General features: G+C 40.6%; 1 protein-coding gene across 2 annotated transcripts; it reads left to right on the forward strand.

Moving 5' to 3' along the window:
* Positions 1–45,503: 45,503 nt before the first annotated feature.
* On the forward strand, positions 45,504–54,072 carry SLITRK5 (SLIT and NTRK like family member 5). 2 transcript variants are annotated; one of them, XM_081948657.1, is made up of 2 exons: positions 45,504–46,180; positions 50,448–54,072. In XM_081948657.1, exon 2 carries the CDS (start codon positions 50,456–50,458, stop codon positions 53,348–53,350), a length of 2,895 nt encoding a protein of 964 aa, XP_081804783.1. In that variant the 5' UTR covers positions 45,504–46,180; positions 50,448–50,455; the 3' UTR covers positions 53,351–54,072. The 2 variants fall into 2 exon arrangements, with proteins under 2 accessions (XP_081804783.1, XP_081804784.1); XM_081948658.1 differs by lacking the exon at positions 45,504–46,180 and adding an exon at positions 47,631–47,690.
* The last annotated feature ends 18,017 nt before the right edge of the window (positions 54,073–72,089 follow it).

Raw genomic sequence — 72,089 nt, forward strand, 5'->3', positions numbered from 1 at the left:
CTACAATGTGACTCTTAATTTATTAGATTTCTATACCTAGCTATCATTTTTTTTAGTTAGGAATTTGTAACTTTAACATTGAAGTTCTTGAATAAGTATTTTTCATAAAGGTTAAATAAAATTGTTCCTTAATAAAAAGCACAGAGAAAGTTCAATATTATTAGTTGCTTTTATTAGTTGTATAAAACGTACACTGATATATGATTCGACAGTAGATCCTTAAAGAGATTCTGCTTTTTCTATGGTATAATTTTGTTTAATTATGCTGGGATATTAAATTCTTCAATAATAAATTGAACCTATTTAAGCTAAATCCAAATATGCTAGCAAATCCCTGAAAACTTGGCATTCAGCTAAATCAGCCATCAATAGACACATAGAGGTGAATCACAAGTTGCACACCATTCAAAAGAGTCAATAAGAAAGCTATAAAGGAAACAAAATGAACATGACACATCCTCAGCTAAGCAGAGATTAACACCAGAAAAACAAGCAGAAAACAATACTCTGATCAAGGAACTACCAATGGGACAATCAAGCAGAAAACAGTAGACCAACCAAGGAACTACCGGGGAGAAAAACCACACCCCACCAGCTCTGTCAGGGCAAGTTACTATATGTAAACAAGAAGCAAAACCTACTCTCACTAGTTCTGATGATGTTACCAACTTGGGTAATGCAATGCATCCAAGCAAGTAACCAAATTCAAAGAGCACCAAGGATTCTACAAATAAAAAAAAATGTTGTTCAAATAATCCATATCCAAAGACCTAGCACTAAACAAAATCCAACCAGGTATGGATTTATTGCTGCAAGCCATGGAGACAGAGAACCTGAAAATAATAATGAATGTTCTTGCAACATTTCAGCCTTTAGCTGAAGGTACTTTAGAAATCACTCCAAAAACTGCCTGGCTCACACTGTTTTGTTTCTTGCAACTTTTATCTTTTGTTTTTCTTAGTCTTCCTCAACTTTTTCCCTATGGAACTTTGATTATCACCCAGGATATTATTTTTTAATTGCATTGCATGTCAAGAGTTAAATTGTCATAGATTGCAATTGATCTTATAGAGTCACATGGAATAGTTAAGGCCCTTCTAAATAAACTGCACCTTTAATGACTCGATAACATATATTTTTAGCATTCATTTGAAGCACATTGAAATATGTTAGTGCATGGTTTTCCTAAGAGTATGGAAAACAACAATTTGCTGTCCAATGTTTGTTTTCATTGAAGAAAGCATAAATCTTCTCTTTACACAAACATTTTCAAATGGTTATCTTTGAAATAGGTTTCAAACCTATTTGTAATCAAAGAAGCAGATTTACAGTTCTCATCCTTGATTCAAATGATTCCACAGTGTGAAGTTGGAAAACCTTGAAGTTTTGGTCCCTTGAAATATCCATGGGAACTAGAACTGGATAGGCTTAGAACCTTACAGCTGCTATAACATCTATGGGACATTTTCAGTACAGCAATAAACTGATACACTGTGAAGTCAGATCTTGATCTGTTTTTTGTTTTGTTTTGTTTTTTGCTTCTGAGTGATTACGTATAGTTGAAAAAATTGTACATCCGTTCTTATGTTTTATGGATTATCTACTGGAATGGCTTCATTTTACAACTCTTCCATTTGTATTCAAGGTGAACAGCATTGAAGAGATTTGTCATTTTTGCAGTGAGCAGCCAATACATTGGCTTCATCTGGAGTGAGATGTCAGCAGCGTGCAGATGATGCATAACTCTATCATTAATTTTCTTCCAAATTGGATGAGGCAATGGAATTGTTATTACAGGCTTAAAGAACAGTGGAGGATGCCAGGTTCAGTAGAAATTATTTGATTAGGGACAATAGGTATAAGGTTGAATTCTTAGAAGATGGAAATTCTCTACCTAGACAACTCATGAATTCTGAAATTCACCACAACCCACTCTTTGTGCAATGTTGGAGAACTCTAGGATGGCAAAAATGTCACTATAGTTGCATTTGATTTCAACAACCTGCACTAGTTACCCACAGCTTTGGCTTGTGCTTTGGCTTTCTGGACTTAATTTGCAATTCAACAAAATGCAATATAGTGGTGAGAAAAAATAAGATTTTACACTTAGGCAAGAAAAAACCAATTGCACAGGTGTAGAATATGTGGCCCCTGTCTCCACAGCAGTAACTAGGAGAGGGATCTAGTTGTCATAGTGGACAATCACTTAAGAAGAGGCAACAGGGTGCTGTAGCTGTGAAAAAAAACCAATGCAGTGCCTAGGCTACATTAGTAAGACCACGCTTGGAACAATGAGTCCAGTTTTTGTCACCAAGATACAAAAAAAGAGTGTATACTCTAGAAAGAGTCAAGAGAAGAGCAGTAAAAGGGACTGGAGGCTAAATCATATGATGAACAGTTGCAAGAACTGAGTAAAGGTAAAGGTAAAGGTTCCCCTCGCAGATATGTGCTAGTCATTCTGAACTCTATGGGGCAGTGCTCATCTCCATTAGCTGAAGAACCAGCACTGTCCAAAGACGTATCCGTGGTCATGTGGCCAGCATAACGAAATGCCGAAGGAGCAGGAATGCTGTTATCTTCTCAGCAAGGTGGTCCCTATTTTTCTACTTGCATTTTTTACATGTTTTCAAACTGCTAAGTTGAAAGAAGCTGGGATACGTAACAGGAGCTCACTCTATTATGCGGTGCTAGAGAGTCGAACCGCTGAACCGCTGATCTTCTGATCGATGAGCTCAGCGTCTTAGCCACTGAGCCACCGTGTTCTTCAAGAACTGAGTATGTCTAATCAAGTGAAGAAAAGGACTAGGGGTGATATCATAGCATTATTTTTTTTTCTCATTACTATTGCCAGAGTTGACATTCCAATCTCCAATTACAAGGAGCATACTGTATATTGGATATTCTGTTAACTTTAAACTGAATTTAACCATAGAACTCATCAACTTCCTTTTCTTCTGCATCAATGGTTGGACTATAAACCTGGATTATAGTCATGTTCATTAAGCCTAATTAAAATTACATGGTCATTGATTGCATTTTTTTCCTTTATTGTTCTTATTATACCCTTCATATAAAAGAGGTGACATTCCTTCTCTATTTTTCATGACCTGAATAGGAAACAATGTGATATTCTGACTAAAAGTATCCAATTCCACCACAATTTTCAGATGCCTAAGATGTCAACATGTGTAGTTGATTCATTTCATCTTTCCTGTGTTGGGCTTTTCCATATTCATGCTTCTTATATGCCATGTTCCCACTTTTATTCTGTCTTTGAAGCTTCGGATTTCCTTTTCCTGCATGGCAACATCAGAAATTAGATCATCCCAAAGGCTTCAAGCTAGACATGTCATAAGTACTATAAATATTCAGAAAGATGCACAGCTGTTGCTAAGTAGCATTTTGAGTGCCATCTGACTTGAGAGGCCCATCATCTTATACTTGATCATCACTTTATCTTGCCTACCGTGTGATTTTCTTGGTAAAAATGCAAGAAGCTTTCCCACTGTGCGCTCCTACCTAGCATGAAATTGTGTCTCTGCCCTTATCAATAAAGTGATCAACTGCCACCAGCATCTTCCTATATTGCTACTCTCCATAGGTTCCTGCTTAGTTTAGATAGGCAGTTGAGATGAACACCAGGCCCTGGATGACTGCGCTGAGAGTTTATATCCATGATGGAGAACCTATGGCACACGTGTCACAGGTGGCATGCAGAGTCCTCTCTGAGGGAACGTGAGCTGTTGCCCCAGCTCAGCTCCACCATGCATGCGTGCACATCTCCCACTGGTCATCTGATTTTCAGTTCTCTGCCGTGGGGGGGCAGGGCACGTGCAGGAGATGTGGATGCATGTGTGGGGGGGGTCACACCCATGTGTGGGGATGGGGGTCACACATGTGTAGAGAGTGGGGGGGTCACATGTGCATGCATGGGGGTGGGGGCGTCACACACACATGCATGGAGGGCATGGTGCATAAGGCTGACTAGGCCACACCCACCATGACCACGCCCACTCAGCAACCAGACAGAGAACCCATTGCTGAAATTTTTGAATCCCACCTCTGCATTGAAGGTCTTGTTAGATAGGCTACAGAAAGAGTGGGAAACCTGTGGCTCTACAAGCATTGCTAACCTGTACATCCCAGGTGTGTAACCAGCAAAACCAATTGTCATGGTGCTTTCTGTGTTAGATTCGGGCAACGAGAGACAGACTCCGGACACGTAGTGACTTAGCAGCTCTTTATTAGTAGTAGTAGTGATCCAGCTTGCTCTGTGGTCTGAGGGTTCCCCTTTTATAGGGATCGGGTACGCCTCTCGAACAATCAGAGCGATACTTGTTTCCCGCCGTGGCGGCGGACCTGAGAGGAGACTTGCCGCGATATATGTTAATATCTAACACCCCTCCCCTCTTAGATGGAGCATTCTGGTTAGTTACATAGTCCTTCAAATAAGTGGGTGTTTGTCTTACACGTGTAGAACGCCGTACTTCAGGTTGCGCTGGAGTGGTTGCAGGATCGGTTCCGTCTGCTCTTTCTGCTTCGCGTTCGGGGGGTTGCAGGCTTTCGTTGCTTTGGCGCAGTTCTGGTTCACAAACTACCCTTGGTTCCATTCTGGGCTCTAGGGTATCGTGCTCTTCTGTCTGTGGGCTCTCGGATGGCTGACTTTGCGCTGGCAGATCGTCTTCGTTCGCGGCTCGCAGGTCTGAGTGTGCCAGGCGACCCCGTAGTTGATCTATGTGCCTTTTCCAATTTCTTCCATCTTCTAGTTCCAGCAAATACGAACGTGGACCTGTGATGCCGATTACCTTTGCCGGCACCCACAAAGTTCCCCCTGCATAGTTGTGGGCGTATACTGAATCCCCTATGCTAAAATTTCTAATTTTACTCGTAGAGTCTGGGGGCGATGTGGCAGAGTAATTTGAGTGAAGACGGTCCAGGTGAGACCGTAGACGGCGGCCCATGAGTAGTTCAGCGGGGCTCCTACCCGTCGTTGCACTGGGGGTAATATGCTGAATTAAGAGGTAGTGATCAATGCGTGTTTGCCAATCACCTGGACCCATCCTAGCGAGGGCCTCTTTTGCGGATCGCACCATTCTCTCCGCCTGTCCGTTCGATGCCGGATGAAATGGCGCGACGAGGGCATGCCAAATTCCCTGACCTGCTAAATACGATTCAAATTGCATGGCCGTGAATTGGGGCCCGTTATCGGAGACCAGGAGGTCGGGCAGGCCATGAGTGGCGAAAAGTCGCCATAATACCTTAATGACTGCCTCTGCCGTGGTTGAAGTCATTAGGATTACTTCTAGCCATTTGGAGTATGCATCCACAACTATAAGAAAAGTCTGACCTTGGACGGGCCCTGCGAAGTCGATGTGTATTCGCGACCAGGGTGCTTTAGGCTTCTCCCATTCTGTGGCGGGTGCTTCAGGGGGTGCTGGTCTAGATTCTTGGCACGGATAACAAGTGGCCACCCATTCCTCTATTTCTTTGTCCATGTTAGGCCACCAAACGTAACTCCTTGCTAACGCCTTCATTCTAACGATCCCCGGATGCCCAACATGTAACGCTTCTAACACATTTCTACGTAATGCATAAAGAATAACAACACGATCCCCCCATAATAAACAACCTTGTAACACTGAAAGTTCGTTCCGCTTTTGCCCAAAACAGTTTGAATTCCGGGCCCACGTTTACTTTCAGCCACCCCTCCAAACCCAAGTTTGAACTTGCTTTATTACATTGTCGCTAGAGGAGAATCAGGCAACGTCGCAGGAGGAAACCGGTCCTGAGTCCAAACAGTCAATTAACAGCACCGGTACCTCGGGAGTGGGGTCTGGCAAGAGATCCGGGAGTGGGCAACGGCTGAGTGCGTCTGCATGTCCTAGAGTGGAGCCCGGTCAATGTATCAGCTTGTATGAGTACGCGGCCAGGAAAACAGTCCACCTGGTCATGCGTGGAGAAAGGGAGACTGGTGTGGGGCGGTTTCCCGCCAAAAGTCCCAACAGCGGTTTATGATCTGTAATTAGTTCGAAATCGCAGCCGTAGAGGTATTCATGGAAACGTTTAACTCCAGCCACAGCGGCTAACGCTTCCCTGTCCATCTGGCTGTAATTCCTCTCGGCCGACGAAAGAGTCCTAGAGTAGAAAGCGATGGGTGCTTCGTTTCCGTTTGGCATTCTGTGGTTGAGTATTGCGCCTACGCCGAATGGGGATGCATCGCAGGTCAATACCAGTGGTAGTGTCTGGCTGTATTGTACTAGCAGTGAGTCGGTGGTGAGCAGGCGCTTGACTGCGGCAAAAGCTGCTGCTTCAGAACGTCCCCATCTCCATGTTGCATTCTTTTGAAGAAGTCGATGTAATGGCTCAGCAACGGTCGCCTTCTGTCTCAGAAAAACGCTGTAGAAGTTAATTAGTCCGAGGAAGGCCTGCAACTCGGTCTGATTTCGTGGTGTGGGGGCGTCCTGGATCGCCTTAATTTTCTTTGAAGTGGGGTGGATACCCTGACCATCAATTCTATATCCCAGGAATTCTACTAGGCACGTTAATTTGGCATTTCTCTTTTTTGAGGCGGAGACCCTTCTCTCTGATTCTGGCCAAAACAGTTCTGACTCTTTTTAATAGTTGCTCCTCCTTTGCAGCGGACACCAAGATGTCGTCGAAATAAGGGACGACTCCCGGTATCCCTTGCAAAAGCCGTTCCATGACGCTTTGGAACAGACCTGGGGCAATACTCACACTGAATTGTAGCCGGTTGCATTTGAATGCTCCTCTGTGCGTCACTATAGTTTGGGCCTCCGCTGTGGCGCTGTCCACGGGCAATTGCTGGTAAGCTTGTGCCATGTCTAGTTTAGCAAATATCTTTCCTGGCCCCAACAAGTGCAATAAATGTTGTACTACTGGCACAGGATGTGCACTTTGTTGTAGCACGACATTAATTGTGCATTTATAGTCCGCGCAGATGCGGACTGACCCGTCTGGTTTAACTGGGGTCACAATGGGAGTTTCCCAGCGCGCGTGATCCACCGGCTCAAGGATTCCTTGCTCTACTAACTTATCGATTTCTTTATCTATTTTTGGGCGGAGTGCAAAAGGCACTCGTCTCGGTTTAAGTCGGATTGGCGCCACTTTTGGGTCTAAATTGAATGAGATAGGTTTACCCACATACTTACCAAGACCGGGGCTGAACACATCCTCGAACTCCTTAAACATCCGTTCAGCGCTGCTGTTCTCCACGGCGTTGATCCCGGTGACTTCTAACCCCAGGGCTTCAAACCAATCTAGTCCTAGAAGGTTCTGTAACGGCGCGCTGGCGATGGTCATGGGCAGCTGGGCTACGATGTCCTTGAAACGAATTTGGAACGTGCCTTGGCCCACGATGGGGACTCGGTTCCCCTGGTAGTCTCGTAGCAGGATGTCTGGTTCACGTAGTTGGCTCTTTTTGAGGCTTGGTATAGCCTTTTTCATGGAGGCCCATGAAATGATCGTCAGGGACGATCCTGTGTCAACTTCCAGCTCGCAAGGAGAGCCCTCCAAGAGGACTGTGACTTTCAGCTTTTTAGGCCGCTTAGTGCGGACCTGACTTATTTTAGTGAGATAGGTTTGCAACTCCTCTCTCTGGGTCAACTCTATCTCAGTATCTGTATCCTGGTAATACTCTCGTTGAGCGTCTTGGTAGAACGCCCTCTCAGCTCTTTGTGTGTACTCTCTCTGGGAATACGCCCTTTCAGCTCTTTGGGAATTGTCGCTCTGGGTAAATTCTCGTTGGTTTCTCTCTGGGCGCCCTTTTTGATTTCGCCAAGCCCCTGGGTTGGGCTTCTGTTGGCGGTATAGTGGAGGCTGCCGTGAGGAGGCAGGGACTTCGCTCCGGCACACTCGTGCGATGTGCCCAAGTTTGTCGCAGTGCAAACAAACAACGTTCCTGAACCGACAGGTAGACTGGGGGTGGTTCCCTCCGCAGCTTGCGCAGGGTGGCAAACGGAGTCCGGGTCTACCCCCAGGCCTCATGTGACTGCTCCGCATCAGGTGACTGTCCTCGAACTCGGGATCCTCGAATTCTGTATTGGTGTCCTCGTAGTGGACTCTGGCATGTCTGGGTGGTGGTTGGCTCGCGTTGAACCCTCGTTGTATGGTTTCCGACGATCTTTCCGCTGACTCGGACGCCCTTGCTTCGTTTAGCGCTATTTGTAGGGTTAAATTTGGATTGGCCAACAGCCTCTTCTGTAGCGAAATGTCCTTTAACCCACAAACAAGTCTTGCCAGGATTTGCTCGTCCAGATCCCTGAACTCGCAGTGAGTCGCTGTTTTTCGTAGCGCTGCAACATATTGGTTGATTGATTCTCCCGCCTTCTGGTTCCGCGTGTTGAATTCCTGGCGGCAAACGTGGCGGGAAGGTTTTGGCGCGTAATGGGTCTGCAAGGTCTGTTGTAGCGCCGTCCATGATACTGCTTGTATCGGTGTAGGTTCGGAGAGGTCTCTGGCCATGTTGAAGACCTCTCGCCCACAGTAGCTGAGGAAGATGTTCTTCTTTCGGGAGTCGGTTATCCCCGTGTATTCGTTCGCTTCGAGAAAACACTCGAAACGAATCATGTAGGCTTCCCATTGGTCGTTCATTGGGTCGAACGGAGTGGGAGGAGTGTGCATCGCCATCTTCTCTGCGTTGAATTTGCCGCGCTGCGATGGCCTGAGATGGCTGCCGGAATTTCTGCTGAATTCCTGGGCTGGATCGAATCCTGGGATTCTGGAGGTGCGTTCTTCGTCCTATCTGTCTCTCGATCCCATCCTCATCGCCAATGTTAGATTCGGGCAACGAGAGACAGACTCCGGACACGTAGTGACTTAGCAGCTCTTTATTAGTAGTAGTAGTGATCCAGCTTGCTCTGTGGTCTGAGGGTTCCCCTTTTATAGGGATCGGGTACGCCTCTCGACCAATCAGAGCGATACTTGTTTCCCGCCGTGGCGGCGGACCTGAGAGGAGACTTGCCGCGATATATGTTCATATCTAACATTCTGCATGTCTGTATTCTGCCAACCTAACCAATGGCAACAGACTGTGAGAATTATAATGCAAAATGTATGGAGGTCACCAATTTGCCTATGCCTGCATGCATTGAGATTCCAATCCCTTGAAACAGCTTAAGAGACAATTAAGACAGCACAACTTGCTTCAGCTCCCGCCCTCTAGTAGGCCTCTACCAGAATGCTGGGGATTGTGGTTCAGCAACAAAAGGAGACTGCATGTGACTTGCCCCTGAAGTTTGAGCTTGTAGCGTATACAAAAGGTGCACACCTTGGCCACAGTTGGGTTCTTCTTTGAAGTATTGTTCTGCAGCAGAACCACTTGCTTGGACGTGCCAATTTCAAGGTTCACTTAGACACCACAGTCTTATCTGAATGCAATATTACAGTCAGTGAGAATTTAATGAAAGCTTTTGAGAGGGATAAAAAGAAAAGAGAATGAAGTGCTTTTCAACCTCGGCAGAAACGCTTGAATGGTTTCAACAGCTCTATTTGCTTTAATTCATGCTATTGACACATTCCCTCAATTGTTCTGTGTTCCCTCCTGTAAGTATTCCATTTATCTCCACTTTAAAGACTTTTTTTGTGTATATTCACTCTCTGGTAACACATTGAGGCTTCCTCGACTTCGTCCCCAAAGTCAAGTTAGGTGTTAAAATCAGTGGGAGTGGGAATTAGGGTACTGAACAGAGGGTATCCTCAATCCTAAGTGAATGTATGTAATATTTCTAATTCAGAAATTAAACTCTTTTAAAAAAAATAACAACCAGGATTTTTATTTCAAGGGGAATATGGTTAATTAGTAGGGAAGAATTATTCTGACTGTATAACATTTAAAAAAAAAATGCATAGTTTGCAAGAAAAGACACATATACTGTAGAATTTCTTCAAAATCTTCCCTCACGTGACATCTAACATGCTCTGAATGATGTATATCTTAATCTTTTATTCAAGATAGTCATGGCAGTTGCATTTACTAGTACTGCCTCTTTTGTACCTCTGCTCCATCCATCCATCCATCCATCCATCTGTCCGTCTATCTATCTATCTATCTATCTATCTATCTATCTATCTATCTATCTATCATCTATCCATCTATGCTCTATATCATCCATCCATCCATCCATCCATCCATCCATCCATCCATCCATCCATCCATCCATCCATCCATCCATCTATCTATCTATCTATCTATCTATCTATCTATCTATCTATCTATCTATCTATCTATCTATTTCTCTCTCTCTTATGAATAGGCATCTTTGAATGCTATTAGACTTTTGAATTGATATGAATAAAGCTATATCCACATTCACTAACATTGTGGTTTTGGTTTAAAAAAGGTCTGTCTGTCTGCCTATCTGTCTGCCCCCCCACCTTCTGCCTTTTTCTAGTGTTCCTATTTCCCAGTTTAAAAAAAGGCAGCACTTTTGTGTTAATACCGTAAGCCATCCAGAATCGTTCGATGTGAGATGGGTGGAAAAATGAATAAATATTTCTTTATGGGGGAATCTTCTGCGAAAAAGAGACTGAAATTAGGTGAATATTTCAAATTGTAACCATCATTTTTCTTGTTGGTGGTAGTATTGCTATTGCAGTATACATAAGTAGCATACTATAAACATACAGCTAGTGAATAGATGATACATTTTTTGCTGTCCCACGAAACTAAGTTATGTGATTATTTGCTCTGAATGTCCCCGATGACATTTGAAGCTCCACTTGGACATATTATCTTCATATGCCCTTTGGCCTGTATTACCCTTACTTTCCTATTTTCTGGTTTGGTAGCAGCAGAAACAACTATATAACAAGTAAAGGTTATCTTTGAAATATTACAGGTTCCTTTGTCTTTTCAACCTTTGAGAGGTCGAAAATCTTGTTAGAGCTCTAATGCTTTCAAGATGTTTAGTTGGACAGGAATTCCCTGAATCAAGCTAGGCCAGAACACAGATTTATTCCAGATTTTAATTAGTTTTTGTGCATTACCAGTCCACTAGGAAATTTGTCTGGCGCTGTTTCAAATTCACTATGTAACAATAAATTCAAATGCTAAGTTTAAATCATTTCTTTCTAACCAAAGTAGATATTATATTGTCAATGTTTGTTGCAGAAATCACATCCAGAAAGCACACACAGATAACTGATTCAGCAGGATTCACTAACTTCTTCATATACATATATACATAATTACATGTGAGTAAATGTACTGTACAATACCAATAATGGATTCTCCAAAGGATTCTCCAAAGTGGTAGTAGTTACAGGTAAAACACAGGCAGAGGAGAGATTTGTTTCCAGTTTCAATTCAAAGAGCAGACTAGATTAGTTCTCTTGCACAGACTCAAAGCTACATAGGTAAGTCACGCCCAGGCTCCTAGCCATCTGGCATGGCTCTCAGTCTCCAAATAGTTCCCACTATGGCTGACCCAGTTGCCATGCCTATACATTGGCTGACCTTGTTACCGTGTCCTATGCCAGCCAGTCCCCAATGGCTGACCTGTTGCTATGTCCTATTCCAGTTCATGAATATTCTGACATATATAACCCATGTGAATTTGGGTTCATTGTTCATGAGTCTCATCCAATGAAGCCACTGCTGTGCATATGCTGTGCTATAAATCAAGAGGTGAAAAACTATAATAGCAGATGGTTGTAGTAGGTTAAAGCATAGGAATCCTATGCTCTGAATAAACCTTTTAGTTCTTTCTTTTCTCCAGAAAAAAAATGTGTCTCTAAGTAGCACAAATAAGAATTTATTCATTAATTTATTTTATTTTATTGTTTGTTGTTAGATACTTTTATCCAGTTAGGTAGCAATATCTACCTGGTTTTGTGTGATTTTAAAAACCTAAGCAAGATCTGCTTAGGACTAGGAAGGGGGGAGGGCATTACTGTTGTAGATTATGCTAGGAAATAACAAAACAAACGAACTCACTTGACAAAAGAAAATCATTTCCATATTGTTTTTATTTTGTTTTATCCATACCTTTCTTTCTACTCTGGAGAGTACTGAAGGTGGCTAACAAAATTTAAAACAAAACAAAAAATATCCCATTAAAAATGCAAATTAAATTGGAGGTAGCAAGAGAATCAAAAGATTCCTTCCCAGATTTAATTCACCATCTGTGAATTACTGAATAGAGTATAAACTTCTAGAGAGCCATTAAGGGGTTTATGAATCAGATGCAGCTCTGGGAACTTTATTTAGAAACATATTGGCATCCAGCAAGAGCCAAGAGAAGAGATGTGTGTTTCCCTGTCACCCAAACCTATGAAGACATCTTCATTTTAATCCAGTCTACATAAGATAACTGTAGGTGTGGATCAGGGGTAGGTTTTACTACTGGTTCGCAAACCGTGCACAACGTGTGTGGGCTGTTACATGTAAATTGTTCTGCGTGCATGCGGAGAACAATTTACAGTGAACTGCACGTGCAGAGTCACTAAAATCCAAAATGGTGGCGGCCCAGTGACATTAAGGGAACCAGTTCGAGCGCATGTCAGGCCTGGGTCTCTGCTGGTTCTGCAAACCAGGCCTGACTTCCACGAGTGGTTCAGCTAAACCAGGCCGAACTGGCAACAACCCACTTCTGGTCTGGATATACCGTCCTCCTCTTCTTCCTCTTCTTCTTCCTCTTCTTCTTCCTCTTCCTCTTCTTCTTCCTCTTCTTCTTCCTCTTCTTCTTCTTCCTCCTTCTCTTCTTCCTCCTGTTCCTCCTCCTCCTGTTCCTCCTCCCTCCTCCTTCCTCTTCGTCCTCTTCCTCTTCCTCCTCCTTCTCCTCTTCCTCTTATTCTTCCTCCTCCTCCTCCTAGTCCTCCTCCTCCTCCTACTGTTTGTACTACTTTTTTGCATTTGTTATAAAACTATATTTACAATAAATATTGCTGTAGATATGGTAGGTTGTACCATAAATTGGTTTTGGTAATGCAACACAAACACACACACACACACACACACACACACACACACACACACGTCAGCTTTATTATCCTCATTATAGTTTGTTCTCCTTTTTTAATATAAGGATGAACTCATAATCTGAATTCAGCACTATTCTTTTTTAATAAAAGCTCACTGGTTTCGAAAAATTAAATGTAGCCTATTTATGCCTATGTCTTTCAATAATAGTGTAGAAAAGTCACTTGTTGCCTTTTCATTTGAAAATCAATGGTTCATTTCTAGTAAGTTTATTTGCATTATCATTATTAGGCCCATTTGGATTCCATTCTAATGTGAGGTTGGGTTTTATATTTTTGTTTTGTTTTTGTGCTGTTCTTAATGTTTATATGATGCATTGAAACTGTTGGAATCCCTACAGTTCCCCCCCCCCCAAATCACATACCCTCAGGCAGTAAGAATAAGAGATTGAGCAAGAATAATAATTATCTTACACTGTCGGGTAGAATAGAGCATTTTTCCATGCCAGCAACTGATAGGCTGGACTGGAGGCTAAAACATATAAAGTGCAGTTGCTGGAATTGTCTAGTTTAATGAAAAGAAGGACTAGGGATGACATGATAGCAGTGTTCAGATATCTCAGCAGCTGCCACAAAGAGGAGGGAGTCAAGTTGTTCTCCAAAGCACCTGAGGGCAGGACAAGAAGCAATGGGTGGAAACTGATCAAGGAGATAAGCAACTTAGAACGAAGGAGAAATTTCCTGAGAGTTAGAACAATTAATCAGTGGAACAACTTGCCTCCAGAATGCTCCAACACTGGAAGTTTTTAAGAAGAGATTGGACAACGATTTGTCTGAAATGGCATAGACTTTTCTGCCTAAGCAGGTGACCAAAAGTCCCTTCCAACTACTCTACTCTACTCTATTCTACTCTACTCTACTCGACTCGACTCTACCCCTACCTCTACCCCTACCCCTAACCCTAACCCCAACCCCAACCCCAACCCCAACCACATCCCCATCCCCATCCCCATCCCCATCCCCATAATCTATTCTATTCTATTCTATTCTATTCTATTCTATTCTATTCTATTCTATTCTATTCTATTCTATTCTATTCTATTCTATTCTATTCTATTCTATTCTATTCTATTCTATTCTATTCTATTCTATCCTATCCTATCCTATCCCATCCTATCCTATTCTCCCCTCTCCTCTCCCATACCATACCATACCACACTATGCCATCCCATCCCATCCATCATTGCTCCCTTTTGGTTCACATCAGACATCAATGAAATAGTTAAAGCCTGCCCTCATTACTGTCATGCTGGCAGAATGATGAATTATGATTCTAAAATCCTTGATGTCTTGCTAGTGCAGAAGCAACTTGAGAAGCAGCCCAAGCAGCATGGAGAGCAGCAATAATAGGACTAATGAACATCTCAGTTCCAAGAGTACTAGAAATCAAGGCAATGTAAGTATCAAGAATTGCCTTACATGCACAGAGAGGTTTAGGATATTTCTTTCTTTCTTTTTAATACAAAGTCAATGAACAGGGCAAGGCAAATTAGAAATTATATGCTATCAGAGGAAGACAAGGACTGTGACAAGGCAGCTGAGGAAAGGACTGCAGATCCCTATGATTAATTGGTTCCCCCCCCCCCTCGACAAAATAGGATAGCTTTGAATGAAAGGAAAGAAAAGGAAACAGTAAGAAAGGAAGGGAAAAAGAAAAAAGGCGATTTTAATGAAAGTTCTTGGTGATCCCAAATTGAATAGCATCAGGTTATAAAATGAACTATGGGATTCCCGGCTGCCAATTTCCATTATGTGCTTTCCATGTAATAGGACACTGAATGTAAGGGAACAAGATGCAAGACTGATATTAAAAAAAACAATGAACAAATTTTCTTGATCAAAGCAAGTTTCAACTAGGTTAGTATTCTCCCTCTAACTCAGGGGTGTCAAACTCGATTTCATTGAAGGCCACATCAGGGTTGTGTTTGACCTCAGGGGGCTGAGGTGGGCATAGCAGGGGTGAGCATGGCCGGGGTGGGTGTGGCCAGTTCTACATCACTCGTGTTGGGGGAACCGGTGGTGGCTAAGGCAGGACTTCCCTCAGACCCTCCCTCCCTCTCATTATAATCTCCTTCCTTCCCTCCCTCCCTCCCTCCTTGCTTCCTTCCTTTTCTTCTTTTTCCTTCCCTCTTCATTCTCCTTTCTTCTTCCTTCCCCTCTTTCCTTATTTTTCCTTCCTTGCTCTCTTCCCACCTTTCCTTCTTTTTCTTTGTCTTTCCTCTTTCCCTTTGTCCTTTCCTGTCCCTGCTCAAATGCAAAAAGAGGAAAACATTTCTCCTTTTGTTTTGTTTTGATTTTTGTTCATTTTGTTAGCCCTTTACCAGTGAGAATGGAGTGGGGGGGGTGCATGGCCTTCCTGAACTGTTTTCACTGGTACAGGCACTACGGGCCAATCCTTTGCTGTTTCCAGGGCAGCCCTGTGGGTCAGATCTAAGCAACTCATGATCTGGCCTACGGGCCTTGAGTTTGACACCTGCGCTCTAGTTGCATAGAGTTTAAGAAGCTCACCAAGAGGAAATAGTATGGCAGGATTCAACAAATCTTTGTTTCTAGAGCGCTTGATTTTATACCCACAAATATATCTACATATTCCCACCCTACATGTGCCATAGTGGTTAAAATGCATTATTTTCTGACAGCTGACAGCAGTTCGATCCTGACCAGAACAAGCTTGACTCAGCCTTCCATCCTTTCTAGGTCAGTAAAATGAGGATTGTTGGGGGCAATATGCTGACTCTGTAAACCACTTCTGTAAGGCACTCTGAAATGGTATATAAAACTATGTGCTATTGCTACATATTCCCACCCTACGTACATGGCCTACAATGATAAAAAGGCTGTGTGCTGGTTCATTCTGTAAATTTTTTCCAAAGCATCCTGTTGCAGAAATCAGATTTGGCTTTTGTGCTGTGGCAGGTATGTAAATAGTGCATCCCTTGTTTTATCCCATGGTGGACCGGTCCATGTTTTTGACTCAACCCCAAGGCCATTTTTCACTACAGTAAAGTGGAATGAAATGGACTTCATTGCCACAATCGTCATGTGATTAGGTTACTAGGCATGGTTTTAAGAACATTCGTATTGTCTGCAATGAAAATTTGAGTCAATGGACTGATGAAAAGCTTTCTAAATAATGCATTTAGGGAATGCAGTGGTGTATTATTGATGCATGATCTGATAACCAGTCAGAAATTATTTATTTCAGTAGTATAGGGATCAAATCCTACACATATGTACCAGGGATGTTGAGCAGATGTGCAGGATGGACTGCAGCTTCTTATGGATGGAGGTCAATGCATCACAATAGGCAGAATTCGGTTATGAAGAGCTTTATGTCTACCCCTAAAAATCCAGCGAGGGAGGGAAGGAGGAGAGAGAGAAGGAGGGAGGAAGAAAGGAAGGGAGAAAGGAAAAAGAGGTAGAGAGGGGGGGAAGAGAGAGAGAGACAGAGAGAGAGACACACACAGAGAGAGAGAGGTGCCCCCATAAGTGTTTCTGGGAGTGCAAGGTCCAGCCTCTCCTCCTCATTCAAGAAAGTCATGACTCTTGAAACTTGGCATTTTATTGAACAGGAGTGATAGCAAGCAAAATCAAAGCAGGCTCTGAGGGCCCTCAGGCAATACAGATAGAATAAAAGAAATTAGAAACCCCTCCCAACAGTCTATGTTGATTCAGCCAATTCCGCAGTTGTGAAGATGTGATTGTACCGGCCGCTCTGAGAAAGTGATAAGGGAACTTATCCTCTGCCAGCTTTCGAGCGATGAAACCCACATGGTCCTCCCTCCCCTTACATTCCCAAAAAGGTGGGAAAATGTCAGGCTGCCTAGGCGCCAGGCTAAAGGTTATAAATCAATATACTACAGGATACATAGGGGAGAAAGGAATAAAGTATAAAGGTAACCAAGGGTCCCTCCCTTCCCCTGAACAATGGTAGATTCATGCATATCTGACAGGGAGTGTGATTTATTGAAGAATGTTCCATCTTGAGTAACACACATACACACATACACACATATTCTGCATACTGTACAACATAAATATATGCATTTACTAGAGAATCTGTCAAGATAAAATATTCTCTGTAAACCACAACAACATTCCTCCTGCATATTAAGTCTATACCCTTTGCCCACCAGAAGCTCCTGATAATACAGTTCTGGGTAAATCCTCTCCTGATTTCCAGAATGCTTCTCATGTATTTCATTGATTAGGTTTGTTTCTAGCAGGAGGTCTTTTCTAAGTTTAGCAAAAGCCATATAAAATTAAATATCAATCTGTCTTAGCACCTTTGAGTCTAACAATCCTATTCCAGCTTTATATATATATATATATATATATATATATATATATATATATATATATATATATATATATATATATATATATATATATATATATATATATATATATATATATATATATATATATATATATATATATATATATATACATACATACATACATACATACATACATACATACACACACACATACATATGCCTTATTCCCTCACCCTCCTCTACATGCATAATGACAAATCATGGTTGTAAATTTATTTAGCCCACAGTAATTTATTATGAAAGATTTTTTTTAATATATGCAGCAGATGGAACAACAGTTCATTTCCTTGATTTTTCTTCTTCTTGCATCCTTTTTTTTTTTTTTTGGCCTCTTGCCCAATTGAGTTTTGTTTTTCTCCCTGCTCTCTTTCTGTTTTTCTTATGGCAAGCCCCGATTGCTTCATAGCCACCTGTGACTCCACTTCCTGTCTGACTTTTTAAAGGCAATGTTTGCATGTCATTACCATATGTCAACCTTAAAAAGCATTTCTTCTCTAATGCTTTCTGTTTCATAAGCAGGAACACTTTCATTTACTGTGTTAGAGGGGCTCCAAGCATTTTTCACCAAAGTGATAAGGTTCATCAGCAGAGCTGCATAGAATGATTTGCAAGATTCAAAATTCCTCATGATCACATCATTTACATGACATTAACTCTTGCGTACTTCAACATTCTCATAAGTGCATCTCTTGGATAGAGACGCTCATAAAGAGTTTTGATGCATGATCAGAGCCACCATTTTGATTTTTTAAAATGTGCCTCCACTTCTGAAATCATTTTCATTTTGTTTTGAATTTATTCAAGGAATTCATGCATCTGTACAGTGAAATTGCTCAGACTTATTTTGACCTTATAGTATAAAATTGTTACTGCGAAGAATTCAAATGAAGAATGAACTTAATAGAAAATTGTATCCTCGCCACCCAATTTTACAACATGATATTTAATGTTGTAAAGTTGGGTGGTATGTATGTATGTATGTATGTATGTATGTATGTATGTATGTATGTATGTATGTAAATAATATTTTAAGTCTGTATGTCAGCCTGCAGTATAATTAATCATAATATTAAAAAAAATATCATTTGTCATTCTGCATGTTTAATTCCTGCATTTGCCCAATTGCAATAAAATACTGTATGCAGTGAAATTTCTATCTTTCATATGTGCATATGCATCTTGTCAAGATTTAAGAAATCAGCTATTGGTTTAAATCAAAGTAATCTGGAAATTGTACCAGAAAATTCAGTTTTAAAAAGTAGCAATAGCACTTATATACTGCTTCACAGTGTGGTCTACAGCCCGCTGTAAGTGGTTTACAGAGTCAGTATATTGCCCCCAACAATATACAGTCCTCATTTTACTGACCTCAGAAGGATGGAAGGCTGTATCAATCTTGAGGCTAGTGAGATTCGAACTGCCAAATGGCAGTCAGCTGCAGTCAGTGGAAGTAGCAGTACTGCATTCTAATTGGACTGATCCATATGGAAAACCATTTACACAGAGCTCAGTTAATTACCCAGTTTTAATTTTTCAAAACTATTGAAATCCACTAAAAACAAAACTAAGTAGAAAGGACGAAACATAATGCTACTTATTTTAGTAATAAAAATGAGCCAAAATTAATATGATGATTTCAATTATTGTTTGTGTTTTGGCAAAAATTTATTTCCCAGTATACACTTCAAGAGCAAGGGAGATGCTTGTAATTGCTCCTGAGTGGGATTATACCAGTGACGTGCGGTGCGGTTTATGGCTAGTGAGGCACTGACACAGTGGTGGGTTTCAAATGTTTTTAGACTTGTGGACTTCAACTCCCAGAATTCCACAGCCAGGCATGCTCAGTTCCGATTTAAAGCAACAACATTTGTTTTTCTCCTTTGCGAAATAAATTTCCTTCTTTCTTTTTCTTCTCCCTTCCCCTCCTTCCTCCCTCTCCCTCCCTCCCCCTATCTCAAACACAAACACACACACACACACACACACACACACACACACACACACACACAGAAGTTGGATTGGACTATCTCTCCTACCCCCTTCCCCCCCTCTCTCTCTCACTCACTCTCTCTCAAACAAACACACACACACAAAGTTGTATTGGAGGGAAGAACACCAGTGAGGAGACCACAGGAGGAGGCAGGAAGCCAGTCAAAGAGTCATACTGGAGCACACACACTTTCCCCCAGTTCTGGAAGGATCCAGCCCAGCTTCACTGATTACAGGTTTGAAAAGGCAACATGGCTCTGCCTGCAATCAAACTACACCCCAGGGAGAGCACAAGCAAGCCAGAGTCCTTCCCTCCAGCCTTTGCCCAAAGCCCCGCACCAGGAGGATGAAGTTTTGAAGTCCTCCCCCTCCTTCCGATCCACACGTACCTTTTCCAGCTATTTCAGAGAGGATTTCAACTCTGCTCTTGCCTCGGGTCCTCTGAAGAAACCCCGCCCAAACGAGTGCCCTCTACTATGAGGCAGGAGAACTGCGTGCCTTACCTACGTCAGGAATTTTTTAGCTTTTAACCCTTGCTTAACTCTGCTCGAGTGATCATAAAATGCCTAAAGTCAGACTACATGAGGCATGCAGTTCTCCTGCCTCATAATAGAGGGTGCTTTTTTAGAAGCTTTTTTAAACAGTTAAGTAGAGTCATCCAGGGTAAGGCAGCAACTAGCTCAGCCTGACCTCAGCTCTCACCTTATTCCTTTTACATTTTTTTTTCTTTTCATGATAACAGTGGTGGGGCTGTGCCTCCCCTGCCTCACCTGACTGCACATCGCTGGCTTATATGTATTTTCATATACCAATTGTCCAAAAATTGTCCTTGTAGATTGCATAAACTTTGGCTCTTGGTGAGATTAAGAACCAATAAAAGTCACATTCTACAAAGTTATCCAAAACAGAACCCAAAGACTGGTTGGATAGTTGGGTCATTGACTGATTGATTTTTGATTGATTTGGCTTATATTCAAAGACTCTGTGCTTGTGCCATTCTTCAGAAATACATTTCAAAGAAATACAAAATGGGAGCATTTTCAGTGATCAGAAAACAGTTCTCTGGATAACTCAGTTATGGTTATCAATGGAAGCCAAATAAATCAATTTCTTTGTCTTTCTTTCATTTTTTTCCAACAGTTACAGCCAAATTAATTGCTAGGAGACCTTGACTTATTTTCTACAAGTTGTCTAGCACTACATTGGTCAATTATAACATGCCAGCAATGTCCAAGTTGCAACAATCAGCATGTCCAACTCTTACATTTATTGTCTGGAAATGTTGTACTTTGTAATTTAAGAGATTAGGAAGCCCGAATATTTGGTAAGTATTGATGGCTCTTATTAGCTTAATGAAGTGAGATTCTCTGTAAACCTGTCTCAGACCTATTTAAAAGTGCTATGATGAAGCCATATCAGTCAGTAACACTGCCTCCGGCCTACCACCATTTCACAGAAATTGTTCTGGCTAAGATACAAATGTTCTCTTCAGTTCATCTGTTCATCAGTTTTACTGCTGTTCTGCTTAGCAGAGCTTTGTCCAAACTCTTCATTTACATGCTACAATTAGAAGAGAGCAAATTATTTCAGTTGGGACAAGATAGAAAAGGTGCTATTACAATCCTGTTATTCTTTTTTTTTTTTAATGCCCTAGCTTCTTAGTGAGTGGTTGATGTAAGGTTGGGGTTCGAAAGCATGTAAAAATGCAAATAGAAAAATAGAAACCACCTTTGATGGGAAGGTAACAGCATTCCATGTGCCTTCAACATTTAGTCATGCTGACCACATGATCAGGGAGACGTCTTCGGACAGTGCTGGCTCTTCAGCTTTGAAACAGAGATGAGCATCATCCTCTAGAGTCAGGAATGACTAGCACATATGTGCAAGGAGAACCTTTACCTAATCTTAAACAGATATGAAAGTCTGTTGCTTGAAAAACTATACAAAAGAAGTTGAGACTCAGCAAATGTCCACCCCAGATTATATATGCTAATATTAAATACCTTAAGGAGGGATGGTGGCATAGTAGCTAGAATGAAGTACTGCAGACTAACTCTGCCCACTGTTGAGAGTTTGATCCTGACTGGCTCAAGGTTGACTCAGCCTTTCCCCCTCCTTAGGTTGATAAAATGAAGATGAAGATTGTTGGGGGCAATAAATTGGCATTTGTAATATTACACTCACAGAGTATTGTAAAGCAGAAACACACAACCTTTGGGGCACCAGGGACTGGTTCAGTGGAGAGAGGTTTTCCCATGGAGAGGAGGGGGCATGGTTTCGCATGCTGCCTGCATCCCACTGATGAGGCTTCATTTGTTTGTGTGGCCGAGTTTCTGACATGCTGTGGCCCAGTGCCAGTCCATGGACCATTGGTTGGGAACCTCTCCTGTAAAGCACTATGGAGAAGTTTATGTCTATTGCTATTGCTATTGATACCTGTCTGTAGTCCTTGTTCTGACCTAGGATTCCCAAGAGCACGAAACAAACTCCTGGTCCCAACAAAAAACCTGTTTGTTAATTTACTGTAAATTCTGTTCTTTCACATACAGCAAAGTCTTTCCAGGGAGGAATTATAGTCACACATCTTATCTGGCATAGAGAGCTGCCAGGCCAATATCTGCAAAACTTGGCAAGGAGTCTTGGAGACTCATGAGCCAATTAATTGAACAAATTGTATTCTGCAAACTTCACTCCCCTTTCACTCTTCTTTTATTTCCTCTGGGAAGGGCCATTCACCGTCCACCTGTAGCCTTACTCCCCAGTTGACCCCTGTTCTTTAGCTGTTCCCTGCATCTGGCAACTCAGCGCACACACACACTGGGAACAGGTTCCAGCTGCTCATCTGCCTCACTGATGCCTGACTCTGAAGGCAGCTGATAACTGGCATATGGCTCTGGCCCCATCTCTGCCTCTGACACAGAGCCCTCATCAGAGCCTTCCCAAGACTCCAGGACTGGCCTATGTTCCTTCCAACCTCCTCACTGTCCGAATCTACTGCCAGCTCCGCTGGTGGGCCACAACAGTCCTATATATTTTTTTATATTGGTACTTCTTGATATTGATTAGATATATCTCTTTCAAGGGCACTTCATCCCTATCAAACTAGACTGAAGCTCAGTTCCCAGCCTGTTTCCCATGGTTAAAAGAACCTCCATATTACCTGGCTTTAAATTTCACCTTTTTCTACCTCATTATTGCCATTATTTTCTACACTCTATATAGACTATAGACTGTAGTTGCCAATCTCTTACAAGTGGTAAATTGTTGCACCTTGCCTAAGTTCAATAAGTATAAAAATATTCAGTATGAGTACTTTGTAATGCATGTGATTAGCAATAAATATGCTAAAAATATAATATCTCTTTCATTTTAAATCACATTTGTTTCAAATATATTCAAATTGTATGAGAACAGAGAGGTTCTTATCTCCTTACCTTTGTGCATTCACACCTGGAAAGCTATGGGGAATTTGGGGAATATGATTTCTCTACAACTGGACAGAATGAATCTCATGGGTATAATTAAGAGGTCCAGTACTTGACTTAAAACATTGCTATTTGTCACCATCTCATCTGGTACAGTAACATATGCACAGATGAGTATTCCTGAAATTTTGTGACAAATATCAGAATACATATAGTCTTACTACTAATAAAAGTATGATATCTGCTGCAATTCTTCCCACAGCACTATAAGAAATGTTAAGGATAATTGAGGCCAATGCAATCCTAAATTGAATTAACAGAGGGATACAATCAAGAGCAAGTGAAGTACTAATACCACTCTATAAACCCCTAGTAAGACCACACTGAGATTATTGCATCCAGTTTTGGTCACCACACATAAAAAAGATGTTGAGACTCTAGAAAAAGTGCAGAGAAGACCAACTAGGATGATTAGGGGACTGGCTAAAACACATGATGAACAGTTGCAGGAACTGGGCATGGCTAGTCTAGAGAAGAGAAGGACCAGGGGAGACATGATAGCAGTGTTCCAATGTTTGAGGGGCTGCCATAGAGAGGAGGAGGTCAAGCTATTTTCCAAAAGCATCTGAAGACAAGACAAGGAATAATGGATAGAAACTGAACAAGGAGAGATTCAACCTAGAAATAGGGAGGAACTTTCTGACAGTGAGTACAATCAACCAATGGAACACCTTGTCTTCAGAAGTTGTGGGGGCTTCATCACTTGAGACTTTCAAGAAGAGATTGGGCTGCCATTTGTCAGAAATGGTGTAGGGTCCTGCTTGAGTGGGGAGTTGGACTAGATGACCTATAAGATCCCTTCCAACTCTGTTAATCTGTTAAAATCCGTTAAAAAATCTGAGGCTATAAAATAGTTTGAAAATCTACAGATGGGTTACTCTTTCCCTATACCATATTATCTAATCATTTTTTAACTGAAGATATCAGCAGACCAAATGGCAAATAATAGGTCTAATATCCTATTTGAGAAGTGAGTAAATCCTGAGCCTTTTCAAACAATATATAATTTTTAAGCCATTTAAAATTTAAATGATTTCATTTTGTCATTTTAAATTTTTCATCAAATTGTTTCCTCTATGTAGAAATGAATACATGTGCTATATAAAGTGTGTGTGGGGGTGGGGGGGAGTAAAACCTTTTAAACATTTGCATGCCTTACATTGCCCCTAAACTAAAGACAATGCTTATTCGTTCTTTTAGAATTCTTTAGAAGAAAATCAGTTTCTTCCATATAAATAAATGGCATTATATACAATTTTTATAGACCCACATTAACTTATAAGCAATGCTGGAATTGTGGCTCCAACTCAAAGCAAATAAAGCTGCTACAATTGCTCAATCAGTGGTCATTATGAAAATATGCTGGAAGACCTTGGACATTCAAGCAATAATTGCCATTAGTTATTTATAACAACACTAATGATTATTGGCTCCCTATCACAACAACATTGAGAAATAGACCATCACTTTTCAGATGATAAAAACAAATCTGGAGAAATAGTAGCTTACTCCACAGGTTTCTAATTTATGTCCTAGATATGAATTAGCTAGTATAGTACAAAGTTGTATTGTGTTCATATTGTACTAAGGATACTAGCTACAAAAAGCAATGTATGGAAATTGAACAAAGAGAGAAGCAACGTGGAACTAAGGAGAAATTTCCTGACAGTGTGAACAATTAACCAGTGGAAAAGCTTGCCTTTGGAAGATGTGATTGCTCCAACAGTGGAGGCTTTTAAGAAGAGATTGAATAGCCATTTGTCTAAAATGATATAGGACCTCCTACTTCAGCAGGGGTTTGGACTAGTAGACCTTCCAGCCCCTTCCAACGCTGTTATTCTGTTACACATGGTTCCCCCCAAAAATCTAATTTATATAGCTGTGGTATTCTAAGATTTTATATCTAAGTACAATTTTTAACCAGCATTTAATTTGCCATGAGAAAACTGGTACTTTCAAATATTTTGGATTTCAATAACAGTATTTTTCTTTTCCATTGGCCATACTGCCAGAAGAAAGTGTCATCTAAAGTCCAAAGTACTTGCAGGCACCAGACATTTGTCTTTGATTTAACTATATGATAAATTACTTGATGAAGGCATTAGGGGAAAAAAAATGAGACTGTGACTTCTAGCCTCACCTTGACCACAAAGCCAACTGGATAACCTTGGCCAGTCATTTTGTCTCAGCCCTAAGAAGGAGAGAATTCCTGAAATAATTTGCCAAGAAAAGTTTTCCAGACAGTCTCTAAGAATTGGATATGGTTGAACTGAAGAGAACCAAAACTATTAGTTATAGCATATAATGTCACTATTAGCCAGGGGTGAGCTGCTACTGGTTTGTCTGGATTGGGAGAACCCATAGCTAACATTATGGCTGGTTCAGAGAACCTCCAAACCCCACCGCTGGTTGGCCCTGCCCACCCTATCCCTCCCTCCTCTTCCCTTCCAGGAGTCTCCACATGGCTCATTTTGTATGTGAGGTAAGGGTCCATGTGGAGGCCCTGGGAGGGGAAAAACAGGCCTCCTTGACGTTCCGGAAGGCTGGAAACACTCGTTTCCGGAGCCCAAGGGAGGCAAGCCTCTGGAGCTTGGGAAAGGTGAAAACACCCCCCCCCCCAACACGGTGCATGACACCAACTAGGCCACACCCACCATGGCCACGCCCACCCAGCAACCAGGTAGAACCCGTTGCTGAAATTGTTGAAGCCCACCCCTGCTATTAGCTTATAAAATAATAATATAAACATACTGTACATTGCAATCAAACTTCTTTTGAAAAGCATATGCTGAAGTTAAAATCATTTGAATTTCAATGGCACCTTTCTTGTCCACATCATCTTTCAATGAGTTGAAACAGTGACGTGCAGTCAGGGGAGGCAGGGGAGGCACAGCCTCACCACTGTCATCATGAAAAGAAAAAAAAAACTGCATGCCTCACCGCGGATGACTCTGCTTAACTGTTTAAAAAAGCCTCTAAAAAAGCGCCCTCTACTATGAGGCAGGAGACCTGCATGCCTCATCTAGTTTATGATCACTCGAGCAGAGTTAAGCAAGGGTTAAAAGCCTAAAAAATCCTGACATAGGTGAGGCATGCAGTTCTCCTGCCTCATAGTAGAGGGCGCTTGTTTGGGCAGGGCTTCTTCAGAGGAGTTGAAATCCTCTCTGAAACAGCTGGAAAAGGTACATGTGGGTCAGAGGGAGGGGGAGGAATTAAAATTCATCCTCCTGGTGCGGGGCTTTGGGCAAAGGCTGGAGGGAAGGGTTAGGGTTTGATTGCAGGCAAAGCCACGTTGCCTTTTCAAACCTGTAATCAGTGAACCTGGGCTGGATCATTCCGGGGCTGGGGGAAAGTGTGTGTAGTCCAATCCAACGTTTGTGTGTGTGTGTGTGTGTGTGTTTGAGAGAGGGGAGAGGGAGGGAGGGAGGGAGGGAGGAAGGAGGGGAAGGGAGAAGAAAAAGAAAAAGAAAGACGGAAAATTCTTTCGCATAGGAGAAAAACAAATGCTGTCACTTTAAATCGGAACTGAGCATGCCTGGCTGTGGAATTCTGGGAGTTGAAGTCCACAAGTTGAAAAATTTGAAACACACCACTGGGTCAGTGCCTCACCAGCCATAAACCTCACTGCACGTCACTGGTTGAATATAGATACACTATCCTATAAGGAAGAATTTTGGCTGGAACAACAGCACAATTACACAGCTAAAATATATTCATTGGCCTCAATCCATGAGTTGGTGTTACTGTCCTGCATTTATATTTTCAACAGGCAAAACAGTAGACTTGTGAATAAGATAAAAAGGAATGTTATTCAGAAGAGATATAATTCAGTCAGATCTAAGATACATGCTAGCTGGATCAGTACAAAGAAATACCCTGGGTAAATTGTTTTATTTTTCAAGAAAAACAAATCCTTGATGATGTTAGAAAGGCCAAGAGTAAAAGATGCTATGCACATCAATAAACATATTACGAATGGAGGACCCTTATAAAGAAACTTCACATGATAATCTATAGATACAAATATTTAAATACTGCTCCTTTCTAATTAATGGAAAGAGTCATTTGAAGGATGATTCTAATCCCTTCCATTTCATGAGTTACTATGACTCTCCCGGTAATTGCTATGGTAGATAATGATGATGGTGAAAATCTGGTTGGAGGATGTGAGACCAAGGAATTATTTTAAAGAGGAGGAACTTGTAACTCTCCAAGATAGAGTTGAATTAAAAGTCCCAGCAACTCCCAACATGATTAGTTCTGAGAAATGTTGGCATTTATAGTTCAGCAATATTGGAAATTAACACTTACGTTTGGCTTATTAACATTAATATTATATTGTACCAATTTGACAAAGTAGGCCTACTTCTTGGTAATACAAAAAGTATGGGGTATACAACATCACTACCAGATGGCTTGGCAACTGGACTCAATGTGAAGTCCTCAATGGAGCTACATCTAAATGGAGGGAGACATGCAGTGGGGTACCCTATGGTTCTGTCTTAACCAAATACTTTTCATAAATGGTTTAGATGAGGGGATAGAAATGGAACTCATCAATTTTGCAGGTGACATCAAGTTATGTGTGTGTGTGTGGGGGGGGGGAGCCAACACTTTAGAAGATAGACTCAAGTTGGAGAAAGATTTAGATATAGTAGACTTGAACACTGGGTCTTATCAAACAAAATGCAATTCAGTGGTGAGAAAAGTAAGGCTTTACACTTAAGAAAGAAAAAAAACCCAAATGCATGGATAAAGAATAGGTAGTACCTAGTTCAAAAATTGTGATTGTGAGAGAGATCTAGGTATCCTAGTGAACAGCCACCAATCAATAGCCACTTATTGAAATAGTTCTTTTCTTTATCTTTACTATATTCTCTTTTTTCTTTTCTAATTTAGTTCTTGTTTTTCTTTTATGCACCTTCTATTTTTCTTCTTATTCTTCTATTTTTTTCCAGTTTGTATTGATATTTTAGTAGTGTGATTATTACCTTTAATAAAATTATTGTTTTTTTAAAAAATAGACAAACTGGAATAAGTTACAATTGCCTTACAGAATAAGTTTCATAATTGTGGGGTAACACAGCACAAGATTCAACTTCCCCAAACCCTCCTCTGCATAGTTTATAGGCAGATGGATTCCTTAATGAAATAGGATGTCGCTCAAATTGCCAAGTCCTGAACCCTCTACAGTTTTAATAAAGCCACTGCACGACTCAAAGCTTATATTATATTTCATACATCTGGACACTTACTGAAAGATAATTTCCCCCCTCATAAAGTTTTGAGAAAATCACAGCTATAGAAAATGAGTCATCATTCCTGTGGCATTTGTCAACATTCTAGAAGAAGTGCAGCTGTACTTTTGAATCTCACCATTTAACTTCTGTCAGCCATGAATGCGTCTTTGTGAGTTCATTTTTTGACTCAAAGCTGAGTTGCTGGAAACAGTTCAAAAAGGGAGCATCTAGTTCTGTTAAAAGATCGTCCAAATGCCTGTTAAGAGATCCTTAGCCATAGGTAAAAAATAAAGGTTTCCAAAGAATTATTGCTTTGTTCATATATGATTAATAGCTTATTTTGCCATTGGTTTGATGGTTCGACAACATATATGATATACCATACTTTTCGGAGTTTAAGACACACTCCCCCCCCCCTAAAAGAGGGTGAAAATGTGGGTGCATCTTATACACCAAATGTAGCCCCACCCACCTGGTGGCCTCCACCTTTTGGCCTCTGCCTCCCAACAATTTGCCTCCTTGCAGCAAACAGCCTGTTTTAGTTTCAGCTTCAGCACAGCCTGATTAGCATCAGCAACTGATTGTCGCTGGGATCAGTCTCCCGACCATCAGCTATTTCAGGCTGCAGGGATTGCCATTGCCTATTGCCACCAATGCCCGCCCCATTTTTGGCTTCCACATCCCATTTTTGGGCTCTGCGCACCCCATTTTCTGCCCATTCTATCCCTTGGAACAGGTGGAAAATGGGGCATGTGGTGGCCAAAAATGGGGCCCGCAGAGGCAGCAATAGACTACGGCAATCCCTACAGCCTGAAACAGCTGATCATCAGGAGGCCCAACAATTAGCTGCTTGTGCTAATTAGGCTGTGCTGAAAATGAAACTGGCTGTTTGCTGCAAAGAGGCAAATTGCTGGGAGGCAGAGGCAGATTTTTTTTTCTTGTGCTAATCAAGCTGTGCTGAAACTGAAACTGAAACAGGCTGCTTACTGTTTGCTGCAAGGAGGCAAATTGCTGGAGGCAGAGGCAGATTTTGTTTTCTAGCTTTCCTCCCCAAAAGCTAGGTGCATCCTATACTTCGGAGCGTCTTATACTCCAAAAATACGGTATATGTTTTGTAAACTTCAATTTTCTGTCTATTTTTCTATTACCTGTCTTCTTTTTGTTACCTAAAAGATTACAACTACATTTTATGGTGTTGCTTTTTGCCATTTACATGTATCAATTAAGCCAACAGGCAAAAGAAACTTAACCCTATTGTCCACTCAGGCCTGATTATTTTCCCAGAAAATGCTACGGGATTTTGTGTGTGTGTGTGTGTGTGTGTGTGTGTGTGTGTGTGTGTAATGCTTAGCTTCATCTGAAGTGAAATTTGAAAGCCAAATATCTTAGGAAAAAATATGTCAATCTTTATTTAGAAATATAAAGCCTGATATTAATAAAAGTGAGTTTAGTTATTATATATGTGTGCATTTTCATGAAGTTCAATGGTGAACTCTTGATATTTGCTCTTTACCAGCCTCCATAGCACAATTAATAATTGCTTAGAAATAATGAAAAGTTATGCAACTATTCTCAGACCTCATTTCAATCCTTTTGCTTTGCATCTCATGATGCATTCATATAGGCTGGAGCTCAGATTTGATGTACGTTAACATTATTAGCTTTGCCAACTGACGTTTTTCTGTCCAAGTCAGTTACCAGAACAAAAATGGAAAAAGTTGTTTCTTATTGAGTCCTTATTTTGTTTATTCCCCCTTACTGATGCACTTCCTTTGCTCCTGGATATGATCCGAAATACAGGGCTCCAACAATGTCCCAATTAAATGGGCCATGTAAGATTTCAAGAGCTACATATTATAAGGTATGCAATATAATGAGTTGATCATGCATATGACTACAGAGAAATGCATGATATCCATATCTCAGGGTAGATTAATTTTGAAAGGTTTAGTGAGAGATTGATGAGAGTGATATATAGATATAAAGTTTCTATTTTCAATCCCTTAGCATACATACTTGTGCATACTTTGTCTGTCTGTCTGTCTGTCTGTCTGTCTATCTATCTATCTATCATCTATCTATCTATCTATCTATCTATCTATCTATCTATCATCTATCTATCATCTATCTATCTATCTATCTATCTATCTATCATCTATCTATCTATCTATCTATCTATCTATCTATCTATCTATCTATCTATCTATCTATCATCTATCTATCTATCTAACAAATTTTGGAAGTGCAGATTTTGCCATACATAAATATTCTGATTTACTGATCATTTTGAAAGGGGCAAACAGATACTTTTGCCTAAAAATGCAGATGGAATATATTTCTTCCCTATTCCTGCATTACACTTTGCAAAAATCAATTAACTCACTGCAGATAGAGAAATATGTATTTTTTTTTCCTATGCTGCCCTTCTCTGTTCCAATATGGATATAAATATAAAGCCAATAAATACTTCTTGTTCATTCGGACAAAAGAAGCTAGCTATTTCTATTAGTCTATAGAAAGAAATGAACATTGGTATTACATTAGATTTGAATTACTTCCTCAGGAATTAAGTCAAAATGTACCTTTGAAATGGCCTCTTATTTATGTCCAAACCATCTAGAAAAGCTTTGGTTGATAAGAAAAGAATGACATTGAATGTTTAGCTAAATATAATTTGACCTTACAATACCAAATGGAATTATTTCCTGGAAAGTCCTCCAGATTTAATGCAGCTTTGAAGCTCGTGGTATTTTCTATTTCCAAGTATGAACTTTTTGAAAATTATTTTCCTTGATTTGTTTCCTGTGGAGACATTTTATTGGCCTTGAGGGTGCATTACTCAGTACTGCATTGATTTTTTGGTGAGAAAATGTTCACTGAAAGTGGAAAAAGTACAACGTTCTGAATTACTTAAGCATGATACATGCATGTATTTGGCTATACTGAGGTTATAAAGATATGGACAAGAGCGTTTGCTATTATGTCATGACTGAATAATATGGATCACAAGACATTTAGCTTTCCAATTAAATTTTATGCTCATTGGATGTGGTTCTTTGTGATTCTCCTCACTGAGTAATCTTTGTGTCAGTATATTAATTCACATAAATTTAAATCTGGCAATCTAGAGAAAAAAAGCTCAATTAGAGCTTGTGACATAACATAATATAACATAAGAGAATAAATCCAAATGCCTACATGTATTGCAATACTTTTGGCATGATATTTCATCGTAAATAATAATGATAAGAGCTGGTTTGTGTAAGGTTTAAGATGATGGCCCGGAAACCAGGAGACTGTGATTTTTAGTCCCACTGTATAAATGAAAAATTGGGTAACTTTTAGACAGTCACTGTCTCTTAGCCTAACTCATAATTAAGAGGAAAATAGGAGGAAGAAGGAATATTGCTTTAAATGATATATGGGGAAAAAGAGGATAAAAATCAAAAAAGAAAGAGGGAGGGATTGAGAGAGAGAAAAATTATTGTACATTGGCTTTAACTGTGGTTTCTAATACTTTTGCAAAAGAGTTGCAGAAATGAAACCCTCCAGATATTTCTCCCCCTGCTTTTTTTAGCACACAAAATGTCCTTAAAGAGTTATCCGTACAGAGTTGCCAAAAAAGCCAAGGTGGCACCCAAAATCATGTTATCAAAACCCCATTCATAGAAGCTTTCATTGCACAGATATCATCATCATCATAAAAACTATCATCATCATTATCATTAATCTTCAATTCACAGCCTGGGACAGGTAGAAATTTAACAGTTCAAGGTTCAACCAAAGACCTAAGAACAGTTAAAAGTATTACGACTACTAATACAGTGGTGGGTTGCAGGTGGTACGCCCTGATACGGGCGTACCGGAACCTGCCCGGAGCACCGGGTACCGTTCTGGTACGGTGCTCTAGCATCCACCCGAGCTCCTTACCTGTCCTTTAAAGCCTTCGGCACTTCCATGCACACACATGGCGTGTATTGCACCTGTGCAATGCTCCGCCAAGCAGCTGGAGTGTCGCACAGGCTTGCGGAGGCATTGCTAGAATGTACAATGCATGAGCGGGGCGCACGTGTGTGCATGTGAATTGCACGCATGTGCGTGCACACCGCATGCATTCATGCGGAGGACGCCGGGCCCCGTTGCAACCGTATTGGTTGCAACGGGATCCGGAACCCACCACTGTACTAATACTACTAACTACTACTAGGTAGACTCTCTGAAATGAGCAAATCTCAAGTCAGAGAAATTTTGGTTATTCTTTTTTTTTTAATGCATCCTTTTTTAAAAATAAAAAAAAATTGCTTAGGCTAAGTAACAAGAATGAAACACATACACACACACACACACAAAACCAATAACAAATTCACAAGTGAGTAAAATGGTATGGTAATGTTGGAAGAAATGTCCTTCTGGGTTCGGCTCCAAGTGGGGAAAAAGACACTGGAGACATGGAGGCTGCTTGGAAAGATGGTTTTAATGGTGGACAAGACCACATGGCTTGAGTCCTGAACAGAAAAAGTGATCACATGCTTCAATGTTGGGGAGAAGAAGAGAAGGAAGGACTGAGATGTTGAGTCCCTGGTTTTATGCCCTCTCTAGCCTTTGATCTTGAGCTTGTCTTCTGATTGGTTGTCAGACTCCCATGGGGCCATGCAGGGGCAACTCTCTAGGCTATGTTTTGAATCCAGGTTTGGTTGAGTTCTCAGATGTCATGTGGCGAATTGGGTAAAGGGCCAATATTATCATGCCTTAATCCCATTCCCCTGGAGCTGAAGGGGAGAACTCTTTATTATGTAAAGGGACTGGCTTGGCCTTCTTAATGACCCATTGACAAAGTTGGGGGGGGGGCAGGAAGCTACTGGGAGCTATTCTTTCTTTAAAACAAGTTTCTTCCTTTTCACACCCAGGGAAATGTAATATTCTACCTTTTCAATATTTCCTAGGATATTTCATTTTTCTGGGAGAGTGCTGGGTGATAACTGTCCACAGTAATAATCAAATATGATTTTTTTTTAAAAAAAGAACAGAACGTTAAAAAACAATTCAATTTACATTACAGATCAAAATGTAAATTACCAAAAGAAGAAGAAGAAAATAATACTCAAATAGCTCTAAATAAGTTGGTATTTACCTGTCCTAGAATGCCATCATTGATATTTCCAATGGCCATCAAATATGTAAATATTAATACATGTGCGTTTGCAAGATAAAAAAGTGCTTCCTAAGAATAACATTTGCATTCTAATTTTGTTGACAAACAGAGGGAGGAGATTCTCTAAAATGTACTGTACTTCTGAGTAGAACCATATGCAGTAGATTTGTGTCAGTTAAGTCACAGTTGTTACAGAATACAATTGGTATTATTATGATTTCAAAGGCTGATTTTGTCCATATGCAATGACTAAATTAATTTTTAGCACCTAGTAATAACATATAGTAATCATGATGCATTAGAAAACATAAATTGAGAGTAGACCTACAATTAAAAGACTAATAATGTTGAGAAAAAGATGTAACATAATGCAGAATTTCTCATTCTTCCCAAAATAGCCATAGCATCTACACTTGAATCTGACACTACTAGCCATTGTATTTGTGTTCTTTGGGTGTGCATGCATGGTGTGTGTATTAATTACCCAAATGAGAAAGCTAACAAAATAACTAGAGTACAAAAATTAGAAAACAGATGGCTTAGGAAAAAATATGACATCTTTATATAGAACTATGAATGTGGATAAATAGGGAACAGCTGCTTACCCTTTTGCTCAAAACTACAATTACGGAATACCTAATGATTTTATTATATAATTCTAGCTTTATGATAAAGGACAACCAATTGTTTAACCGGGGAAATTCTCATTTCTTTTTGCAGTGGGATTATTCTCATGGTTTTTCAATTCTCCTTTCTTTTCTTTTTCCATTATAGTGGTATAGACAGTGTGTGTGTGTGTGTGTGTGTGTGTGTGTGTGTGTGTGTGAGAGAGAGAGAGAGAGAGAGAGAGAGAGAGAATATTCTTTTTATTTTCTGATAATTCTATTATTTATAAGATCAATTGTCTTTATTTAACTTTCACAAAAAGTGTATACTTCACAAGGTTGAAGTATAAAGCAACAGGAGGCTAAATTTGGTGCAGTTTGTCTGAGATTTATTTGAAATGCTGCCTAGTCCCCCACCTTGTTTTTTCAGGAAAAAAAGTAACTTTTTTATTTTTATTCAATTAACTTTTTTTAGAATAAAAGAAAGAACAATCAACAAAAACACAAAGGTAGTACTGAGATGTCTTTCTTAATGGTGACAATAATGATATTAGTAACAGCAACAATGTAAACATGATTAAAGAAACAAAGAACTCATAGCACAACATAGTTGACCTTATTCACATTTCTCATGATATATTTTCATAGTATCCCAAGCATCAGCAAAATGTATCACCCATAAATTAATATATGTTTGGGACAATCTGAATACAATTGTGATTATCAGAACTCTACTTCAATATGTACACTTAGTACTTCTGGAACCTGATTAACTTCAAACAAGAAGAGTCTAGAGCAGTGTTTCTCAAACTTGGCGACTTTAAGTTCTGTGGACTTCAACTCCCAGAATTCCCCAGCCAGCTATGCTGGCTGGGGGATTCTGGGAGTTGAAGTCCACAGGACTTAAAGTCGCCAAGTTTGAGAAACACTGGTCTAGAGAGTCACTTACCTGAAATAGTATAGGTTCTCCTGCTTGAGCAGGAGGCTGGACTAGAAGACTCCAAGCTCCTTTCAAGCTTATTCTATTCTATTCTTTTCCTTTTCCTTTTCCTTTTCCTTTTCCTTTTCCTTTTCCTTTTCCTTTTCCTTTTCCTTTTCCTTTTCCTTTTCCTTTTCCTTTTCCTTTTCCTTTTCCTTTTCCTTTTCCTTTTCCTTTTCCTATTCCTATTCAATGATAGAATTCAGTTGCAGATTTGGTACAATATTTTGTGATCATGATAATCTACAAGTTATGCCCAAACAGAAAATATATTATTTCAAAATTCCCTGTGACCTGAGCTCTCTCTCTCTCTCTCACACACACACACACACACACACAAACACTCAAAGAAAGTGAATGCATTGATGATTTTTATTTCTTCTCTACTAAAGTAGTCACATATAAGTGAACAAGAGAAAAGTGAAGTATTATTCAAGGAATGGAAAATTGGCCTCTGATGATTCAATGTGCCAGGTGTTTAGTCTATTACTATATTATAAACTTACAATATCTGTACTTTTCCATGTACCATGACTGGTGCTAGTATGTGTGGAGAAATTTGCCTTTGTAGTTATGCACTTGCCCACTCAAAAAAAAAAATCACAATCCATAGTACAAATTGATGAATTTTAATATGAAAATGTCTGACCTTTCCGTAATTCATATGGTAGCAAGGAAGATACTGCAGTCTCATAAATTTAAATAATAGATGTTGAAAGGTTTCATACAAAACTGCTAAATGATACTGCTTCACTTCTTTGACATTCTGAATGGACATTAATGTACATCAAGTTCCATTCTGGAAAAGATACATCAGAGTCAATACCAAAAATGATGGACAAGCTATGTCTGTTGAACATCTGACTGGAAACATCTCTCCTCTGCCTCAATTTCAACTCTAAGATTAATGATAGAGAAACAAATCTTCCCATGTAAAGCCATCATAACATTAAAAACTGAAGTAATTCTTTACAATTTCAGTGGTATTGTTGGAAGAAATGTCCTTCTGGGTTCGGCTCCAAGTGGGGAAAAAGACACTGGAGACATGGAGGCTGCTTGGAAAGATGGTTTTAATGGTGGACAGGACCACATGGCTTGAGTCCTGAACAGAAAAGGTGATCACATGTTTTTGGTGGAGAAGAAGAGAAGGGAAGAGAAGGGAAAAAAGGGAAGAGCCTTGCAGGGCTTTTTATAATCTGTTCTGCCCCACCTATCTGTTTCCTGTTCCTGTGTAAGAAATGTATTCTGATTGGTTGCCAGACTCCCATGGGCCCATGCAAAGGCAACCCTCTAGGCTGAGTTTGAATCCAGGTTTGATTGAGTTTAGATGCCATGTGGTCAGTTGAGTAAAGGCTTATTATCCTGCCTTAATCCCATCACTCTGGAGTTGAAGAGGAGAACTCTTTATTATGTAAAGTGGAGTAGCTTGGCCTTCTTAATGGCCCATTGACAAAGTGGGGATGGGCAGGAAGCTGCAGGAATTTACTTTGTGTTTAAAATGTGTTTCTCCCTTTTTCACATCCAGGAAAATATAATATTCTGCCTTATCAATATTTCCTAGGATATTTCATTTTTCTGGGAGAGGACTGGGTGATAACTTCCAACAGTATCATTTGTGAAACATGTATTTCATGTTCTACTTTCCTGAAATTCTGGTACGTGAGTGAAAATTGAAAACATGGTGGTAATTTAAATTTAGATCTGAAACAACTGTTTATTTGTACTGTATATATAATGCATGCATACTATGTACAAATAAAGAACCATAATGACTTCCCCTCTAATATTCTTCTGTCACCAAGCTTTTGTTTAGAATAGGGGTGTTAAATGCAAGACCCAGGGGCCGGATCTGGCCTGGGTGCTTAGATCTGGCTTGCAGGGCCACCCTGGAAACACCGAAGGACAGGCCCACAGTGCCTCTACCAGTGAAAGTGGAGCTTGGGTAGCTCTCCTGACCTCCATTTTGACTGGCAGAGGGTTGCCGGAGGCTGTCACAGCCAAAAGCAGAGCTTGGGGGGCCCTTTTCACTGGCAGAGTGCTTGGACCACCACAGGCACCCCCGACATGAGTGACATCAAGCTGGCCACACCCACCCTGGCTTCCCAAGGTGAAACACAACCCCGATGTGGCCCTCAATGAAATTGAGTTTGACATCCCTGGTTTAGGAGGTATGAAGCTTGTCTTCATTACCATGACATCACTACAAAGATGGCTAAAACTCTCTAGAACAGGGGTGTCAAACTCGCGGCATCATGTTGCCATCATGTGACATTTCACAACATTTTTCCCCTTTGCGGAACTGGGGTGGGTATGGCCTGAGGTGGGTGTGGCCTGAGGTGGTGTGGCCCACGGGCCGCCAGTTTAACACCCTTGCTCTAGAACATGTCATCAGTGACAATCCTATCTAATAGGCAGTAGCCTGGTCAATTCCTGGACAGACTACTTATATCAATCTAAGTTTGATAAAGTGTGAACAGCATCTATTTCCATATATTTAAGTGTCTTCTTCTTCCTCCAGGAGGTTGATTATCATTAGTGTTCACTTTGATTCATGGTTCTTCCTTGCCAAGCTTGTATTTTAGCATTCTAGTCTCTTAGGACAGTTTCAACCAAAGCCTAAAGGCTCTAATCTGCCAGTATTTTTTCCCCTAAGAAAGACTTTATGTCATTTAGAGCCCAGAAGCATCCTTGTAAATAAATCTGCCAACTGAGGCTGAGGCTCCCAGGATATCAGCTTCTCTTGTGAGTATGTGTTAATTAAAATATTTATTTTCTTTTTTTAAAGTGAGCTTTCTATTCAATCAGTCCTCAAAGCCATTTCCATGTGCTTTATCTATGCAGTCACTCAAAATGTAGTAGAATAGAGTTTGTATAGCCTGTCCCAATCACTAAACTCTATACATCAGGGGTCTCAAACTCAGGCCTAAATCCAGCCTGTGGGGCTAGCCTGGAAATATCAAAGGAGCAGCCCACAGTGCCTCTGCCAGCTAAAAAGGGCCACATGTCCGTCCCCCCCTTCCCAGCAGTCTGCTGGCCGAAAATGGGCCATGATGCGTGAGCCTCAGGCTGAAAACAGGGCAGAGGGGGCCATGCTTGGGCCCCCTTTGCCCTGTTTTGGCCAGCAGAGTGCTGCAGGAGACACTCGCCCCATCTCCCCTTCCCCCTTCCCCCTTCCCCCTTCCCGCTCCCTGCTGCCTCTGCCCCAGCCCATGGAGAAGAACTACAATGCTGATCCGGCCCTTGAAGAAATCCAGTTTGACACCCCTGCTATACATCTATCAGTCTGCATACATTGGAAGGACTCTAAGAATGGGCCTATGCAGCAATACAGGCATAGGACCTACATCTAAAATATAGAGCTTTGGTGCACAGAAGTAGTAGCTTCCATCATTCTCCTGTTTCAACCCATTGCCCACTTCCCCATATAAGAACACCAGCAAAATGAAACTTGACATCTGTTGTGCTTCTTAATGGAGTTGGGACATTGATACAAGTTCAGATGCTGTTACAAGAAAGGGGCTACAAATATAGTTTGCTGAGCAGGTGATCCCCCCATTAGCCATACATCCCTTTATATCTTATCTCATAAGATCGCCTTCTTATTCTTAATGCCCTCCACAATTTGACTAAGGGGTATCAATTGGTGACCAAGGCAGTGGCTGGTTGGAAAATCAACGCTTTATTCTCTCACCACAAAAAGAAACTACAATGATGCATATTAAACAAATGCCGTCTCCAAGTAGTGCAGTGTTCACTATTTACACTTTCTCTTTCTTACCAATAATTGCTAAGACTGGGGTTACGTAGCAGGTGCTTGACTGTGCTAGACATCAGTAGTGTCTATGAGAAGCATCTAGGTGTCCCTGGTCACTGGTCACTGCTTAAGTATTAGTCAATGTGCTGCAGCTGCCAAAAAAGCCATCAAATCCTGTGTTGCATCAACAGTCTGATGCTATCAATATCATGGAAGTGATACAGGGATGGGTTCCGGACGCCATTACTACAGGTTCAGCGCCCGAAAAATTTGACCTGCAAGAAACAAATAAGTGGATCACATGAGCCAAGATACCGTCATGCAAATGACTACGCTGTGTAATTGTGTTATTAAACTGATGACATAGTGATGCCATTATGATTTCTTATGTATGGCTTTGGTCTTAAAAGAACAACACCACCAAATTGGCACAGGCTGTTCTCAAAAATATAAAAAGACTTATCATGTAGATCAGGGGTGTCCAAACTTGGGAACTTTAAGACTTGTGGACTTCAACTCCCAGAATTCCCCAGCCAGCCATGCTGGCTGGGGAATTCTGGGAGTTGAAGTCCACAAGTCTTAAAGTTCTCAAGTTTGGACACCCCTGATATAGATGATAAATCTCCAAGGATTTATTTGGGAGAATAAAAAAAAAACCATCAAGAATGCAATTAAAACCACAGGCACTCTGGCTAAGAAAGTATATTCTATGCCTACAAAATTTGATATAGAGCAATTATTTTTCCTAAGATAAAAGGAGCAATTGTTTCTTACATGCTGTAGGCAATATGCATGTATATTTCTCTCATGTACCTATTGGAGTGGTGCGGTGGCCTAGAGGTAGAGCTCTCGCCTCACAATCAGGAGGCTGTGCTTTCGATCCTAGGTAGAGGCAGATATTTCTCTCTCTGGGCACGATGAGAATATATTTGCTGAACAAAACTCTACATCAGCAACAGAAAAGGCATCCGGCCATTAAAACATTCTGCTAGTTCCATTCCGTTGCGCAGGCTCCACTCCGCAAGGGATTATGGGGTCATTAAATGAAGATGATGATTTATCTCATATACCTATGAGAGCCGCTTTGGTCTACTGGTTAAGGCAACAGGCTAGAGAATGGAAGACTGAGAGTTCTAGTCCTGCTTTAGCCTTGAAAGCCAACTCTGCATCATTCTCTCTCTGCGCAACCTACCTCACAGGGTTGTTGTTGTTGTGAGGAAAATAAGAGGAGGAAGGTATGTTGGGTATCTCTGCGACCTTGAGTTATTTGCAACAATAATAAATAAATAAATATTTGTATTTCTATTTATAGGGAAAAGATTATCCCATCTGCTCTTTTTTTTTTTTTGCAACACAATAGTTTAGTATAGTTTAGCCATTGTTTGACAAACAACCAGCTTCAAATGCTCCATCTTCATATCATTTCACACTAATTAGTTTAAAATAAGCATTTCTTTTTATGTACTGCATCTGTGTTGCAACTTTTCAAAATATTTAAACCTACAGGACACTCCATTATTTTACATGTGTATACATGCACTTTAGGATTATTGTCAATACAAGCAACTCTGTCTTTGCACAACAATTGTTTCACAAGATCCTGGAAGATTCAGTTATTTTCTGATATTATAATTTGAGCATCCATTACTGTGAATTAAAAAAAAAACCAGAATGCTGTTCTAGTGTAATTAATACATTGAAACTTTAAATTAAGCTTTTGTAATCATTTTTTTTCAAACTCCCATCTTCTGGCTGAAATTGTATTAAAGGAAAATTCACACACACACACACACACACACACACACACACACACACTGTATATATTCGCCACCTGGGAATAATCTCTTCATCTTCACTAGTTAATTGGCCTATGGTGTAATCCTAGGGTGTGAGGTTGGCCTGCCTGTGACATTTGTCATTGCATCGATCTCCAAGGTTGCACTATGTGATCCTATGTATCTTTACTCAGAAGTTAGGCCCTTGGTGTTCTGTTGGGTTTACTACCAGGATATTACGATAAGTACTTAACAATTTTTGTTTTATATTGAATAAAGCTAATTGGGCCTGAGCAATACTTGACTGATCATCAGGAATTATAAACTGGACTGGAGAGAGTTATCTTGAAAATGTTTTATGCATAGTTGTCAAACAGAGATGTAGATGGGTATCCATGAATTTGGGGTATCCTGGTGGCTCAGTGGTTAAGATGCTAGGTTTGTCACCTGGAAAGTTGATAGCCCAGGTTCAAGACCCGAGAGTATGCAATGGGGTGACCTCCTGCTATCAGCTCCTGCCTAACTAGCAGTTCAAAATATCAAATGCAAGTAGATAAATAGGTATCACTTCAGTGGAGTGAAATCTGCATGAATTCCTTTACCTTTACCTGGCTGAGCTTGTCGATCAGAAAGGTTGGCAGTTCAAATCCCTAGCGTCGCATAATGAAGTGGGCTCTCTTCACTTTTCCCAGTTTCTGTCAACCTAGCAATTTGAAAGCATGTAAAAATGCAAGTAGAAAAATAGGGACTACCTTTGGTGGGAAGGCAACAGAGTTCTGTGTGCCTTCAGCATTTAGTCATGCCAGCCACATGACCACGGAGAAGTCTGGCTCTTTGGCTTTGAAACGGAGATGAGCACTGCCCCCTAGAGTCGGGAACGACTAGCACCTTTACCTATGTAATAGGAATTATATATGCCTCAAGAGAACCTTTATTTATAATATATTAGGGGTATAGCCTAAATGCTTAGCTGATTATAATCAATTTATATGGCCATAAAACACTGAAACTGACATGGATCTAGAACTATCTAGTGTAAAAACCAATGATGAAATTAATATATATATATATATTAATATAACACATACACACACACACATACATACATACCATATGCTTCTAAATCTAATGTTATTATTAATTATTTTCCAGAATAGCATGGCTGACAGTATTTAAAATAAATACTATTCTAAAATAATCACTTACATGAACATTTGCAGAGCAATTTACATGTTAAATTGTAGACAGGATAATAGAGAAAACCTGGGCTACAGATTCCTACTTTTGGTTCTAACATGAATTAGAAATTCATGTATCATGTCACGAGAGTCTCTCCTCCAAGAATGAAATATTTTGAGGAATATTAAAAGAGGCAGAGTATTATATTTCCCCAAAGGCAAAATGGAGAAAAATCTTTAAAACGGCAGAAAGCAGCCCCAATCTTCCTGCCATAAGAAAACAGCTTCAAACAGAGGAACTTGAAGAAGCTGGCCCTTAGAAATGCAAATTTTGTATCCATTCAGGAAGACTGGGCCAATCTATTAACAAACAATACACCTTCAGTCACAGCTTCCCCAGGTTGGAGCTGATGGCATTAAGAAATGACATTCCCCCACCCAAATTCTAAGGACAGGACATGACCTTTAGGACATAATAGAATTAACCCACCACCATTGAAATAGTAAAGGACACAAGGCTCACTCATTGTACAACCCCCTGGAGCACCTCAATCACAAAACACCAGGACCCTATAAAGATTCGTCCACTCACTCAGCCGTTTTTGTCAGCTACCTCAGAAAATTGCTGCTGTCACTGAAGATTCTGGAAACCAAATAAACAGAGACTTTCTTTCCTTGTAGCCAGCCTACATTGGTTTTATTTTATTATTGTAGGAAGTTATCACCCAGCCCTCTCCCAGAAAAATGAAATATCCTAGGAAATATTGAAAAGGCAGAATATAATATTTTCCTGGATGTGAAAAAGGGAGAAATACATTTTAAACACAAAGTAAATTCCTGCAGCTTCCTGCCCATCCTCACTTTATCAATGGGCCATTAAGAAGGCCAAGCTAGTCCACTTTACATAATAAAGAGTTCTCCCCTTCAGCTCCAGGGGGATGGGAATGAAGGCATGATAATATAAGCCTTTACTCAACTGACCACATGGCATCTGAAATCAATCAAACCTGGATTCAAAACTCAGCCTAGAGGGTTGCCCTTGCATGGGCCCATGTGAGTCTGACAGCCAATCAGAATACATTTCTTACACAGGAACAGGAAACAGATAGGTGGGGCAGAACAGATTATAAAAAGCCCTGCAAGCCCTTCTTCACTCTCTTCTCTTCCCTTCTCTTCTTCTCCACCAACATTGAAGCATGTGATCACCTTTTCTGTTCAGGACTCAAGCCATGCGGTCCTGTCCACCATTAAAACCATCTTTCCAAGCAGCCTCCATGTCTCCAGTGTCTTTTTCCCCACTTGGAGCCGAACCCAGAAGGACATTTCTTCCAACATTATTATTTCTCCTGGCTTGGAACCAGACTGGATTTTTCTTCCAACAATGTCATAGTCTGAGATACTGGTAGGGAAACCCTCCGAATTTTAAAGATAACAAAACAATCTGTGTTTGGTAGAACAACATGAAGCTGTGAAAAGAGGGTGTTGGCCAGATAAAATAGACAAATTGGGTATTAAAAAAGAAAAGAAAAGCATCAAGCAAATGGACTACATGTGTTTAGTACCATGTTTGCATCCAGGAGTCATCAAATTCATTGCAGACCTCAATAAATTTGTCTACTGAATCTTTATTGAAAATGTAGTAAACAATTTACATTTTCATATGGTTAAACACATACACTTAGGATCAAAATGAAATGTTGTTATATGGAAATAAGACCAGAGAAACTGAAAAGAAAACTTCTTTGTCTGCATAAAATATACAGGTGGAGAAATATACAGAAAGAAGAGGACTACTATCAGAATACCTGAAGCGTGATTTTCCAACAGAGTATGGAATATAGAGACACGCTTGTTATCTTAAAAAAATAGCACAACTTAGGTCAGTTCCAAAAGTAAACTCAAATGGCTAAATTGCACATGAAAGTAGCACTTCATGGAGAATTCAATTGACAAATTCAACATTCTGTAACAAATGATGCTTGAAAATGATTATGCTGTATATAGATAAATGGGAAAGAGCTAGGTGCAGTACAAATATTGTAACTACACTATTCTGTTGCTTGCTGTTGTCAGTATTTTAGCTAACTACGGTTAATTGCTGAGCGTGAGAAGAGGCAAAAGAGAAAACACTTCCTAATTAGTGAAATCTGAAAAAAAACCTGTGAAAGTGTACACAGGGAAATATATGAAAATTAATGATATGCAGATCGAGGAAAATTAACTGGTTGGAAGAGATACAGATAAACTCATCACTTGCCTTGCAATGAATTCTCATGGTTTGTAATGTCCACATTTCACAGGTCTATTTGTCCCACCCACAGCAGTCCACAAAATCTGTTATCATAAAGGCACAGAGTATATTTTAGATTATAGCTAAAAATATTTACCATCCTTTGATGTTATCTAGCTACTTAAATTCTCTGTTTAATGGCTTTCTAAGTCACAAGTCTCCATAAACAGTGATTGTCTTTCATTGCATCATCATCATCATCATCATCATCATCATCATCATCATCAAGAAAAGACTCTGAGGAGAATCCTAAGGATGTAGACTCCATTCCCAGCTTTAAAGACCATCACAGAATATCCCGCAGTTCCATTATGAGCTGCTTCCCTACCTAGAAACATTGACGGCATGAAACTCTACCATGAATGTTGACATTCCAATGGTTTTGAGATGCCAGACCTAGAATGATGAATTATTGCCCTGTTCCTCAGCTACCATGGTCCATGGTGCAAGAAGGCTGGGTCAGTTTGTACAGTAGATTCATGTTCATTTAACAAAAGCCATTCTGGATGTCCCTAATCACCTCTGGATTTTCAGCAAAGCAAAACTCATTTGTAAGAAACTGAGCCAAAAGTTTAATCTGATTTTTGGTTCCTCAGTTCCCTTATGAATGACTCAGATCTTTCTACTGAAATTTTACAGGATCCACAAGCAGAACAAGCAAGAGGGATTCCAGTCATCCAAAATCAATGACTTTCCATGAAGACAGCAACCTTCTTATCTGGAATCATTTATTTTTCTTTTCATAAATGTCCTACATTTCTGCCAGGTGCATTTGTTCTCTCTCCCTCCCTCCCTCTCCCTCCCTTTCTCTCTCCCCTCTCCCTTTCTCTCTCTCTCCCTTTCTTTCTCCCTCCCTCTCTTTCTCTCTCTCCCTCCCTTTCTCCCTCTCCCTCCATTTCTCCCTCCCTCCCCCCTCTCTCTCACACACACTTGAGTGAGTGAGTGTGAATCAGTAGAAATCTCACCTTCCCATTTAAACAGAAGACCAGGACTCTGCATATGCATTTTCTGCCCTTAAAAAACTAGGGCACTCATTTCAGTTCACATCCCTCTACTTTTTTTTATAATATACCCAGATTCAACATTGAAAACTATTAAACATCAGCATTATTGGGAAGGAATATTATTAAGCTGACCTGAAACTTTAACGTTTTTGACATTTAAAAAAAAATGGCTTCGAGAGCTATTTCAAAAAATCAGCACTCTGCATCCAAAGACTTGCACATAGCTTTGAGCCAATCAGGTTCTAAATTAACTTCCATATTTTTCTCCCCCCCCCCCCCAAGGGTTAGGTCCTCTGGACAGCCTCTGATTCCCTGGCATCCAAGGGCGGCACAGCCCATGCACTAAATACTCCTGGCTGTAAAAGCACGCAGCAAGACTGATGCCTATCAGCATCGTCATTAAAAGGGGGGGGGATGCGTGTGCGTGTTTGCGTGTGTTTAGGGATGGGGGGTGGGAGCTTCTGGCTTCCTAATCGCATCCCGAAAAAGATCCATTCGGTGCCTAACACTGCCATCTACTGGCCGGCAAAGGCGTCCTTTTTCGCCTCTGCTGCTCGCTTACTTTGGCTTCCGATTCTTGCCAGTTCGACTTTGGCTGTGGCAACTCCGCCACCAGCTCCGGGAGGAGAAAGCGTCCCCCTCTCCCAACCCCCCCTTTCCTTCCCTCCCCCTTTATTTATTTATTTATTTATTTTGAAGCCCTCACTTTCCGGAGCGCATCCTTCCGCTCCTACTTAGCTTCCTCGGCTAGCTGAAGGGAAGAGCAGAAGCGAAGGCAAGTTGACCGCCGCAGTACTTGGCTGGGACAAGCAGCTGGGAAATTCAAGAGCGCCTTCTGGATTCCCCCGTCCTTGGGCGAGAGAGAGAGAGATGCTAAAGGGCTTTCGCTGCGCCTGGGAAGAAGCCTGGATCGGGGAGGCGGGCGAGGTTGCGCGGCTCACGGCGGCGGGCATCCCCTTCTACGGTTAGGGGGGATAAGCGGTCGGGCTCCTCGGAGGGGGAATGCAGCAGGGCAGGGCGGAGAAGACGAGCCCGGGGGCTCAGCCTCCTCCGCAAGGGAGCCCACGGAGGGAGCTCCTGCGAGGGAATCGGCGTGGACAACCGCCGCCGGGGGAAACGGATCCCCAGCGCCCTGGTCGCCAGCCCTACCATGTCCAGAGCGCGCTGCAAGAAGAAGAAGAGGAGGCTTAAAGGGACGGCTTGCCGGATTCGGTTTCTCGGGCACGGCTTTTGCGTACCCCCTGGAAATGGTGCCAGGACGGAGGAGAGACGGCGAGAGTTGAGAGCAGCAGCAAGAGGAAGAGGAGGAGGAAGAAGAGGAGGAGGAGGTGGAGTAGGGCAACGGCTCAGCCGTCGCTGAGCCCGGAGAAAGTTGACCTCTTGCGCTGAAAGTGTGAGTACCGCCAGCGGGCTGGGAACTGGGGATGCCGCGGAGGGTGCGAGAGAAACGAGACTAGACGTTGCTGCTCATCCTGGTGGTTTTAGGATGCGGTGGCGGTGCCCTCCCCCTCTCCCCCTTTAATCCCACATCTATTTTCCCCCCTTATGTTTCTTCCACCCCCCCAGCGCACCTCTTCATGTCCGTTACAGTGACACCCCCCCACCGCCCCTCGCCGCAGGATCCCTCCTCTCCGCTCCTTAGAAGCCCACTCGCGCACCCACCCCACCCCCCGCAGTGGGTTTCTTGGATCTGCCCACGCCTTCCTCCTCTCGGTCCCCGACGCCCCCTGTAGTTCACACGCACACCCGCTTATACACTCCCAGTCCCTTTGGGGGGTGGGCTTTCTAATCCGTCTGAACCGGTCGGCACGTAGCACCCTAATATATAGGGTGTGTAACACCTTGATATATAGAGAAGTAAATAGGGTGCCAGTATGGGGCCTGAGAAATGGGGGGTGGCAGTATGGGATATGGATGGGTGGATGGATGGATGGATGATAGATAGATAGATAGATAGATAGATAGATAGATAGATAGATAGATAGATAGATAGATAGATAGATAGATGATAGATAGATTCCTATCTCATACTGGCTCCCCATTTCTCAGGGCCCACTCACGTATTTCCCTCCTTCCACTTTCCCCCAGCTCCATCTCTTCCCACCCCACCTCCAACTCTGACCCACATCGATCTTGGTTTCTAGGTAGAGATTCTAGGACCTCTTTCCCAAAACGGGGCACCTTCGATTTCCAGCTGTTGACGTGTTTGGAAAAAAAAACCCATAACCCATCATCTTAAACTCACATCCTCCCCCCCCCCACCCCGGGGTCTCCGGGTCCCCCTTGCGCCAGCGGGTCAGCTTCGCTTTAGCATTTACTCTTTCCAGACCGGCTCGCTCGCCGTTTCCCCCTGCTTGTCATTCAACACCACGCACACCTTCCTTACCCGGATCACCCCCCCTCCCTATACCACTCGGCAATTTTCTTGGCAACCCCCCCCCCCTCTCAGTTTCTCCTCCCCTTCCCTCTCCACCTCCCTTCTCTCCGCCTCGCCCTTCCCCGTCTCCCCTGCTTGTCGCGCCCTCCCCTCAATTCCTTCCACTTTCCGCTATTGGGGGGGGGGAGGAAGCGTTTCGGGAGGCAGCCCCCCCCCCGGCACCGCCGCTGCTTGTGTGTGTGTGTGTGTGTGTGCGCGCGCGCGCCGGGGGCTGGTGGGGGGAGGAAGAGACCTGGAAAGAGGGCGCCTCAGCCTGTGTGCAAGGCTGTGCGTGTGTGTGTGTGTGGTGTGTGTGTGTGTATGTGCGCGCGCGCGCGTATGTGTCCCTCGCTGGCGAAGCAGCCTTTGCGACCGCATTCCCCACCGCCTTCCTTTTCGACTCTGCCTGGGCGGTTTGCAACAGAGAGCGAGCCGGCGTAGCGTTCGGGGTTGCAACGATGCTGGGGCCCTGGAGATTTCAGCCTCCGTAAGTAGCGAAGGGGTGGAGGAAACGGGGGTGGGTGGCTGGAGGGGGGGGGAGAGCGGTGATCCGTGTCTCCCGATTGCTCTTGGCTCCCCTTCACCCCCACCACCCCATTTCCACCCAGCCCCCTAACCAAACACCACCAGGGATTCCAACTGCCACTGCTGGAGCAACTGGGAAGGTTGCTTTCGTTTGCAAGCTGCTCCAGTGCGGTATTTAGAAGGGAAGCATTATTAGATTTTTACCCCCCACCCCCACCCTCCGGGGTGGGGAGGGGAGGAGGGCATTGGAAAGGGTGGGCGACGAGAAAAAAAAAACCCGACCCTTCCCCGTTTCGGAAAGAGAGAGATCAAGAAATAGAGATTGAATCCGATACCCCGTTCCAGTTAGCAGACTTCCTCCTCCTCCTCTTCCTCCTCCCCTTTTCACCAGCCTTTGAAGCCTGATCTGTGAGCGACCCTTTCTGGATGCTACATTTTAACTTTTATTTCCCACCCCTCGCAACTGTTTGGCAAGTGGAAGAGGACATCTACATCCTCGGGTAGTTGCTCCTTTTAATAAAGATTTGCAAGGAGGAGGGGGTGGGAAATCGGGAAGTGTTGCTTGGCTGCTGATTTATTGGAGATTTATTTCTCCTTTGGACCAAGGGAATTAGTCACTTCATGGATGGATGGATGGATGGATGGATGGATGGATGGATGGATGGCGATAGTGGAGCCGGGAATGGTCTTCGAAGTGCAGGAGTGCTTCTTCTTTTTTCTTTTTTCTTGCAACCCCTTCCCCCTTATTTCCTTGCTTGATGCAGAGTGTCGGCTGTACCTTTTTTTTTGGGGGGGGGGGGGCAAACCCTTGGAGAACAAAAACACTTCTTCCTTAACCTGCTTGGCCACTGCTACAAAATCCTGGAACTCAGCCTGCAAACTCAATAATCAGAACCACATGTCTCTTCGGCTCTTATCTACTCCAAGGAAAGCATGGGAAGAAATCTCCCAAGTCCTTAGCTGGGGAACAGGGGAAGACTAGGACTTAGGATGAGCTTTGATTTGAGCAAATGCCACCTAGCCCTCGATCTAACAAATCACAGCAGGCAACCCAACCTTCCATCCGCAAATGCATGGAAAACAGGGTGATTTACGATGGGGGGTAATTTATGGTGATTTATTCACCCATTCCTATAACATTGCATTCAGAGAGCAGAAGTATTTTGCAATGGGAGGCAGAGGAGGTGGGGGTGGAGGGGGGGGAAGGGCAATCCTATTTGCCAGAATGCATTTCAGTGACACTGGCTATGCTTGTGGGTCAAAGTGGGGGCACAAAGAGATGGATTTGGGTGGAATTACTCCATCTATCTGTCTGCAATGCCTTCTCAGATGGACAGCAGCTGAGAAAGCTCCACATGTCCAATTCTTGGTGGCCATCGGGTCCCCTCCAAGTGGCTTAGATCACAGTCCTTCGAATAGCCTGTTACCAGAGCTATAGGAAATCAGAGACTAGTTATAGTTGAGGCCAGAGGGAAAGACCCAGTTCTAGCCTGCTTGAGAAGTTCTGGATGACCATATAATGGACAACACTTGTGTGTCCAAGCATACAGTCTTTGTGTGCCTCTCTGTGAGGGTATATATGCAGTATTACTGCTTTTCAACCCAATGCTTTTGTGAAAATAACTTACTTACTAGCCAATTAAAGCAGAAGCCAGTGAGTGATGATGAGGCTTTTTCAGATCATTTGATTCGGATAAGAATTCATAAGTATTTCATCAGTGGCTAGCCCCGTCTTTTATTTATTTATTTATTTTAAAAATGAGATGATGGGAGATCAGAAATTGAATTACACAGTTAAAGAATCCCCAGCTCTGGTATTTTCCTTTATTATGACTTTTAAATTAAGTTTCAATCTCCAAGCATTTTATATCCAAGCACCCAGAGCAAAACTGATTAGGAATATCAGGTGTTTGGGAAGCTACTTCTGTTTCATGCTTTCGGTGTTGCTGTTATAGAAAGCCATAGACATACAGAGAGAAAGAGAGTGAGATTCTTTGAAAATATTACAGCAGGATCCATGCAATGGCATTTAAATGCTTTAAAAAAAAACAAATTGGGGAGGAGGAGAGGGAGGGAGGGAGAGAGAGAGAGAGAGAGAGGGAGAGGGAGAGGGAGAGGGAGGGAGAGGGAGAGGGAGAGGGAGAGAGAGAGAGAGAGGGAGAGGGAGAGGGAGAGGGAGAGAGAGAGAGAGAGAGAGAGAGAGAGATTTGTCTTAGCAAAATAATGGGGACTTTTCCTTTGCAGAGAACTGTTCAGACGAAAAGCAAAAAACGACATGGATAATAGGTGAGGATGAAAGGCTTATAAAATGGTTCTTCTATTCTTATTAGAACTGAGTAACTAAACTGACAGCCATTTTATGTATATTTACGGACACATTGTACACGGGATGTGTGTGTGTGTGCGTGTGTGTGGCAGGGAGGTGGGGGAAAACAAATTGTAAGGATGTAGGAAAGCACTCCTAGGGGTTAGGAAGCCAAAGGGTTTCAGTGACAATGCCTTTCCTTTGGACAGCTCGAAAAATCTCTGTACTGAGAAAATGCCACTTAACAGCCATTGGTCTAACATTTCTAAAAATCAAGAGTCTTGGCAAAGAGAAGCCCGTTTCCTTTCCTTCTCCCACCTGTGTTTTGACTTCTTAACAGTGTCATGCCTAGATTTTCCTGCTCACTCTTGTGACAGCCTGGTATTTGTGTTCTCTTTTTGTACCCTTTTGCAGGAGATAACATGTATGCTTGCTGCTCTACGGTGATTCAGGAGCAGGATCTCAACAGAAAAATGCGTATCTGGATGGTGCAAACCATCACTTTTGCTTTAACATCTCTTGTCCTGGCCTGGGCAGAGAGCATCGAATATTATGGCGAGATCTGTGACAATAAATGTCCTTGCGAGGAGAAAGACGGCCTCTTAACGGTGAGCTGTGAGAACCGGGGCATCATTAGCCTCTCTGAGATTAGTCCTCCCAGATTCTCCATCTATCATCTCCTGCTGTCTGGGAATCTTCTCAATCGGCTCTACCCCAATCAATTTGTTAACTACACTGGGGCTTCTATTTTGCACTTGGGGGGCAATGATATCCAAGACATTGAAACTGGAGCCTTTCATGGTCTGAGGGGCTTAAGGAGGCTGCACCTGAACAACAACAAACTGGAGGTACTGAGAGATGACACTTTTGTAGGCCTGGAGAGCTTGGAGTATCTTCAAGTTGATTACAATTACATCAGTGCCATTGAACCCAACTCCTTCAGCAAGCTCCACCTGCTGCAGGTGCTGATCCTGAATGACAATCTCCTCTCGTCATTGCCCAACAACCTGTTCCGCTTTGTGCCCTTGACTCATCTTGACCTGAGGGGCAACCGACTGAAACTTCTGCCATACCTGGGCCTTCTGCAGCACATGGATAAGGTGGTGGAGTTGCAGCTGGAGGAGAACCCATGGAATTGCTCCTGTGAACTAATCTCCCTGAAGGATTGGCTGGACAGCATATCCTACTCAGCCTTGGTGGGGGATGTAGTGTGTGAAACTCCTTTCCGGTTACACGGGAGAGATTTGGATGAGGTTTCCAAGCAGGAGCTTTGCCCTCGGAGACTCATCTCAGATTATGAGATGAGACCGCAAACCCCACTAAGTACTACAGGGTATTTTCATACCACTCCAGCCTCTGTAAACTCCGTGGCTACTTCCTCTTCAGCTGTTTACAAAACACCTTTGAAACCCAAAGGGACACGCCAGCCTAACAAGTCTAGGGTGCGTCCCACCTCTCGATTGCCCTCCAAGGATCTGGGATACAGCAATTACGGCCCTAGCATTGCTTACCAGACCAAATCCCCGGTGCCTTTGGAGTGTCCTACAGCTTGCACTTGCAACCTACAGATATCTGACTTGGGCCTCAATGTCAACTGCCAAGAAAGGAAGATCGAAAGCATCTCAGAGCTCCAACCCAAACCGTATAACCCCAAGAAGATGTACCTGACTGAGAACTACATTGCCCTGGTGCGCAGGTCAGATTTCTTGGATGCTACAGGGTTAGATTTGCTCCATCTGGGCAATAACCGTATCTCGGTCATTCAGGATCGGGCCTTTGGGGATTTAACTAATTTGCGCAGGCTCTATCTGAATGGGAATCGGATTGAAAAATTGAATTCAGAGCTTTTTTATGGGCTTCAGAGCTTGCAGTACCTTTTCCTGCAATATAATGTCATCCGGGAGATTGAGATAGGCACATTTGATCCTGTGCCCAACTTACAGCTCTTGTTTCTCAACAACAACTTGCTGAGATCTTTACCTGTGGGCATTTTTTCTGGCTTAACTCTCTATAGATTGAATCTGCGGAGCAATCACTTCTCCTACCTTCCTGTAAGTGGGGTGCTTGATCAACTAAAATCCTTGCTGCAGATAGATCTTCATGAGAATCCATGGGATTGTACATGTGATGTGGTGGGCATGAAGTTATGGCTTGAACAACTCAACACGGGAGTCCTTGTGGACCAGGTAATCTGTGAATCCCCTAAGAAATTTGCTGAGAATTATATGAGGAACATCAAACCAGAGCTGCTCTGTCCAGACTATTCTGACATCATTGTTTCCACACCCACGCCATCATCCATGCAGGGACCAGCAAGGACCACCTCTTTCTCCAATTCGGGGCAGTTCAATAGCACCATGGAAGAGGACAGTTCAGCATCACCTTCTGGTGGCTCTTCCTCCTCCTCTTCCTCTTCTTCCACGGTGCCTTTATCGGTGCTGATCCTCAGCTTACTGCTAGTCTTCATCATGTCTGTGTTTGTGGCTGCAGGTCTTTTTGTGCTGGTTATGAAACGTAGGAAGAAGGTTCAAGGTGACCATGCCAGCACCAACAACTCAGATGTGAGCTCCTTCAACATGCAGTATAGCGTATACACAGGAGGGGGAGCACCCCATTCTCACCTCCACACCCATCACCAGCAACATCCACAGCATCTTCACCATGGAGGAGGAGGCGGCGGCGGTCCAGCTTTGCCTAAGGTGAAAACCCCAGCAGGACACGTCTATGAGTACATCCCTCATCCTTTAGGCCACATGTGCAAGAACCCCATCTACCGCTCCAGGGAGGGCAATGCGGGTGAGGATTACAAAGATCTCCATGAGCTCAAGGTGACCTACAGTAATCATCATCTCCAGCCCCAGCCCCTTCCTCCCTCACAGGTTTTGGGGCCGCCTCCCACAGCTCCAGGGGGACAAGAGGAATCCCTCCGGAACCCCTCGTACAGTGTCAGCACCATTGAGCCTCGGGACGAATTGCTTTCCCCTGTTCAGGATGCTGATCATTTTTATAGGGGCATTTTGGAGCCTGACAAACACCCTTCTTCCACCTTGGGGGGCAGTAACCTCCCTGAGTACCCTAAGTTCCCTCCAACTGCCTACACCTATTCCCCTAACTATGACATTAGGCGCCCGCCTCACCCCTACTTGCATTCCGGCTCGGGGGACAGTAGGCTCCGGGAAACAGTGCTCTACACTCCCCCAAGCACTGTTTACGTAGAGCCCAACAGGAACGAATACCTGGAGCTAAAAGCAAAGCTAAATGCAGAGCCGGACTACCTCGAAGTATTGGAAAAACAGACCACTTTCAGTCAGTTTTGAGATCTCTTTTTCCTCCCATCCCGTTCTCCTAGAGAGCATTTGTATTTAATAACCACACACAAAGAAATACAATGGTGACCTGCTCCTCTCTGTGTCCTTTTCCTCCCCAACCTGCCTTTGCTTTATTTGTTGGAAGGCAAATTGCCTTGGCACAGGGATTTCCACCTTTGGGGGAAAAGTAATGAAAGAAGTCACAGTTCTAGGTCGCTATTTCTCTCTCTCTCTTTTACAGCCCATAGGAACCAATTGATCAAGTGAACATAGGCACAGTTTTTGTTCTCTCATCCCTTTTTATGCGGTGTGTTGTTTTGCTTAAAGGAAGCATTGGCGTCTGTAAAACAAAAGGGTATCATTCAGCTGGATGTCAAAAAAAAAAGGTCATAGAAATCACTTTATCCTGTTATTTTATGTCGGATATGCACTGCTGACCATTCTCCCTTGATTTAAAACAAAACAAAAAATATGCAGGGCACCAAATCCCATTTTTAGCCACGAATGGGTCTGATTGGTATTTGGGGGCAAGATTAGCACACCCTGAATTTAATACAAGGAATTTTGTTCTTTCCCTTCCCTTTTATTTTTTTTAAGAAAAGAAAAAAGAAAAAAAGAGGATGTATTTGTATGTTTCTGGACTTTTGATTAAAAACCAATATTATGATCTCAAAAGAATCACCATAGAAGTGGACAAATCAATAAAGAGTTCAGAGATATATGATCCATAACTGGGTAGTAAAATAACTTATTGAAATATATACAAAAGGAAATATTTTATTGTAGCTCCTATTTTTATATGCGTGCACACACAGAGACACATATATATGGTAGCATTTCCTTCAGTGTTTGAGGGTCCCTTGTGAATGGAAGAGTTTTCTTAGCCATAGACTAAAAAGTGATAAAAGAAATGTTTAGACATGCATATCATACAACTGCATTTGGCAACCTGCTAGGAATGATGGCAATTCCTTGTTCTGCATAAAACTGATGGCTCATAGTAGTTGCTGTATAATGTGTGTAATGGCCAGTAGAGAGGATAGTATGGATAATTTCTGATTGCTGTCCTGCACAATGTCATCTTCCTCATGCCTCTGGTGACCAGGAAGATGAAATCTCAATTAAAGGTTAGGTGTTCTTCAGCCTTAAAAGAGATTTCAGTTTTCTAGCGATCATAGAATTGTATCCTGAGGCAAATATGAAACATCTGACTACAACTTTACCTATGACACCTGCTTCCACCTTTTTTGACAAAACAGATTCTTCCTTGGCTAAAATATTAAGTTTGTTGGGTTTTTTCCCCTTCCCACAAGGATGTAGTTTTATCAGAGTCTACGATTGGCTCAGAAGGGTAGTGTGGCATTCTCTGATTTGCAAAGCAGTCACAGCCCTGGCGAATCCCAGAAGTGTTAGGGGAAAAAAAACAATTAGAATGATCAAACCTCATAGACAATTTAATGCCAAAAATAACAACAACAACAATTATAATAATTCAGGGAACATGAAAGAAAGCTATAGGAGATTTGTTTAATTGTGGCTGTTCATTAATAATTACTTTGATGAGTCTCACAGTAGAATGAATAATTTTGCTAAATCAGTGAGGGAGGTGTAAAAATTACGGTTATTAGGATTATTTTATTAGCCAGATGTTAGACCGATTTGGCATTTGTTATCAACCTATTGAGTCCTTCCCCAAAACCTATTTTTATTATTGTTGTTGTTATTATTACTTGAGCAGGAGGGTGGAAGAATTATGTTTCATTTTGTTTAAACGACACTGGCAAAACAGCTTGGCAGTTGCTGAAGCCCATTTCAAATCATTCATTCAAGTAGAATTGCCTTTGAAGAGATCTCTCTGTTACCCCGGCATCTTGAAACGCCATATAATGGACTGTTCAAATCTATTTATGATGTATCCATCCTTTCTTCTTTGAACACCAAGCAGTGGCAAACATATCCATAAATACAGAATCAACTGTATGATGGGACAGGATGTGTTCTATGTATTCCAGCACATGTATATTTTTTTTAAGAAACAAAAAACACAACGACTTTATAAATAAATACTTGATAACAATTTCAAATGGAAGGAAATGAAATAATCTTTACCTCATGTTCGGTTATTTATTTCCAGGGACATGTTACCCAGAACAAAATTATCTTCTCTCCACCCCACCCCCTCCTCCCACAATGCTGTAAAAGGATTAAAATCCTGTCACTGCTGTTGTAAGGCTTAATACATCCAGCCATTCTGAAGGGATACTTGAGAGGTGAAGTTACAGGGTATCCTGCCGTTTCCACTTTCAATTTTATTTCTTCTTGACAATTCGTCATAGAAACTGGTTAAAAGATATTTCAGGTGCATTTTTTTTACCGTTTCCAATTTTTGACTTGTGAAAGAGGAGATCGTATCATTGGATTATTTTTTCCCCCTATAAGAATTGTCTGCCTGGCATGTTGGTTTGATACCTTTCTCACAAATGAAGTTCGTAAGATATATAGCTTTCCCCCCCCCCCCAAGGATGTATTCTTTTCTTTTACAGAAATAATTCTGCATTCTTCTCCCTTTTCCTACCTGACTGCAAATCAGAACCAAAAAATCATACCATGAAAACATATTTCTGGAGCCAACACATTTAAATGTGATTCTGGAAACTAGCCTGAGCAGAATATTTTGCTGCCTGAAGCCATGAACGAGATACTGTAGCTCTTCTCTTTTTCCAGGATGTAGATGTGAAAAGTTATTGGAAGCGAATCTTTGAGGGGGGAAAACCAGCAGCTTTTGTGTGTTGTTCTCTTAGAATGCAAAACCTAAGGGGGATTTGATAGAAGTGTTTAATGTTACACTTGATGTGGAAAATGTGAACAGAAAGGGTGTTCCCCCCTCCCCCTTTGCGGATTTATTCACTGAAATGAAATTTAGGAAGGTCTAAATCAGGGAAATCAAGTATTCTATGAACACTGCATGGGTTAAACTGTGAAAGTTGTTGCCATCTGGAGTGGTAATGACTATCATTTCAAATAGTTTTACAGGAGAACTGGATTAACTGCCTTGATATCTCTGGAAGGATTACTTAAAGACCAACACATTGAGAAAGCAAAAGGTCTTCTGAGATTTCAAAGGCATCTCCTGGGTGATTGTCTGAGGCAGATGCTAGATTGAATGAATGGGACGTTAGTCAGATCCATCAATTGTTCTTATTCCGTGCAAAAAAAAAAAAAAAAAAGCCCAAATGTTTTCACTGCTGACATTGGAGTTCTCATTAATGGTCAGGGGAAAAAAAATCACAAAACTCAAAACTATATGAATGCTTTATTTTGGTTGAATGACTGAGGAAAGATGGAAAATTGATAAAGGATATGTTTCGTTTCATATTGGGTGCTGGAAGGTCAGTTATTGATTGTAGAGATGCTAAATGCCAGCATTTAAGGATGCTGATTGTTGACATTGTCATATCTGATTTATCACTGAAAACATATCCCAATAGCTTTCTGGAGAAGAGAAATCTTTTGCTATATTTGACTTTCTCTAATCGATTGTATTTTATGGGGTATTAAATGCTGCATACTCAGTACATACTTAGGTTTACAAGAATCCGTATGAATGGATTGAAATAGTTTGCAGTGGCATCTGTAGAATCGTTGTCTTAGTGAGGGGGTCAGTCTTATGGAACTTTATCAGGGAAAGCTTATATTCAGGAGCCCCTAAGGGTGTGTGTGTGTGAGAGAGAGAGTGTGTGTGAGAGAGAGAGAAAGAGAGAGAGAGATATCTGTATGGAGAAGGGGAAAAGGGCCAGTTGGGATGATTAATGTTTAGAATTTGATTTCTTCATAAGAGAACCTTTTGATTTGCCATAATTTAGTGAGCACTTGGCATCTTAGCATATGAAAAAAAGCACATCTATTTTACAAATGTTGTCATGTAAAAGGTTTGTTAAGAGGCTATCTTAATCTTTAGCTAAATTAAGGCAGTCAAAGACACTCATGCTGGTGCTACTGAAAATAAATCACAATAAATCATTGTTTGGGAAATCCTAACCAAATAAATAGTAAGTAGCAAAACAAGAAGTCTCAAATTGTGTTAGGTGGTTATATTAGAACATAATGGAAGTAACTAGAAATACATTTTGCACCAAATGTATTGAAGTCACTAAATTACGGGAGTGTGTAGAGACTTTTGCTGCCTGCTAGTCTTTAGAGAAGTAGAAGTAGAAATAGTAGAAGGAGTAGGAAGAAAAGAAAAAGGGGAGGAGGAGGAGGAGGAGGAGGAGGAGGAGGAGGAGGAGGAGGAGGAGGAGGAGGAGGAAGTAGTAGTCTCAAATGGATATAGAAAGAGTTTATAATTTGTACAAAATGAATACAAACCTATATGTTATGGATAGTTGTATAAAAAATAGAGAAATTATTGGAAACAATGGCAAAAGGCTCAACAGGGGCATCACATTAGAACAAGTATATAACAAAACAAATTCCATGCCAAGATAGTTAATGAAAGTTGTGTATCACAATTTAATCTGGATTTTTCTTTTTATTAAATAAACCACAGAGAATCTCATGGAATGAAATAAGTGAACGATTCCCTACAAGACTGATGGCCATTAAATATCAACTATTTGTATGCCTTGTATAAATATGCTTGTGTAGACCTCAGCTTCCCTGAAATCAGTGTGGATAGGAAGATGCTGCATATAGCATTGTGTCATGGTTATAGGCCTCTGCAGCTAGCTGTGATAATGGGAAAAATGACAACCCATGTTTGTAAAGACATACTATAAGCATTTCCATTATGTGCTTCCATCTGGATACTGTGACATGCATTTTGTCATTGACACCCTGGAAGCCAATGTATATGTGAACCAGCTTAAAGCAGAAATGGAATAACAGCCTTGTTTCCTTATTTTTGTGTCTTCAAGTCAGTCTTGATAGGCAATAACTGCCTGATGCTCCTTAATCTGTGTATGTTTTCAGAAGTGTTTGCTATTGCCTTCTTCCTAAGAAAAAGTGATTGTCTCAACTGGCTTTGTGCCTAAGGCAGTTCTAGAATTTATGGTCTTCTGGTTTCTATCCTGGTGCCTTTTAAGTACTACACCAAACTGGCTCTCAATAATACCGTAAATTTATGAAGAAGGTTTTTTTTTTTTTTTAAATGCTGGCTCTCCTTGCTGCATACTATGTGTGTTGCCTATACATTAATTTCCTGCAATCTTGCACTGCAAAAAAAAAAGTATATTGGAGTATCCAGTGGATATTTCTAAGCATATGCATGGCCAGCTTTACTAAAGCAAATCTTTTTACAGATCTCATTTTTTTTCCTGCTTTCATGTAGTGTCAAGTAGTGGCTGATCTCATTTGATCAGCCACCTTGGTTCAATCCTGAGTAGTGAGCGTAGCAGCTACTCTTACTGGCTAAAAACCAAAAGGGCAGCTACTTCTTTCTGACCTTTGAGAATTACAGTGCTGCTCTGCAGCATTGTTTCAAGGATGATTTGATAAAATTATCTCCCCTCCCCCCAAAAATCGGTTTCTAATATTTGCAGGTGAAATATGTAGACCAGAAACAGTAAGAAATGTGCAAGAGGGATATCTTTGAAAGTACTGCGTTTCCCCCCAAAGTAAGACAGGGTCTTATTTTCTTTTGACCCCCAAAATAAGCGCTTGGACTTAATTTCAGGGAGGGGTTATTATTTTTGAGGTGCAGGAGGCAGAGAGGGTGCCTCATGGTTGCTACTGTGTTGCAATATTTTCAGGGAGGGTTTATTTTGGGGGGAGGGCTTATTTTAGCACATGCGCTCAAAAGCCCAATTGGGCTTATTATCCAGGGAGGTCTTATTTTGGGGAAAACAGGATATATGCATCTCTGAAATGCCTATTCCATGAATTTCTATTGAAGGCTGTGTGAGACTTCTGCCAAAGAAAGTTTTCCAGTGATACAACGTTTTCTCCACAGAATTGTATATCGTGGCACAATCAGAAATATTTATTGGAAGCATTTATATTGCCTCTCGATTAAAAAATTCCCACAATCATTTAGAAAAAAAATGTTTGATAAAAACAAAAGGGCTGAGAGGTGTGCAGAGGGAAAATAAATGGAAATGGGGAGAAATGAAGACGAGTATAAAAGGAAGAAATAACATGTAGAGTACCATAAACATTTATTTAACCCATTCATTCTCAGAGCCAGATGATAGGGATAGTCAACTTTTTCAGACTAGAGAGCAGTGGTGGGTTCCAACCAGTTCGGACCGGTTCGCCCAAACCGTTAGCTCTGACTGCAAGTCAAGAGTGAAGCGGTTCGCTGTTTCCGCTCACCTGCCCTTGGATTATACTGACCTTTATTTCTGCCTTTGAAGCCCAGCTGATCAGTGGTGACAGATTGAATTGCCCCTCCTCAACTGTTTTCCTTGCTCTTTTCCTTGTTTTCAATGTGGAAGTTCAACTTTTGTTAAAGTATGCATGCTCGCGCAGCACACATCTGGTTCGCATGTGTGAAGCAAACCAGTTGTTTATCTGGTGGGAACTCACCCCTACTAGAGAACTGAAGTGGAAAAATTGTAGTCTAATAATTTCCATGTGGAGGAACAGGTCATAAACAATCTTATTCAACCTCCATTTCTCCTAATCTCGGTATTTTCCAGATGGGTTGATTTTCAACTCCTAGGAGTCCTTTAAACAGGATGGTGATCATTGAGAATTCTGAGAGTCTACACATCTGGAGGATGTCCAGTTCAGGCAAGGCTGGACTAATCCTGGTTTAACTTTACAAAGTGGGCTATTTGAACTGTTTCTTAAGAAAAGCAAACATCCAGAATTGACTCATCATGCTAAAATCTAGACAGATTGCATTAAAGTTTAATATGATTTGTTTGGTTTTGAATTTCCTTGTTGGAATAATAGTTTATACATCATGATTTATAGATTGTTATGTTCAGTGAGCAAAGGCAATCATGGTCACTTCTGCAAATCATGCGTAAACTCTAAAGTAGGAATGTGATAGTACTTTTTCTAATATATATTAAAAGGCATACGCTTTCATGAGTTGCAACTCACAAAAATGGATGCCTTTTAATAATCTGCTTTCATTGGAAAAAGTGCTATAAGAATGTTTTTTGCTATCATACATATTTTCTTATAGTATCTATCAAAAGTCTAGGATATCCAAAATTGGAGAATTTCTGAAAATATATCAATGTTCTTCAATTAGAAAATCTCTTCCTCCACATTGCTCCACCTTTTCTTGATAATTGGCAGGTAGATATATGAAACTTTAGAAATGATTCAGAGTTTATAATAATTCAATGGCAGCAACAAATTTTAATTGGAAGAAGCAAATATTAATGGACTGAATGGCACATCTTTTTTGTTGCCAATTATAGCAAGCAATTAAAAAATAATTCTTAAGGAAGTCATATTTTAGGATGACTTTTTAAAATTAAATTTTAGATTGATTGCAATATATTTGATGTGTTTTTAGAATAACTCTGCAAGTATTTTAGTGCTATGAAATAACATTGCACTGTATTGATGATTGACAGATGATTTTGTCAAGTAGTTCAACTGGTTGATAATTTGGATTTTATGCTGGTTAGCTAAGATGCTGAGCTAACACTGAATCAGTGATCAAAAGTGCAATTTTATTAGTATATTGCTTACCTTAAAGAAAGTTTAAACCTGGTGAAGATTTGTTTTTTCTGATCATTTGGGTTCATCTGTATATGTCCTTTTTCATTTCATTTCCCCAGTCCTCCTAAATGGGGCACCCTAAAATATATATACATTCTATGCATTGAGAAGAAACTACAAATAAATCTATAAGGACAATGAAAATGGACAGAACAGGAAAAAGATTATGGTTGTTTGATTATATGAACCTATAGGATTGCCATATCCTCTTTTTTCAATGTGGCAAGCAACGGATAACTTTATCTAGTTGTTTTCACATTGTGAAATTAACCTTAGGCATGCGCTGTTATACATCTACTACTACGATATACTAAGTTGGTGGAAAAGCAATTGATATGGTAAATGCTGTCACCATGTGGGAGTATAGTACATTCAATATATTTGAAAAACGAAACTGAGGTGTTAAAAAGATACTAATGGGCTTACCATATTACAAAGATTAAGAAAACAACCATGTGTTTGGTCAACATAGATGGCCCTTTATTATGGAATGTGTTTGAGCCAAACTATGTTTAAAATCAGCCCACAGGTAGCATATTTGAATTCAGGTTTTGGAAGTAAGATTTCTTGATGAGATACTACTAGATCCTGATCTGAGATGCTTTTGTATACTCATATATAGCTACTTTCTCCATATTTCTTTATTGGAATTCTAACTATTGCAATTACTTTAGATACCTCCATATTGGTACATCAGATAAAATTATCATTTATTTGAATGCATTTGATTGATTGTCCTGGATGCATTATTGTTATTGTTAAAAACCCATTTATAAATGTAAACTATAAATAGTTTATTTTGGCTTAATTCACAGATGGCAAATCCCCAGTAGTTTTTTTTTTTTTTGCTCCAATCAAGTTAAGCTCTTCCTATGATTGTTATTTATGTTATGTGGATTGTTATGTATAATTCAGCAACATTCTTTTTCATTGTACACTTGACCGAAATTGGTTATAAGATGACTTGGATGTTCCTAGAGGGATAAAGAACCATATGGCACATTTTCATTTTTGACTTCTTGTGTTGCAGGCATGCATTGAGTGCAACACACTGGGCTGGTGTCATTGCCATTACTTTTGTGACTCTCAAAGACCTTTATGAGGATATAAAAATAATTTAGCCCCACTCCTTCTCTTTCTTTTTCTTCTTTGGAGAAACAGAAGAGACATTCTTTTTAAAAATCAGGTTGGGTCATCTTTGAATACTGGTCTGTTTCTATTGTCATAAAATTGAGGGCTGTTAAAAATCTTGCATTCCATTCTACAATTTCAGTGCTGAAGGAGGCCATCAGAGGTCAATCAAGTTATGGCCCAGTGGTCTGACTCAAACATGGCATTTTTTAATATTTTTTCTTTTCCTATACCTGCTAGATGATGATTCACCCTTACAATAATACAATAATACAATAGTAGAGTTGGAAGGGACCTTGGAGGTCTTCTAGTCCAACCCCCTGCCTAGGCAGGAAACCCTATACCATTTCAGACAAATAGCTATCCAACATCTTCTTAAAGACTTCCAGTGTTGGGGCATTCACAACTTCTGGAGGCAAGCTGTTCCACTGATTAATTGTTCTCACTGTCAGGAAATTTCTCCTCAGTTCTAAGTTGCTTCTCTCCTTGATTAGTTTCCACCCATTGCTTCTTGTTCTACCCTCAGGTGCTTTGGAGAATAGTTTGACTCCCTTTTCTTTGTGGCAACCTCTGAGATATTGGAACAATGCTATCATGTCTCCCCTAGTCCTTCTTTCTCTTAAGCTAAACATACCCAGTTCCTGCAACCGTTCTTCATATGTTTTAGTCTCCAGTCCCCTAATCATCTTTGTTGCTCTTCTCTGCACTCTTTCTAGAGTCTCCACATCTTTTTTACATCGTGGCGACCAGAACTGAATGCAGTATCTCTAAAGTGTGAGCAGAAATACTTACTATCCACAAAATGGCCAAACAAGCAAACAATGAAATCCCTACCTCTTCTTAATGTACAATGCATACTAATGCTCTACTTCTTTTTAATGTGCAACACACATCTTGCACATTAACTTAAAATGGGCCAGGGTTCCACTTATCTGACAGTTCCTACCATTTTGAAAATAACGACTATTGCTGTTAATGTTTCTTACAGCTTCTCTCTTACAATTTCTCCCCAAGAACTTTATCTAGTAATGTTAAGCCTTGTGCTTATTTATTTGTAGTCTGCAAGGTGGACATTGACTGTTATTACAACACAGTAGTTGCCTTTTGTCCTAGATATAGGCCATTATGGATAAAAAGAAAACAGCTCTCAGTAGTCAAACTCAGTTCTTGTCAGCTAACAAAACACATCCATGCAGTTTTCTCTACAGCAATATTAAATATCGGCATTGCCTCATTCCACAGCCCTGGAATTTCCTGGCAGTGTTCCATGTATATAATAACAAGGTCCAACTCAGCTTAACTTCCAAGGTCAGTGAAATCAATCACAACATGCTACTCCTTACTTACAGATAAGAGTGCCCTGCTAATGCAATTTCCATTTTCTTAGAGGACAATAGTCAAGCCTATATCTGAAAGATAAGTTTTACTCAAGGAGCAACTCAAATCAAATTGAAAGATGTTGTTTTATTACATTTTATGAAATCAATGCCATTTTTAATTGGAGGGGAGAAGACACTCCAATGGAACTAACATTTATTTCATCAAGATGTCAGTGTTCTTATATACTTGGGGTTTTGGGGGGAGGTTACTTTAAAAAAAAAACCTGTATGTGCCTATATAAAGATCCAAAGGGAAGTTTTAAAAGATTTTCATTGAACAGCATGGGAAAAAAATGGCAATTGAGTCAATATTCTTATTTTTATTTTGGAAATGTAACATGTTGTCTTTGTTAAAAGCAGCACATTATATATGACATAATCTAGGTTTTTCTTTTGTTCAAGACCAGAATTAATCTGTTTTTAAAAACATTTGCAACCAATACTAACCCTACAATCAAGAATATGTCAAATTATTGAGAAAACTGGTATCCACGTATTGTACAATGAAGAACGGTACACTCTCCTTGGGAATGTAATTGTTTGAATTAATTTTGTAATTTTGGTGTCTTATGTACATTTTAGTACATAGCTTTTTTAAAGAGAGGCAACAGTTGAGCTACTGTATCTAGTCTACAAATATCCAGGTGACCAATAGATGGGGAGAACAAAAAAGAAACACTTGTTATTTGTTTTTGTGTAGTCCTGATACAGTAGCCCAAATGGAAGAAAACAGTGCATCTATTTTTTTCTCTTTGATTGCAGGGTGATTCTCTTTCATGCTATGTTTTTTGTGAAAGATGCTTAAGTTCAATTCTTTGTTGGCAGCCAGAACTGTGAACTTTGTTGTTTCTTTGATGTAGTGAATGGGTCCATGCTTTGTGTCCCATTGTGGTTTCTTCATTTGGGATGGTTCATGTTGTGCGGAGCCACTTTTTTTTTATTTTATTTTTTTAAAAAAAGAGATAGTTTATGGTTTAGCACTTTGTTTGAACACAGCCAATCATATTTTATTCATTAACCATGCCTAAATGAAGCAACGTTTCTGGTTATTAATCAGCCTGATATATTAGAGTTGAAAACATTTGCAAGAACTATAATAGTTGAATAAGAAACAAAGAGTAAGTACATTCTGGGAGCTTTTACAGCCATCTGTAATTCACATCTAGAGGTCACATGGGGTTTTTTGCACCTCTGATATGATGAAGAATGTATGGCAAACGTTCAGAATTCAAGAATGAAATTAATAAATATTTCACAGGATTACACTACAAAATTGAGACTTCCTTCCTTCCTTCCTTCCTTCCTTCCTTCCTTCCTTCCTTCCTTCCTTCCTTCCTTCCTTCCTCTCTCCCACCCTCACTACCTTTGCGGATTAATATAAAATAAATTGGTGCACTTTTGTGAACGCCTGTCCTCTCCTTGCCTTCCAAGTTGATCTGGTATATTTCTGAATGTCAAGCTGCCCATCATGGTTAGCCACCAACAATGGCAGAAAAGACAATTTTACCTGCTTGCTGTCATCTGGTGGCAGTTTGCATTTTTACATTGATAGAAAAAAGAAAACAGAGAGAAAAATGGCAGCAGTAGAAATATAAGAGGAAAGGTGGTGCAGTGGTTAGAGTACAATACTGCAGGCTATTTCAGCTGACTGCTAGCTGCAGTTTGAATCTCAACCGGCTCAAGGTTGACTCATCCTTCCAGGGTGGGTAAAATGAGGACCCAGATTGTTGAGGGCAAGTTGCTGACTCTGTAAACTGCTTAGAGAGGCAAGCACTGTGAAGTGGTATATAAGTCTAAGAGCTATTGCTATTGCTATCTTGCATTAATGCAAGCAGGCTTACTTCTCAAGGCAATCAGAAGAGTATAATGTCAGGATTATCATCTCCATTTGTTGGTCCCCTTAATTATTTTGTTTCTGAAATTGTATGAAGTTAATAATGAGGTTTTGGAGTTTCCTTCTGCATATATCATTTTTATATGTCGAGTGTGTGTTTGTGCGCATGTGCATGTGATGTGTGCATCTTTTCAAAATTCAGAAGAGGAAAGGAAATCATGTGTGCCTCTCATATAGCCAGTGTTGATATAATCCTGCAGTCATTTTTTTCATGATTTATATGAATCTCAGAAGAATAACTAGTTAAGCAATAATACTGCAGAGCTGGCCCGGATTCTATTTATAGCAAGGTCTGTTTCTATCCCTTCCAGCCGTGGTAAGGTAAATTACATTTATAACACCTGAAGGTCTCCTTACCCTCCCACAGAAGTGCCCTGGGAGTTTAGAATAAAAAGATTGCCAGCCTGTTTGCAAATGAAAACCTTTTTCTTCCCTTCTCCTTAGCTGCCAATCAGTCTAGCAGGGGGTAAAAAAAAATAATCACAAAAAGAGATGCATTCCTAGTGCACGAGTTGGAAACAAATAGTTTATTGGATGTTAGAGGAAATTCAGTGGAATGAAGGCAGTTGTTAAATTGTTATCAAATGAACTAATTGCCTTACAGTGAATGCATCAGATGCATACAAAAGACTAAATCTGGAATAATTTCAGAAGAAAGATAGTATAATTATGCTGGTGTAATTGGATGCAGGCTTCTTGGCTTTGTCATTTTAGACACACAGTTTTGTTAAGGAAATAGATATGCTTAAACCATTGGTCTCTGGTAAGACACACACACACACATATGAAGATAGATGCAATTTGTTTATCAGGAAGTTAATTCAAAGCAATTGATAGTTTAAATGATGTCTGTGCAAGGATTCTGATCAATTCTTTCAAGTTTTTTTTATTTTTGACAAATATATCAAATCAATGCGTGAACAGTGTGGTACCTGGGTATACATTCTAATGCAATAAAATTGATAAAGTTAAATCATAATTATTACATTTAATCAACTTACATTTTTCGAATAATAATACACATTTATATTAGGATGCAATCTATTGTTATTCGATTATTCCATGTTTTCTCTTATTGTTACTTTTATTTTATTATATAAAAATGTATACACTAATATTCCCCCTTCTCTTATTTCTATCACTTATTCTAGCTTTGATCCTGTCACCCTTTATTAAAAGACTTCTTTTTTCTACCCTAATTTCGAATCATGTCACCCACCTAAAAAAAGGAAAGAGAAAGAGAGAAAAGGAAAAACAAATCAGAACAACAAAAAAGAGAAATCATCCAGCCATCATCTCTTGCCCGTTTCAGTACTTTAATTGCTATGCTTTTTTTTTAAACTTGCCTCTCACATTCCTCTCTTTCCATGAAGTCCCAGAAGCCAAGCTCAATTCAATAGAGTTTCCCCCCCTTTTTATGTATTGAAAATATTTTTGTCCTACTTTTTAAATTAATATGCATTTGGAGCATCTTGCAAAAATAATTAAAAACATAGATAAGCATCTGCTTTCATAAACACTTTATATGCATTAAGATGGGAAGAATCAAATAAAGCTCAACTAAATATGGTCAGCAAAAGATAAGGGAAAAAAACAGGTCTTCGCTTTGGGGAGGAAAGCAAATGAAACACACATTTTAACTAATTCCACTCCCCCCCCCTCCCTGGGCCAGTTATACCGCTACACAAACTCATTGTGATATTGAAAACTGAGCAAAGAACTGTGAATGTTTGTTACATTTTGGGAGAGCAATAGTATAGTCTATGTGGTTAGAAGGCAGTAACTGTATATCTGGATGAAGTTAAAAACATCAGCCAGAATTTTCTTCTCTAAATTTGACGCTGAATGGATTTTTGCTAGCAAAGTACGACAGCATTAGATGTTTTAAATTGTGTACAAGGCTCAGCCTCTTTGTTTCTCATTTGTGTAATCTGCCTGGATTCTAATGTAGATTCTAATGTAAATGCAACATGCTGGTTCATTTAAGTTTATTATGCTGCCAATGTAGTCAGAAGGCTTTTAACAGGTTCAGTGGCCAATGTGTTTTAATGCCCTAATTACTCTCCAATGGGGAAAAATTAATCTATTTTAAGAAGCTTCATGCTCTCCGAGAACAGGTGCATAAGGTGTTCCTCTCAAAACGCACATTTTATGCAGCTTTTTCTGTAGTGCGTAATTGAAGAGTCAGGGAAATAAGGTAACCTTAACGCTACGGGACCTATCCTTTACTTCTCAATCAAACCATTTTCCATAAAATGTCCAGTGTAATTGCTCTCAAATTAGGACTTGCGGTAATGTCTTACTGATTCATAAGCTCCACAGCCACATCTGTACATTTGCAGTGCTTGAGTAGGTAATGAAGTAATTAATAGGTCTACATAGATGCACACATTTCATTTTCAAGCAGGCCTAGACATGGAAATCACTTCCAGGCATGATCTTTTGAGTGGATAATAGAATGTGTGAATTGACCCTTTCTAGAGTAGGTTTTTTTTTTTTTTTTTGCATTCAGTGACTCACAAACAGTCCATTCAAGTTAAGTGGGCCCAAAAATGAGTACAATTCATTCAGTTGCAGGTTAAACGTATTAGCATTTCTCTGAAAACAAAGAGGAACCACATTAGTGAAACTACTTTTTCAAAACTTTACTTTCTAAATTGTGAATACCATTTTTTAAAAAATGCTTTGAGACTGACTGAAGTCCAGGTGGTGGGATATTTATTCAAATACATCTCCAGTTGTAATGGTGGGGCACCTTATGGGAGCTATCCCCGATTAGAGTAAATTAGTGCCAGCATTTAGGGGGATAGAGCTGTTTTAAAAATTACTTTGTGGAGGAGTCCCGTGTCTCAGGGTTGTATGGAGCAAAAGGCAGTAATGGAGCCATTTCCCAAGAGACTGGCGTGAGCCCCTAGGCAATCTGGGTTGAGCTGTGTATGGTCAATGAAGTGGCAGCAACTGTGGATTAGCTCCGATGATTCAGATCTGAGAGGGTCAGCTTGCAGTGATCAACTCTTGCAGCCTCAGTTTCCATTCAATCCAGTGGTGGGATTCAAATAATTTAACAACCGGTTCTCTACCCTAATGACTAGCTGGGTAGGCAGGACTTGGTGGTCATGTGACTGGGTGGGTGTGGCCAACTCAATGTCACTCACGTCGATGGGCACTTCACCTTAGCTGTTGCAATGTAATAAGGGTTAACCGGAGAAGATGAAGCAGATGTGTTTGTATTTATGCCAGATGTCTCTGAAACCATTTTGCTTCACTAAGTATAGTACCAGATCAACAGAGAAAATAACACAGCTGGATGTTATAAATGACTTCACAGACATTTCTATTATTTAAAGTAAAGTGAACTTTTCTATGTACTTTTCTTTTGAGATGGGAAATGCTTATGTACACATCCATGCATACCTTTGAAAAGAAAATGGTCAGCAGAGGCCATTGTTACATACAATTATGATATAATTCTCCAAAATTCTTATGCATTGTAAAAATTGTAATTGTATTTAAATAATTGTCTTCCCGAGCATCTCAAAGCAATGAAATCTACAAGGCAAGATCAATAGACAAGGATATTGGCCAAGCCAATAAACAACTGTTATTCAACATACTATTGTTGTTCTTACAGATATATTAATTAGTAATTATTTAGTATTGTCCATTTGTTCTATATTCTTACAAATAGTGATGCATTAAAATGATCAGTCTTAGGTGACGGAGAACAGTAAAAAGGGATTTTCTTAGACTGAGCAGCCCCAAATGTTTATTTCCTATTTCTTAGCCATGCATCACTATTTGTAAGAATATAGAACAAATGTACCCATTTCTTAGCCTGCTATTTCACAGTCCCAGCTTTGTGATTATTGTTCATACCTATAATTTTTTTTGCTTTCAACATGTTCCCATCCCTACTTCAATTCTTTAACTTCTATTCATTTCTATACAAATCTCACTTGTGCATCAAAATTATACCTAACATCATCTCAGTTCATGTTGGCTGGGCAATTCTGAAAGTTGAAGTCCAAACATCTTGAAGTTGCTGAGGTGGAGAAATACTGTACTATAAGCAAAAATGACAGCATCATAATTATTCTTGAAATTTCTGGTTGACTGTACCTCTTTATTTATCTAAAAGTTTGGTTTCATTGAGCATACACCTGACTGAGGGAATTTAAATACTAATTTGGTGAGACCTACCAGACGTGGTCTGATAAATATTCAGACAAGCATTAGATGATCAGAAAATAGATTCAGAAAACTCTTAAGTCTCCAATGCCACTTGGTATCTATTCATATTTTTGATAAGGTAGACCTAAATTGGTAGCCACAGCAGGAATAAAAAAGTTATTTGTGAACTTGTTATCTGCTTATCCAGTTACTCATAAATTATGAATCTGTAAAGATAGCAAATTTAACAGGGTCTTCTCCATTCCAAGTATTTCCTCTCAAAATACTCATACATACACTTCTGCATAAATGTGCATGCTCATTTTTCTAATTAGCTTTTTTTTAAAAGCATTCTTTGGCTTTCCAATGGCTGCTCTTCTCTACATCTTGAAGAGTGTTTAACTTTTGCTTTCAAATACAGTGTATGTATGTATGCATGCATGCATGCATCTATCTATCTATCTATCTATCTATCTATCTATCTATCTATCTATCTATCTATCTATCTATCATCTATATCGGTCAGGATATTAAGGTTTATATATACATTATATTTCATGCTCATTTGCTAGCATTTGATAGTGACATACAAACATTTGTATTGCTGTGAACTATTTCTTACTTAATTTTTAGGGCCTTGATGATTCACAGGGAAAATGAGAATGAAGTTCAAACGTGGATGCTAAATTTATAGAAGACTGCCAGGAATAATAGCAATATAATATTGCTCTCTCACTAGTAAATAACCTGCTTGTTTACTCTTCAATAAAATCATTAGATTGCGAACCAAAAATTTAACCCAGTATAGTGCAGTCTATTAAATTATGATTGATACCCATTGTTCGATATTGACTTTTCCTTTGTGTTTGGTACATAATTGTAAATTTTTAGGGCAGTACATTTTTGCTGCAAATATACAAATTAACCTATGAAATAGATCATAACAGTTTCAGAGCAGCTCTGATTTTTTTTCTATGGTTGCCAGCAAAGAAAATGGTCAGTCTTCTAACCATGTTTTGTTGGATTAAGTAATAAAGTTCACATAAATGCAAAAAATCCTCTCTTTTATGATCCTGAAATCCTTTAATTTGAGCCAGAGTCAGGGTGACTGGATGGAACTGAGCATTTACTGGCCAGATGTCCTTCCTGTCTCTACATAAATGGAAAAAAAACATGTCTTACATAACTGTTTTATGAGTTGTAGATTTCCTCAGTCTTTAATCTGTTTGTCTGGTCCTGATCTATTCTTGAACTGTATGGTTAACCTATGGATATGGATATATGTAGGTCCCAAGATATCCAAAACGTAGAGTGATTACGTATGTGAAGATGGTGGACATGATGGTACTTCACCTTGAATGGGTGGACCTTTGAGGGTGCTATCATGACATTTCTCACCGTGTCCAGCAGACATCTCTGAACAGGTAAATAAAATAAAAGATTATGTTTACAGTGCTTCTAGTAAATTGTTTGCAGGTAGTACAAAATGTTCTTAACTGCATTTATTTAGTTTTGTTTTTACTGCTTTCAGCTGGATTCGATTGGGAACTTTAAACCACGATAAAAAAACATCCACATGTGTGTTTGTACCTGTATTTGCATGCATTTAAATATGCAGCATTACATTATTTCCACTGATTCAGTTTTGGAAGAGATGCATTTCTTCAGCCGGAATTTAGTAGAACTAATGAGAGGATGATCAGTCCTTGGAGTTATTCTAGGATGACATACCGAATGCCAAACCCAGTACCTAAAAACTGACCTCTGTTGAAAACAGCAACAACAGCTGGAAAACTCGCACACAGAAGAGTTTCCAATGATGTGCAGAAAAGCAAATGGAAAGGACACTCGTTCTCATTGTTATGACCCCCCAAAACTTGTAATGCATCTGTATCTGTTTCAGACATTGGGATGATGGGTATACAAATTTAGATTAAAATATAGTTGTTAGCATCAGTGTCAGAAACTTGATAGATGCTGATACTTTCCCTTTTCCTTCTCTCTTTTATAACTTGGCAATGGAAAACAAAATAATCTTCACTTAACTTATTCAGTTAAAGTTACAGATGAAAATCCAGGGCTCTAAATTCTCCCATGAGACTACTAAAAATTGTAAGATTTTTTTGAGATTGTGTGTGTGTGTATACATACATTCATACAAGTGTGTGTGTGTGTGTGTGTGTGTGTTCCAGCATAACTCTGGAATGCCTCGAGCAATTTCAACTAAACTTCCAGATTACTTACTCTCTGGAAACAAATACTATGGGTGGTAAAACACCCCTCGGGCGGGGGAGTGTTCTGTTAAGATGCAGTCTGTTGTGCCTTAAAATGGCTTCTACTGCACAGCACAGTGGAGTTGCCATGGTAACGGCTTCACAGTAGTCCACAAAGAGGCTCCCTCTGGTAAGGGTGAAAATCCAACATTAGAAATTACACTTCTGGGGGCACAGGGAAAACATTTTAACTAATTTAATTGTCGTTGAAATCAGGGCTC

Source organism: Natrix helvetica (genome assembly GCF_964273705.1).
Source record: "Natrix helvetica genome assembly, chromosome: 3".
Classification (NCBI taxonomy): Eukaryota; Metazoa; Chordata; class Lepidosauria; order Squamata; family Natricidae; genus Natrix; species Natrix helvetica.

Coding starts and splice junctions, on each gene's coding strand:
- SLITRK5 (XM_081948657.1), top strand. CDS start 50,456: ATGTATGCTTGCTGCTCTACGGTGATTCAGGAGCAGGATCTCAACAGA.